Here is a 72,089-nt window from a genome sequence, read left to right on the forward strand (position 1 = left end):
GCTTAAAAATGAATTTTCAAAGAGTTGAGTGTTTACAAATTGCAGATGTGTGTGCAAATAGCAAATGTTTACATAAAGGCTATTTTATAAACCTCATTCATGTGCAAGTGGGGGACTGCAGAGAAAATGACATCAAGCCTGGTCTGTTGCATGGAATTCCTCCTGATTTGCCATGGTCATTATTCTTTTTATTGTGGTGTTTCTGGGGGTTTACCCAAGGAAAGGGCATCTGATGGCATCAACCTGGGATAGCAGGAGGTGGCTATAAATTGGACCCAGCAGTGTTTCTTTGCAAAAAATTGCTTGTATGAAGAATTGCTGGTATGTAAGCACTATCTGTATTTTTTCTTTGGCTTACTTCCTTTTTGGCTGCATGGGGAAGAAGAGGAATGTGACTGTGCATCCTTTCCCATCTAAACCCATGAATATTTCTCTTCTGACCTCGTCATCTATAGAAAATTATATACTACTTATTTGCAGTTTCACTATCAGCATTTTGCAAGCTTGACATGGATTACCATGCTGCTACTTTGGGAGATTCCATATCTCTTAGTCCTGATACTTGTAAGTAGGGTTTGTTCCATTGCCAAAGTTTTCTGTTCTCTCCCCCTGAAGATGGGGATTAGGAACTGATAAGCTATAGCAGTAGTGGTGGTAGTTTAATGGAACTTTTACTATAATAGAAGTTGTGTGTTTTGAAAATGGATCTATATTTGCCCCTTTGTATTCCTCCCTTGGTAAATCTATCAGTCCTACTTGCAAAAGGTTAATACATATATCTGAGAGCAATATGAAAAAATCCTGAAGCATTATTGAGCTTCCAACTTGAAAATGAATGAGGGCAATTATCAAAGAGACCTATGCAGGTAAATGGATGGAAAGATTGCTGTGCTGTCCAAATGCAAGGAATATTCCCATAGGGGAAAAGAGATATATCTGGGGGTGAAACAAATATGCCCCAGTAAAGTGCACATGGGGATTTCCAATGACGTAGCGATATATATTTAGACAATGCAATACTTTAACTATAATAACTATGAGATTAATAACCCAGTTCATGAAGACCAGTAATGAAAGTGAGGAGGGAAAATACCCTCGGATGAGGATACCTATTGGAAGGTCTGTATGTTTTTCCAACTTGTGTTGAACTGAAGAGAATGGATTTTCAGGTGTGATGCTGAACTGTTCTAGACTGAATACATATTTATTTATTTATTTATTTATTTATTTATTTAGAGTTTTTCTATACCGGCATTCATGATACAATCACATCATGCTGGTTTACAAAATAACAGGGGGAGTGATAACTTTGAACCTTGAACAAGTGAAGAGAGACAATGCAGTTACAATAAAAACAAGGCTGTTCAACTGGTGAAGAAGAAAAAATGCTATAGTAACTTAACAGACAGAGGTATAATTATTTACAATATACTGCAGCTCAGGTCTTAAAAGACAACATCACTCTGATTATTGTGATCATGTTTGTTTAAGTGGAAACACCTTTTGCTTTAACATCTTTTTTGGTATATAAATTTTGATCATGAAATGTTTAGAAATATTCCCATCTCTTACTCTAGTATTGTGCTTATTTGGGGAACATGTCATACCATGTTGTGCAAATATTACTCCACCTTGCCAGAACAATTGTTTCAGATAATATTCAGTGACACCAAAATGTGCTGGATGGAGTCTAATGCTAGTAGGAGATCTGAACCCATGTTCTGGATGTTTCTGGTCACAAAAAATAATTTGACAATGTGCTCACAAATAATTGTTAGATGAAAATTTGAAATTATTTGAGGGGGGGTGTCAAACATTTAAAGCTTACTCTTTGAGATGCAGTTTTGTTCTGTATACTTTTTTTGATCATAGAGATATTATTCATATTTATAATAAAAAGCTCTGGTCTGGACCCTTAGGCCCACCTAGAAAGCACTCTGATAAACAACTTGTTACGATCCGAAGGCTTGAGGGCCTTCGGATTGTGTTACGAGTGCGAGGAGCGTGGTCACTTCTAAAGCAGGTGGTGAGCCCTTGGGCCACGGCAAGACTTAGGGAGGAGCCCCAAGCCACACCGTGGGAGGTGAGCCAATGCAGGCATGGAGAGCCGGGCAGGTACTGAAGCAGGAATAAGGAACAGAGTCTGACCCTCAGCCGGACCTGCACGCCCATAGCAACCAACAACGCAATGTTGATTGATGAACGGTCCTCCGACTGTTCCAAGCCCTTTCGGACCTGCCGCTGGGTAACAGCATAGGGCAACAGGCCGGACAGAGGACAAGGGCAGACAGAGTCCTTAGTACACAGAAGACATCAGAGACGAGGGCTGAAGCAGGACATCAGAGACGAGGACTGAAGCGAGACACCATGGACGAGACAGGAACTTGGGCAAAAGGACATTGTCACTGTCTCTCAGGGCACCCTACACAGCCAGCATGGCTTGACTGGTCATGGGCCACCCTGTCCTACAAGCGCAGGAGCGGGACGAGCACAGGGAAGAGGAAGCAGTGGGTTGCTGCACTCCTGGCAGCCTAAAGCAGGTAGGAACATCAGGAACTGGATCAGGAACTGGAACAGGAACAAACATCAGGAACATCCGGAACAGACATCGAGGCAACAGGCATAGACAGGACAGGGAGCCGTCAAGACAAGCGAGACCACGGAGGACCTGGACTGGTTTGAAGACACAGACAAATGTGAACCCCAATCCGAAGGCAAGCAGGAACTGAAGTGAAAGTCCTTTTATACAGCTGTATGCGGGCAACTCCCTGGGAGGAGTTCACCTGGACTGCCCCTGGCTGGCCCTATAACTGAGGTGGAGAGCTGCGGGCCGGCCCCTAGAGAGAAGGGCATGGCTGAACCAGGAAGTCCAAACACAGCCAAGCAAGCCACAGGCAGGCCTCAGGAACAGCAAGGCCTCCAGGCCCTGGAGCAAATCCTTGATGGTACACAGGAGAGGCCCTGGCTTTGAAGCGGCCTCCAGTGGAAAGGTGAGATACCTCCTGTAGCACAGCAACAGGGGGGATCGTAACACAACTCATACAATCAAAACAAAAAATGATACTGAAAGCTCAATAATATCAGAAAGTCTGTGACAATATCTAATTTCTTTACTTATTACTGTGTCTGTATTAACATGTATTATCTGTTTCTAATGTGTCCTTATTTGAACTGTGTTTTTGTGTTATTTTCTCCGTTAATTTTGGAAGTATTAATGTCTCAGCACCCTTTTGCATATTACACTGGTCTTTTGTATTATGATTAATGTGCTTTGGGCATAACTGGAAGTGGGAATGAACCAATGTTTGTAGCCTGAAATCCAATAAATATATTAAAAATGTTGATCACAAACTTGCTCAGGCAACCTAAGCACAATCCCTTTATTTCAAGCAATAAATCATTGGATAGCATAATTAAAATGCAAAATTACTGTGTATTCAAATATTGATGTTAACCCACACTGTACTATATACTGCATGTTGAAATATAAATTCAGAAACTTTATAATTAAAGTTCACAGGCTTTTAGAATTTCTGCATGACACTACCTTTTTATTAATTACAAAATAATTTCATCACAAAAAATTGTTACTAATCTGTAAGGTGAAGTTAAACTTCCTAAATTGAATACAATTCACTCATAACCTAGATACCAGGGTAGAAAAGGTTTCAGAATACAGATTATATGACCCATATAAAATTTAATATTTTTTTCTAGGAAGAACACCAGTTCTGAATATGTTGGAGTAATCTCTACTAGAATTTCATCATTTGAAATATTATTTGAAAATGTACAAACTGAAACTATACACTTGTTTTACATTAAGATATGGCAACATATAATTCTTCCTTTTGTGTATCTTAACTGGGATGGGGCAATTTTGACTCCTATTTATTAATGTTGAATATTACTTTTGTTTGTTTCAAATGAAAAAAATATATATTTATTCCATTTGTTCATTCATTTTCCCTTAAATCAAGGGGGTGAGCAATGCAGCCTATTTTTGGCTCAAAAACTGGGGCTTTCTAATGAATTCTAATGAAACTTGTGGGTAGACATCATTTGAAAAGGGAAGAGCACTCCAGGACACCAAAACTGTGTCAAGGTTTGCACCAAAAGGGTCAGAGGTCAAGGCAGAGCAGCCATTTGCTGCTGTGCTTGGGATCACGTGCCAGCAGTTGGCGGTACACGCAACTTGCGCCTGCCCAGGCAGGCACAAAAGGTAAATTAAAAAGATTTTTGGGGGGTACAGTAGGGCTAGAGGGAGGAAAGGTTAGGGGAAGGGGTGGGAAGGTCAGGTTAGAGGGAAGGGTATTTCCCTTCCAGGCCACTCCATTTCGGAGCAGGCCTGGGAGGGAACGGGGGAAGGCAGCGTGGCTCAGCGCGCGCGAGGTGCATAATTGTGCCGGATAGCGCGTGCACATGTAGGCTGCGCGCGCTTCTTTTAAAATCTACCCCTTAGAGTTTGTGTTACACTTGCCAGCCGCGGAGCCCCGTGGCCAGATTCACTCACCCAAAGCCACGTCGCCGCAGCCAGATCAATCCCAGGCTCCTTCATAGCAGAGGATCATCTTGCTTGTGGCTGAAGAGAACCGGTAAGTTTTGCTTTGGGAAATTTTAGAACTTAAAAAGTTTTGGGGAGAGGTAAACTATCAGGGTATATTATTTAGTGTGTGTGTGTGTGTGTGTGTGTGTGTCTTATTAAAAGAAAACAAATAAAAGATTGAAAAAAACTTACAGTTTGTGTGTTTCTTATACTAATAAAGCCAAAAGGCCGAAAAAAGCTTTGTGTGTGTTTGTCTTTCCCCTCCCTTCCACCCCTCTCCCACACACCCCTAGCTCCTTCTTAGATTTATAGACTGGAAAAACTTTCCAATTTTGTTATCTTTCTTTTTCTTTGAGTTTGACAATATTTCAAATTCAGTTTTGAAAACAGGAGAAAGAGGTAAAAGAAGTAGTGCAAATAATACTACATGAGAATATAAAAACAGGCAAGAATAAATCGCCATACCCCCTCTAAAGACCACAATACTGGGGGGGAAATTTGTCTTAGGGCAAGGACCAGATACAAAAGAAAAGCAAGTGTAATCATGCCCTAAACAAAACTGCCTTCTTCAATTAAGGAAATATGCACTACGAGGGAGGGAGATCTGCACCAGAGGGGTCAAAGAAAACATATGTTACAGAATTTAGTACAACAAGATAATTACAAGAAGCCCCCAAGGAAATAACCTCAAATGTCATAGCAATACATTTCCTCCTATACTATTGCATTGCTCTAGATAAATCGGGAAATATCCACATTTTTTCACCCCTGAATATAGCCTCATGAAGTGAAAAAAACAGACGGAGAATATGATTCCTATCTTGTAAGAACAAACCCAAAATCAACAAGATAGCACTGGAAAACGTTTGTAAAAGAGTTTTACAGAAATTGAGACACGTCCACAAGAGCATTCTGCTGTTCTCTGTCTGTGTTCTTCATATTAGATGGCAAATAAAGGGGTAGATTTTAAGACCTGCGTGCGGGCATACATGTGTGCATGCTACCTGGAGTGCACACTTGTACGCCCAATTTTGTAACATGCGCGTCCAAAGCCAAGGCATCCAGCACTATTCCACTGCTAGTCTCTGACTCCAAGAAACACTGAAACTACTCCATAGCTTTCCCGCTGTACTCCACATCCAGCAGGGATCATTTGGATGCCAGTTGATGATACAGCAACAGAACCAAAACTTCAGTCTTATGCTAGTGACTCAGCCCCCACTTAAGCAGCGATACCAGGGGCCTAGATAGGTCCTGGGGGCTGACCAAAACCTCTGCTATCAACAGTTCAGTGGACGATGTATTGTGGGAAAATAAAAATAAAGATAATCAAAACTTTTAAAAATATATCCAAAGCATAAGCCTGTGAGGGAGTCGGTTGAACCATTAAATGATCAAGGACTTAAAGGGGCAATTAGAAAAAAAAGACATTACAGAAAGACTAAATGAATTCTTTGCTTCAGTGTTTATGGATGAGGATGTTGGGGAGATATCCATTCTGGAGACAATTTCCGAGAGTGATGATTCTGATGAACTGAACCAAATCACGGTAAACCTGGAAGATGTAGTAGGCCAGGCTGACAAACTGAAGAGTAGTAAATCAACTGTAGTAAATAGTATATACCCCAGGGTTGTGAAAGAACTCAAAAAGGAAATTACAGAACTATTACAAGTAATTAGTAACCTATTATTAAAATTGTCCATTTTACCTGAAGACTAGGATGTGGCCAATGTAACACTGATATATAAAAAAGGCTCCTGAGGTGATCCGGAAATTACAGACAGGTGAGCTTGACTTCAGTGCCAGAAAAATTATGGAAACTATTATAAAGTATTAAATAACACAACACTTAGACAGCCAAGATTTAATGAGACTGTTACGATCCCCCCTGTTGCTGCGCTACAGGTGGTCTCTCACCTTCCTCCGGAGGCCGCTCCGAAGCCAGGGCCTCGCCTGTGTTCCACCGGGACTTGCTCCAGGGCCTGAGAGGCCTAGCTGTGCCTGTGGCTTGCATGCCAGCGTTTGGACTTCCTGTTTGGCGACGCCCTTCCCTAGGGGCCGGCCCGCAGCTCTCCTCCTTATTTATAGGGCCAGCGGTGGGCGGTCCTGGCAAGCTCCTCCCAGGGAGTTGCCTTCTACCTCCAGTATATAAGGACTTCCTTGTCATTTGCAACTGGCATCCGGATCGGGCTCTACAGTCGTCTGTAACCTTGCCGATCCAGGTCTTCCGTGATCGCCTATGCCTTGATGGGTCCCTGTCCAGTGTCTCTGCCTTGATGTCTGTTCCTGACCTTGCTTTGATGTCTGTTCCTGAAGCTGCCTGATTCCGTTCCTGTTCCAGTTCCGGTTGTTCTGCCCTATGTCCTCGTCTGGTTCCTGAGCCTTCTGTCCTGTTGGGCCCTGGAGTGGCCAACAGGAGGGATTTGTCCCCCGGGCTCTTGAGCTTCTGTTCCTGCCAGCCGACGGGCTTTGGATGTCATTGGTCCCGGCATCGGAGTTCCTTCTCGACTGGAGCTTCCCTGCACCCTCCTTTCCTCAGCGTGGTCCGCGACCAGCCTTCCTGGCCTGTGTAGGGCGCGTCTGGGACGGGGTGGTCCGCAACTCAGTCCCACGGGTGGGCTGAGTAGGGCGCCCTGATGGACAGTGCCATGTTTCCTTCCAGCCTTGTCTACGATGTCTGCACCTGCCTTGTCTACGATGTCTGCTTCAGCCTTTGCCCTGATGTCTCCAAAGTCTTGCTTCAGCCTGTCTTGGATGTCTGCTTCAGCCCCCGTCTGACGTCTTCAGTGTAAAGGACTCTGTCTGCCCTCGCCTCTGTCCGGCCTGCTGCCCATTGCCGTTCCCAGCGGCAGGTCCGAAAGGGCCGGGAACAGTCGGAGGACCGTTCATCAGTCAACTTCCCAGTGTTGGCTACCATGGGCGTGCAGGTCTGGCTGAGGGTCAGACTCTGTGCCTGCTTCTGTACCCGCCTGGCTCACCGTGCCTGCCCAGCTCACCTCCCACGGTGTGGCTGGGGCTCCTCCCTAGCTTTCGCCGTGGCCCAAGGGCTCACCACCAGCTCGAGACGACCGCGCCCGCGCGCGCTTGTAACAGAGACACAGCCAGCATGGATTTACCCAAGGGAAGTCTTGCCTCACAAATCTGCTCTATTTTTTTTTCAATGAGTGAATACACATGTGGATAAAAATAAACCAGTGGATGTAGTGTATTTCGATTTTCAGAAGGTGTTTGACAAAGTACTTCAGGAGAGGCTTCTTAGAAAACTAAAAAGTCATGGAATACAAACTGGAATTGGTAGTGCAGTAATAGCGTGAGATTTCAATTGCCCCAATATTGACTTGGTAAATGTAGCATCATAATATGCTAGAGAGAATAAAGTCCCTGGATGGAATAAATGACAGTTTTTCTGGATTACAAACTGGTTAAAAGACAGGAAACAGAGAATAGGATTAAATGGTCTGTTTTCATAGTGGACAAAGGTAAACAGTAGAGTGCCTCATGGATCTGTATTTGGACCAGTGCTTTTTTAATATATTTATAAATGATCTGGAAAGGGGTGCAATGAGTGAGGTGATCAAATTTGCAGATGATACAAATTATTCACTGTAGTTAAATCATAAGCAGATTGGAATAAATTGTAGGAGAACGTTGTGAGACTGGAAGATTTGGCATTCAAATGGTGGATGAAATTTAATGTGGAAAATTGCAAAGTAATGCATATATAAGGAAAAATAACCCTATGTTAGATCCATATTAGAAGATACCACCCAGGGAAGAGATCTAGGTATCATAGTGGATAATACATTGAAATCATCGGCTCAGTGTGCTGCAGCAGTCAAAAAAGCAAACAGAATGTTAGGAATTATTAGGAAGGGGATGGTTAATAAAACGGTGGCTGTCATAATGCCTCTTTATCGCTCCATGGTGAGATTGCACCTTGAATACTGGAGTAGATTTTCAAAGGGTGTAAGATACGCACGTAACCCCGAAAACCTACCCCTATTTTGCATAGGCTCAGCGGCATGAGCAAGCACCGGGACGAGTGTATGTCCCGGGGCTTTCCAAAATGGGAGGTCTGGGGGTTTTCCTATCGGGTTTGGGGGCCCTCCGAATTCTGACGAAAAACGATTCACATCTCTAAATATCACTTCACTTTTTCTGCTGGCCATTCCTCTCCCTATGCAGCCAAGCATCTTTCTGGCTTTTACTGTTCCTTTATCTATCTGTTTGGCAATCTTAAGATCATCAGGTGAAATTACCCCCAGATACCACACTTCCTTTGTGCTGAGAAGAATTGAACTTGCAATACTGTACCTTTCCCTTGGGGTTTTGTACCCTAAGGGCCAGATTTTCAAAAGGGTACGCACGTAAGATATGCGCGTACCCCCCGAAAACCTGGCCGAAGTACCCCCTGCGTGCGCTGAGCCTATTTTGCATAGGCTCGGCGGCGCGCGCAAGCCCCGGGATGCGCATAAGTCCCGGGGCGTTCTGGGGGCGTGTCGGGGGGCATGTCAGGGGCATGTCAGGGGCATGTCAGGGCCGACGCAACATTCGGGGTGTTCTGGGAGGTATGTCGGGGGCATGGTGCCGGCCCAGGGGCATTTCGGGGGCGTGGCCGAGGCCTCCAAAATGGCTCCCGGGCCGGGGAATCGCGCGCCAGCAGGCGTAACTTTTAAACACAGGTGGGGGAGTTTAGATAGGGCTGGGGGGTGGGTTAGATAGGGGAAGGGAGGGGAAGTTGCGGGGGGGGTGGAAGGAAAGTTCCCTCCGAGGCCGCTCCGATTTCAGAGCGGCCTCGGAGGGAACAGGCAGCGCGCACAGTGCTTAGTGCATGCAAGGTGCACAAATATGCACCCCCTTGTGCGCGCCGACCCCGGATTTTATAAGATACGCACGTATCTTATAAAATCCCATGTACTTTTGTTTGCACCTGGTGCGCGAACAAAAGTACGCGCGGGCGTAGATTTATAAAATCTACCCCTAAATGTATTTCTCTTCATTTTTTAGCACTAAACCTTAGCTGCCAGACCTTAGACCATTCCTCAAGCTTCACTGGATCTTTCCTCATGTTCTTGCACTCCTTCTTGGCTGTCCACCCTGTTACAGATTTTGATATCATTGGCCAAAAGACAAACCTGTCCCAAGAACTCTTCCATTACATCGCTCACAAAAATGTCGAGAAGAACCAGTCCAAGGACCAATCCTTGAAACACATCACTAGTAACAACTCCCTCCTCCGTTTACCACTACCCTTTGTCATCTCCCACTCAGCCAGTTTCTAACTCAGTGAGTCTCTCTAGGATCCTTAGCAAGGGTGCACAATTTATCTCTTCTATGCAGAACTATATCAAAGGCCTTGGTGAAATCCAAGTAAACTATGTATATTGTTCTTCCTTGATTCAATTCTCTGGTCACCCAAAGGAATTGATCAGATTTGTCTGAAAAAGATTTACTTCTGATAAAACCATGCTGCCTTGGATCTTGCAACCCATTGCATTACAAAACATTGCACATCTCTCTGTTTCAGCAGAGATTCCATTAGTTTGCTCACCACACAGTTCAGACTAACTGGATTGTAGTTTTTACCCTCCTCTTTACTTCCACTTTTATGAACAGGAATAACCTCCACCCTTTTTCTAGGCCTCTGAATCTACTGCAGACTCTAAAGAATCATTGAATGGTCAACCAGCAGAGCCGACAGGACATCTCTAAGTTAACAATACCCTCAGATGTATCCCATCTGGCTCCTTTGCCTTATCTATTTTTTTAGTTAGCTAATCTGAAAATCAATTGAGGTTTACCTCACTTCCAATCTTATTGGCTGAAGTCATCCTTACCTCACCTGTTATTCAGTTTGATGGACAGTGCATCAATAGTATTATTAACCCATGTTTGCTGTAGTAACCTGCACAAAGCAGCAATTACCCTAAGAATAAGAATATTTTTTTAAAAAGCTTGCTAGGCAGACTGGCTGGAACACTTTGGTCTTTTTCTGCTGTCATTTACTATGTTAATATTGAATGAATGTCTGTCACATACTCAATCAAATTCACAAACTGAGTTCATTTCAGGGCATAGCAAGCACAGTGCCAATTTGCCAAGCAGAGTTAGCAGCGTGCTGTTGGCACAAACTAAATCTCTATCTTTCTTGCGTTATGTCTCACAGTGTGCAAAAAACTCTCTGCCGTATACACAAACACATAAAGATATGTGCATGGACTGCTGACTGGCTTCTTTTGCACAAATCAAAACACCAAGAAGATTGGCAAAGCGGTGATACTTTTCTCATCGTTCTATCTACATATAAACAGTGTGGTTCACTATGCATAGTCAGACAGATAAACAGACAGATAAAAAAAATCAGTGATCACTGGCACTGCTTCTATATCTCCAGTCCACTATCCTGCCCTGTGAATAGACAGGAAGCAGTGCCTCTATCTCCTTGTCATAGTTAGTGAGAACACTAGGAATGTGCATTCGTTTTGAACGAATGCGCAATCCACAATGTATAGGTCTCTATTCGTTGTATTCGTGGGGTTCCGAAACATGGCAAACCCCACGAATGCAACGTATCACTAATAAATAAAACCCCCACCCTCCTGACCTCCCCAAGACTTGCCAAAAGTCCCTGGTGGTCCAGCAGGGGTCCTGGAGCGATCTCCTGCACTCGGGTCGTCAGCTGCCGGTATTCAAAATGGCTCCAATAGCCTTTGCCCTTACTATGTCACAGGGGCTACCGGTGCCATGGTCGGCCCTTGTTACATGGTAGGAGCAATGGATGGCTGGCACCATCTTGTGCTCCTACCATGTGACAGGGGCCAACCAATGGCACCGGTAGCCCCTGTGACATAGTAAGGGCAAAGTTATCGGCACCATTTGAATACCGGCAGCTGACGACCCGAGTTCAGGAGATCGCTCCAGGACCCCCCGCTGGACCACCAGGGACTTGGCAAGTCTTGGGGGGGGGGGGGGGGGGTCAGGAGGGTGAGTGTTGTAGAAAAGAAATGGGATTTCTTTTCACATGCTCAGACATTTCAGTGAGAGGACATCCATGCTGCTTGATCCAGATGGCAGCTATAGACTAGTTAAAAAAATATTTAACATTGATTGCTCCTCTATCAAGTCTTCCTGCCTACTTCTCCCATCTCAGCCTATCTGCTCTTCACACAGGCAATGGTTAATTGTTAGTTACCATTCTTTCTGCAAATATCTCACTGAAATATTTTTCAATGTGTCATAATCTTGAATGGAAAAGATAAACAAATGAAGCAATAATTTTTTTTTTAATTCTTTGGAACACTCCATTCATTTGGGAGTCCACCAGATTCTAATACGATAACAGAATCAATCTCAAAGCGCTCACCCATTGGAACAACTGCCTTCTATCCATCACTAATCTACTCAAACAGTTTAAAACCTGGTTCTTAATGCCTCCAAGACAGAGCTGCTCCCACATATCCTCAAACGAAATCAATATCACCCCACCATCTCCACACATCTCTCACATTACTTGCAAGCAGGTTAGAGACCTTGGGGTAATACTAGACAATCGTCTAAACCTTAAGAAAATGGTCAAACACAACCTCCAAGACTGTTTCTTCAGATTACAGATTCTAAACGACTTAAACCACTCTATTCTTCCACGACTTCAGGACAATCCTCCAAGCGCTACTGTTCGCCAAAATAGACTACTGCAGTGCCCTTTTCCTAGGCCTTCCCAAATCCACTACCAAACCACTGCAGATGTTACAAAATGCGGCTGCGAGATTGCTGACCAGTACCAGCCGCAGCGAACACATCTCTCCCATTCTCAGGAACCTACACTGGTTACCAGTTAATTTCAGAATTCTATACAAAATCAAATCACCGTAATTCATAAAACTATCCATCATCATCTTCAACTCGACCTGGAAATCCCATTCAAACTCCACTCCTCTAACAGACCAACTAGAGATATTCTCAAAGGCACCCTGAAATTTCCCCCTACTAAAGCTTCACGCCTCTCGATGACCAAAGACAGAGCTTTTTCGATAGCTGGCCCATCTATCTGGAATAGCATCCCTTCAAGTCTCAGAGTGGAACCTTGCCTGTTAACTTTTAGAAAAAGACTTAAAACCTGGCTCTTTCACCAAGCCTTTGCCGACCCACCAGACAATCACTAGTTGTCCTTCACGCTTACACGTTATGGTGATTATACTCACGAATGGACTCTGACTCTCCCAGGTTAAAGCACCATTAAGCTTTAACCCGTACGCCCTATGGCATCACTTCATATTTATTTCCTGCCTTATCTTCTTTCCAGCTTGTTGCAAGCTTCCAAGTTCTCTTCCCTGTTGATTGTAATTTTGACTCATTCCTACCTACTGTTTATCTTTCGTTTACCTGAATAGTTACCCCAGTTTTTATTCTTGTTAATTGTAAACCGATCCAATATGGTTATTTACTATGAAGGTCGGTATATAAAACTGTTAAATAAATAAATAAATAAATGAAATAGTCTGGTTCTCTGCATTATTTCAAATGAATGCATATCCCTGGTTGCTAAACCTGTACTCCTCAAGCTTTCTCAAATCACTTCTTATTCTTTCTACTTCTCTGTCTTTCCTTCTAGCAATTCTGCAATACCTCTAACAAAGATATTGAACAGAACCAGCTCTCTGCCTGATCCTTGAGGCTCTCCTTTTATCAATCATCTCTACAGAGTAGATTCCATTTACCACTACTCACTGTTGTCTATCAGTCAATCAATTTGTAATATTTTCCACCACCTTGGGACCTACTGCTAAGCTTTATATTTGTTCATGAGCCTCCTATCAATGTTTGCTGAAATTCAGATAAATTTACAGTATAACCTATTCATTGTTTTCTGAAAATGAAAATTATGGCTAGAAAACCACCAATACCCCTGTAGGAATAACAATGCATTTTACTTCATTAAGCTACAAAACTAAACATCTTTTTCCATAGCATTCCCTGAAACAGCTCTGATATTTACTTTGAAATGTTTCCATTGGTAATCATAAATATTTAGTAGCAACAGCTTACAACTGATCATTATGTACTGAGACGTCCCTGATGAGTTTATATGTACAAACACTCAGGTTATTGCGCAGAGTGCACATCTTATGTCAGAAATGGGACCTCCACTGAAACAACAAAGTGCAGGACGAGACTGTTGGTTGCAGCAATGCGCCGCGAGCCGGGGAAGCAAGGATTCAAGTTATGCTGCAGCAAACTGTGATTTTGGGCAGGTCACTCTTCAGTATTGTCTGATGTACAAGCTTAGGGACATATTTACTAAGCTTTATTCCCATACATACAAAAGGGGAGGAAAATGTAGTAAATAGTCCCCTTAGATTATGAGCACCTTAGGGATAGGGAGATACCTACAGTACCTGAATATAATCCACTTTGAAGTATTATAAAAGTGGAATCTAAATAATTATTCTTATTATTAACACAAAAGTATAATTTGAAAAAATGTGATTTGTTTATTTAAAAATGTATAGACTGCTGGATCATCAATTCTCAGCAATTTATAGAAAAAAAAATCCATAATCAGAGTTACAATCAAACAGCATAGCAATATAAAACTTTATGTAAAGACAATACCAGAAAAATAACTATTTAAGGTAAGCTTGGTGCTTTAAAAAAAAAGTACAAAAAAAAAAAAAGATACTGTAAATGAATAGTGGCCCAATGTATAACACTGGCTTTTCCTTCATACGCTGCAAGGATCCACTTGCCACTAGTGCTTCTGTCCCATTTGACACTTATAAGAAAACCACTGTGTGGCTAAACACTATAGGTCAAGAAAACATGATGACAATGATTCCAGTTATTGTGAAAGATGGCTATTTCTGCTGGAAATATTCATCTTAGGCTTGGTTACAGAACAGCGATGAATAAATGCCAGTCCCCCATAGGGATGTGCAGCAGGGACGGATTTGTCCCATTCTGGATTCGGATTCGTAGGGGGCCCAAATCCGTTGCATCCATTCTCAGGGCCCCCCGATCCGTTCATATGTCAAAAATACATTTGTTCCCCCCAAAAACCCCATCCCAATCCTTAAAGTTATTTATCTACAAACCCCCCGCCCTCCTGACCCCCCCCCCCCTCCCCAAGACTTGCCAAAAGTACCTGGTGGTCCAGCAGGGTTCCTGGAGCAATCTCTCCTGCCCTCGGGCTGTCGGCTGCCAGTATTCAAAATGGCGCCGATAGCCCCTGTGACATAGTAAGGACAAAGACTATCGGCACCATTTTGAATACTAGCAGCTGATGACTGGGGGCTCCTGAGTCCCACACAAGACTTGCCAAAAGTTCCTTGGTGGTCCAGCGGGGGTCCTTGAGTGATCTCCTGCACGCGGGTCGTCGGCTGCCAGTATTCAAAATGGCGCCGATAGCCTTTGCCCTTAATTTGTCACAGGGGCTATCGGCGCCATTTTGAATACCTGCAGCCGACAGCCCGAGTGCAGGAGAGATTGCTCCAGGAACCCCGCTGGACCACCAGGTACTTTTGGCAAGACTTGGGGGGGGGGGTCAGGAGGGTGGGGGGGGCTACTCATTGGTGATCCGTTGTATTCGTGGGGGTTCACCATACGTTTCGAAACCCCCACGAATACAACAAATATGGCATATACGTTGTGGATTCATAATACATCGAAAACAAATGCACATCCCTAGTCCCCCAGTCCCCACCCCATTATGTAAAATGGGGAACTTGCTAGCATCCCGAATTATACAAGTGTAGGCACAAACTGGAGGTTCCCAAGAGAAAACAAGTCTAAAATTATTGTTAGACCCAGGCATCCATTCATCTCACTGTTTAATGATTCAAACCTTCTTTGTTCTTAAGCAGTCCTTTGTGCTTTTATTCGAATTCCTGAAGGGAGGGATCCCCGTAGCAGGACTTTATGAGCACCAGTCAGGCAGGAAGGACAGTCAAAAACTTCCCCCTGGATGGGAAGCTTAACCTTTAAAAAATACTAAAGATAATACCGGGGCTCTCCTTATAGCAGGTCACAGCCACCCCAACCTCTCTGAGGATAAAGAGGGCACGTCTTCCCCTAACCTGCAGAGCAACAGACCCTGGGCTCCCCAACCCTGAACCTGGGCGATATACAGACTCCAGTAAGGCCCCTACTGTTTAAAAAGGTTAAAGTCCAAAAAAATGCACAGAGAGAATCTCCCACCAGACAGGGTCTAAGATGCTTGACTATGTATAATAATTAGTTCCCTGATTTTGCCAACTTAAAAAGCCTGAGTAAAAGGACATGTATTTTATTATGTTTCTTATGCTTAAAAACACATGTTCTAAACAAATTACAGTAAACAATTAGGGATATGTATTCATTTGAAATGAATGGGTAAAATGTAATGAATGAGACCTTTTTTTTTTTCATTTGTGGACCCTGAAATGAATGTAGGGTGCCATGAGTTTAACAAAATTTTTGTCTCATTTGTTTATGTTTCTCATTCAAGTATATGTATATGGCCCATTCAAAATTGCTGTACTGACAAAGCTGCAGGCACTAACTGGTAACTATAGCAACCAACCATTGGCTGTGTGAGATAGCAGTCAGGCCAGTGCTGAGATGGGAGATCTAGGAAAACAGATAGGATGGAGGATCAATCAAAGTGAAACCTTTTTTTTAACTAGCCTATAGCTGCAATCTGGACCAAGTGATGCTGATATCCTCCCACTGAAAGGTATGAACATGTGCAAAGAAATTTCCATTTGTTCTGTTTGATTTAGCAGAGCAAGTCTGAGCATTCAAAATCTCTTTTAGAGTGACAGAATAGTTAGGCAATAGGCTTTTCCTCATGTTCATTGCTGTAGTCACAGTAATCTCACTCACTGTTATACAGAGAGGCACTGCTTTCTGACTGTTCAATGCGGCAGCGTTGGACTTGAGATTATAGCGTGTCCAGAGAAGTATGACTTTTTTGTGTCTGTTTGTCTGTCTAATACAGCACAGTGCAGTGCACTCAGATCTGCAGACAGATTTAAGCAAAGAAAAGCACAGCCTTCCCAGCTTTCTTGGCTCTCTTTTTAACTGTTTTATTTGTATGTGTATGTGTACCCTGCTGGCCCCCTTTTGCATACACACAAAATATATGTGTATTTCTGTGTGTGTGTTTGCATCTATTGTAATCCACTTCGGGTTTAATTCATTTAAGGAAGGTGGTACAGAAATGTAGCATAACATCCATTGACATTGTTAGTGTAGCCAAAGAATGCATAGACATTCAGAAAAAAGGCTGAAAAGCAATCTGAGTTTTAAAGGCTTTTTTTTTTTGGCTAACCATTCATTTTGGTTTCAAGGCAAAGCTGTGACCTCCGTGACAGTATCAGACTTTGTGGTACATTATTGTGGTGCCTGAACTACAGGCTAGGTGCACAAGAGGGAATGCCCAGATTTTGATGCTTTTCTGAGTCAGAGCAGCTACATTCTTCCTCGCGTCTCCTCTTTGCATGTTCCCTTCTGCCTTCATTCATATCATCTCACGCTACACTTTGAAGATCCTTGCTGACACAGAAGACAGATGGTTATAAACATACAGTCATGTTAGTTTTCTGCTCTCCTGGAAATATATGCATGCATTTGACCCTCCTTACCATTTATTCCCTCTGTTTGGAAGTCAGCAGGAAAAAAAGAGAAAAACACAAGTGGGCTTGCTCATGCTATTTTAGATTATGCATTTTAGAAGCCATTTGCATGCTTAAAACTTGTGTTCATGGAAATAAATGGCTTGTTATAAAATTGTGTGGTAGTGGTATGCATACAATTTTGTAAATAAACACATTTTATACATACTTTAACGTGTACAAGTAAAATAAACATTCCAGAGGATGGAGTTGGGGCAGAGTTTTGATTTACACACATAGGGGTAGATTTTAAAAGGTGCGCACGGGAGTAGATTTGTTTCACGCAACCCGGCGCGAACAAATCTACTCCCAATTTATAACATGGGTACGCTGCTGCACGCATGTTATAAAATACAGGGTTGGCACATGCAAGGCTGCGCAAAATCAGCAGCCTGCACATGCTGAGCGGCACAGCCATCCTCCGTTCCCTCCGGACCCCCCCACCTTCCCCTCCCCCAGCCCTAATTTCCCCCCACTTTATTTTACAAGTCACACCTGCCCGAGGCAGGTGTAACTTGCGTGCACCGGCCGGCTGCCGGCGCGCCATGTTCCGGTCTGGGGGTGGTCCAGAGGCCATGGCCACACTCCCGGAATACCTCTGGGCCAAAATCACGCCCATGGCCCCGCCCCCCGAATGCCCCCGATGACGCGCCAAACCGCGACACGCCCCCCAACATGCTGCCCCAGGAAAGCCCCGGGACTTATGTGCGTCCCGGGGCGTGCGCAGGGGATGGAAGAGGCAACTTTTCGGGGGTTACTCGCGTATCTTACACGCATAACCCTTTGAAAATCTGCCCCATACTCTTGATTTTAAAACCTTTGCATGTAAATAAGCCTGCACATGTTATGACCTGCAAAGTTCAACATACCCTTGTTCAGGATAGTTTGTATGCATTTTAAGGATAATTTTCAAAGCAAGCTTAAGTAATTAAGTTGGAATTAAAAGTCGCCATAATTTATGCATTTTGGCAACACAGCAGCAGAGTCCCTAGTCACCTGCTATTCTGTGGCCATGGTTAAAGCTGCAAAATTCAGCCCTTGTTTTGGATTTGGCTGAGCCTGGCCAAATTGTCATAGGAGACCAGGGACCTCTTGAAAACAGTGCAATGATGGCAGTGGGATGGTGCGCCGCCCACCGGCTCCAGAAGAGAAACATTGAGAGAGGCACAACTTTTCCTTCTGCACACCCCCCCCCCCCCCCACTGATTATGTTAAATAGGAAGAGGAGATGGCAGCTTTGTTGCATTTCTGCCATCTCCTTCTTCTCCTCCCCTGCCGGGCCTGAGTGTCAAGCTTTGAATCATGTGGCTCAAAGTGTAATCCTTTGAGCCACCCAGCAGGGGTGGAAAAGGAGGTGTCAAAGGCGCTGCAAAGTTGCCCTGTTCTCCTCCTGTTTACCTTTCTCAGTGGGTGAGTGAGGGGATCCAGGGGGCATAGAGGAAGGGACTCAACAACATGGTGGGGTGGGGAAAGGGAAGGGAGTGAAACTACCGGGGATTGGGAAGAGGGGAGAAAAGAATGAATTGGAGTCAGGGGCAGGGAAGGGAGGGAGTGAACTGAGGATTGCAGGGGAAGGTAGACAATGACAGCATGAGCTGAAAAAGGGGGAAGGGAGGGAGGGAGGAATGGAGTGAACTGGGGCTCAGGGTAGGAAAGAGAGAGAGTGAACTGAGGATTTCAGGGGAAGGGGGCAGAGGGAATTTAGGATGGGGAAAGGAAGGGATGGAGAATAAGATGGAGGAAGGAAGAGACACAAAATTAATGAGATGGGCAGGGAAGGGAAAGACAGAGTGACAGGAGATTGGAAAAGGGAGGAAGAGAACTGGGGATTGCAGGAGGAGGAAGAGAGGGAAAGAGTGAACTGAAGATTGGGAAAGGAAGGGAAGAATGGAATGAACTAGGGCTTGGGAAGAGAAGGGAGAGACAGAGTGAACTGGGGATTACAGGGGGACAGTGAGTGACACAGAGTGAACTGAGGATGGGGAAGGGGGATGCCAACCAATTGGGGGAAGGGAGGGTCAAACTGAATTGGGAATAGGGGCAAGGGAGGGCGTGAACTTGGGATTGAGAAGGGAAGGAGAGATGACATGAACTGGGGTAGGGAAGAGAGGGTAGCATAATTTCCAAGAACTTAATTTTCAAGAACAAACAGAAAAAAAAAAATCAGGAAAGAAGAGGAAATAAGATCTTGATGATGCCTCTTTTATACTAGTGGAAATCATTTTGAAATCTGAGATGTTTTAAGAAAATAAGATTGAGAATGAGAGGTTAATCAACAGCCCATGCTGCATTGACTGCCTGTTTAGGATGCAGGCACTGTAAGGCTTCGGGAACCATCTTCTGCCTTTTGGGTTGCTTTTTATTGATTGTTTGTTTTTTCCAATTTTGTTAACATACAATAGTGCATGCACTTGTTAAGAATGAAAATGTGTGGCATTCATTTATTAAGATTTCTTGCATTTATCAATTCTCTCACCCTGACTTCTCAGAGCAATGTGTAATTTATAAAACAAATTAAAAACAAATATTCTCTCTCTCACTCTCTATTTATATATACCACACACACAAACACAATAAAAAGCCAAAAACCAAAATGTACATTTAAACATAAAACTAGATGAATATAAAATCAAATAAATTTAAATAAAAGCCTATGTAAACAACCAGGCCTTACTTATCTTTAATGTATTTATTGAACTCTCACAATTTCATAATAGATTAAGCTATGATATTAAGTAGTGATAATTCAGCTCTGTTGCTCCATGAATATTCATATGTTCAGAAAACCATGATGTCTTCAGCATGCAATAATCTGTTCCTTTCTTGAAAGCGATTGTGAAAAATAGACCAGTACATGTTTAGGAGCCAATTTTCAAAACTGAGTGGGCAGGTGCAAAGTCCTTGAGCACTCTTTCCCAAGATTTTACGCCACTTCTCACAGGGAAAGCGTGCATATTGCACAAAGAAAAGGTACCGGCAGAGATTTACTCCTGCTTTTTATGTGGGTGCTTTTCCCAGCAAAATCAACATTCATAGTTGTGAAAATGCAAAGCTACGAGTGTGGTTATCTGCCTCTCCCTCCTCACCCCCCTTCCCCCAGGGCATGCCCTCACCAGAATGCAAGCAGCCAGTGACGGGGGGTAAATTATCTCTGAAATATCCTCCCCCTCGAGCAGGGACGCTGCTTTTCGCTTCATGATCTGCCTTTCTTTCATGGATGTCCACTGTCCTCTGCTCGTTTCCTACATGTGTCACGCGAGCGGGGAAGAGGGATGACAGAAATGGGCACACATTTCGGAAAGGGACAATGGTTGCAGGAGGCAATCGGAGAGTAGACCACAGCTTTGAGAGCAGCAGCACCTCTCCAAGATTTATTTTTTACCTGGGAATGTCAACTGTTATTTCCAATAGCCATGTGCACAGAATTTAGCTTTATTAAATGTCAATATTTCCAGACTTTCAGATTCAGTATAAATGTAATGGGCTACAAAACTCTAAATTATTACACTTAAGTATCATTATTGCTATTAAATGTACATTTTTTTTTTGAATAATGAATTATCAGTACCTCTACCAACAGAGGTGAAGTCTTTACCATTCAAATTCGTTATCTATTGTTCGTGATATTGCGTGATTTGTTTTTAGGGTGCTCCAGCTCAGTCCTGTGAGCTCGTCAATCATACATGCAGCCCCAAGTCTTCTCTTCTACCTTGATGAACCCCACTAATTAGAAACATGGAACACAGAACATCCAACAGCTGAACCAATTGATGTGGTTGATGGGGATCCAACTGTGGAGGTGAGGTGCATCATACAAAAACAAACAAAGGAATGTGAATATTAGAGAATGGGTATTTAAAAAAAAAACCAAAAAAGTCTCTCAGATCTGGGGGAAGTCATCACAAATATGAATCGCACATCTCAGATCTCAGCAAAAATGAAATAGATGTGTATTTCTTACAGATTTCTGCATTGCAAAATTCAATTTTAATCTCATAATCCTCTTGAATATTTATAGTGAAGAAGATACAGAAATTCAGGATGTGATATTCAGTGACATGAAGGTTGACACTGCTCCTCTAAGTTCTGTAGACCTAAAACTCTGAAATGCGTTACTTTAATATTAATAGTTATCCCCTTAAGTGAGCTGCTGCACAATAAGCTGAGATATTTCTCATTATATTCTCTAATGGGGAGGAATGGTTCTACCTTCATTAATAACTCTAGTCACATGATCCCACAGCAATTTCCTGTAACCAAGCTATAAATATTATGAGAGGTTCAATCCATTCAATATGCATTATTCTTGCAGCTAAAAAAGTACAGTGGGAATTCAACGAGCAGCCTGAGCTGCATGCAGGAGAACCTACGTGCTGGTGCGTACAGTGCAAGCAGATACTTTATTTTTTACTGAAGCTAGCCATAGGTAGTGGCTATTCATCTTGTACCCCGTACACCTCTCTCCAGCACTGCAGATTCATCAAAGAGATGAGATTCATACAGCAACTTTCAGGGGAGAAAAAAACATACGCTGTCCATGGAATTCAGATCTAGGAAGACTAAGTTTAAACATTTGCTAATTCTATGTCTTGCTTCAGACCAAAAGTTAAAAAGGATATAAGAAAACAAACCCAGCTTTATTAATGAAGTTTATCCAGGAAGAGTGTGGTAAGCTGTGTGAATGCCTGGGATCTCGCTGCGGTACTACTGATGTGCTTTACATTTCAGAAGTAGGAATTATTAGGTGGTGCTGAAAAATGACAGGGATCATTTCCTGTTTTCTTCAAGGCCTGGCAGGCCTTACTTTTGGCTGAAAGGCAAATCTGACAGGTGCCCGTTGAGGGATGCTGGGTAGCTCTTGTTTCCTCAGCCGCAGAGTAAGCGAGTCAGGATGAAACAGAGTCAGGGCAGAGCCGCACAGCACGCTGGCATGTTCAGCAGCGTGACCCTAACGTTCAAAAAGCTGAAAGACATTGCGAGGGCCGCCATATCCAACAAGTCATTCCTACACCTGCAAACAGTGCTCGGCATGAAACAATGAATGAATAACTGTAAAAATAATAATAATAATAATAATAACAACACCAGTTCCATTGACTAGTTTTCGTTTCCTTTTTAGCTTTCACTTTTCATTCTCTGAATGAAAGCGGCCTCGGAGGGAACGGGGAAAGCCATCGAGGCTCCCCTAGGGCTCGGCGCGCGCAAGGTGCACCCCCTTGAGCGCGCCGTCCCCGGATTTTATGACATGTGCGTGGCTGCGCGCGCATGTCATAAAATCGGGCGTAGATTTGTGCGCGCCGGGTTGCGCGCACAAATCTTCGCTGGCGGCATAAGTTTTAAAATCTGGCCCTAATTGTACAATAGATGGGAAAGCAATTTTACCTATTTTACATAAACATAGAAACATAGAAATGACAGCAGAAGAAGACCAAACGGCCCATCCAGGCTGCCCAGCAAGCTTCACACATTTTTTCTCTCATACTTATCTGTTTCTCTTAGCTCTTGGTTCTATTTCCCTTCCACCCCCACCTTTAATGTAGAGAGCAGTGATGGAGCTGCATCCAAGTGAAATATCTAGCTTGATTAGTTAGGGGTAGTAGGGGTAGTAACCGCCGCAATAAGCAAGCTACACCCATGCTTATTTGTTTTACTCAGACTATTTTATACAGCCCTTATTGGTTGTTTTTCTTCTCCCCTGCCGTTGAAGCAGGGAGCTATGCTGGATATGCTTGAAGTATCAGTTTATTCTTCTCCCATGCTGTTGAAGCAGAGAGCCATGCTGGATATGCATCGAAAGTGAAGTATCAGGCACATTTGGTTTGGGGTAGTAACCGCCGTAACAAGCCAGCTACTCCCCGCTTTGTGAGTGCGAACCCTTTTTTCTTCTCCCCTGCCGTTGAAGCAGAGCAGCTCTGCTGGATGTGTGTAGTATCAGTTTTTTTCTTCTCCCCTGCCGTTGAAGCAGAGAACTATGCTGTATATGCATAGAATTGAAGTAAACAGGCTTATTTGGTTTGGGGTAGTAACCGCCGTAACAAGCCAGCTACTCCCCCCTTTGTGAGTGCAGATCCTTTATTCCACATTTTCCTCTTGCTGTTGAAGCTAGAACGATGTTGGAGTCACAGTAAGCATGTGTACGTTTATTGAATAAGGGTATTGTCTCCAGGCAGTAGCCATCATTCTGGCGAGTCACCCACTCTTCATTGGCGGTCTCTTGACTTTATGGATCCACAGTGTTTATCCCACGCACCTTTGAAGTCCTTCACAGTTCTGGTCTTCACCACATCCTCCGGAAGGGCATTCCAGGCATCCACCACCCTCTCCGTGAAGAAATACTTCCTAACATTGGTTCTGAATCTTCCTCCCTGGAGCTTCAAATCGTGACCCCTGGTTCTGCTGATTTTTTTCCTGCGGAAAAGGTTTGTCGTTGTCTTTGGATCATTAAAACCTTTCAAGTATCTGAAAGTCTGTATCATATCGCCTCTGCTCCTCCTTTCCTCCAGGGTGTACATATTTAGATTCTTCAATCTCTCCTCGTACGTCATCCGATGAAGATCCTCCACCTTCCTGGTCGCCCTTCTCTGTACCGCTTCCATCTTGTCTTTGTCTTTTTGTAGATACGGTCTCCAGAACTGAACACAGTACTCCAGGTGAGGCCTCACCAAGGACCTGTACAAGGGAATAATCACTTCCCTTTTCTTACTCGATATTCCTCTCTCTATGCAGCCCAGCATTCTTCTGGCTTTTGCTATAGCCTTGTCGCATTGTTTTGCAGACTTCATATCATTAGACACTATCATCCCAAGGTCCCTCTCCTGCTCCGTGCACATCAGCCTTTCCCCCCCCCCATCGAATACAGTTCATTCGGGTTTCCACTCCCCATATGCATGACTTTGCACTTCTTGGCATTGAATCTCAGCTGCCATATCTTCGACCACTCTTCCAGTTTCCTTAGATCCCGCCTCATTCTCTCCACTCCTTCCAGCGTGTCCACTCTGTTTGCAGATCTTAGTGTCATCCACGAAAAGACAAACCTTGCCTTCTATCCCGTCCGCAATGTCGCTCACTAAGATATTGAACAGGACCGGTCCCAACACCGATCCTTGCGGTACACCACTTAAAACCGCTCTCTCTTCAGAGAAGGTTCCATTTTCCATCACACATTGTCTTCTGTCCATCAACCAATTTGCAATCCAGGTCACCACCTCGGCACTCACTCCCAAGCTTCTCGTTTTATTCACCAGTCTCCTGTGCGGAACCGTGTCAAAAGCTTTGCTGAAATCCAAGTATATGATATTGAGCGCTCTTCCTCGATCCAATTCCTTGGTTACCCAGTCAAAAAAGTCAATCAGATTTGTCTGACAGGATCTTCCCCTGGTGAATCCATGTTGCCTCTGGTCCATCAATTCTCTGGACTGTAGATAGTTCACTATTCTCTCTTTCAGCAGTGATTCCATTACTTTTCCCACCACCGAAGTGAGGCTGAGCCGGTCTGTAGTTGCCAGCCTCCTCCGTGTTCCCACTCTTGTGAAGCGGGACCACCACCGCTCTTCTCCAATCACTCGGCACCATCTCCCGTTTCTAGGGATCTATTGAACAGGTCACACAGCGGAGCTGCCAGAACATCTCTGAGCTCCCTCAATATCCTTGGATGAATCCCATCAGGCCCCATGGCTTTGTCCACTTTCAGGTTCTTTAGCTCTTCCCACACATTTTCTACTGTAAAAGGATTTTCATCTATTCCACTTCCCACCAGTTTTTTGTTGTGTAGAGATGGTCCTTCTCCAGGGTCTTCTTTAGTGAACACAGAGCTGAAGTATTCGTTTAATATTTCTGCCATTTCTTCGTCTCCCTCCACACATTGATCATTACCACCTTTCAATTTCACTATACCACTTTGGATCTTTCTCTTTTCGCTGATGTATCTGAAAAATGTTTTGTCACCATTTTTTATCTCCTTGGCAATCCTCTCTTCCGCTTGACTTTTTGCCAACTTGATTAATTTCTTTGTCTCCCTCAGTTGATACAAATATTCTTCTTTGTGTTCCTCCCTTTGGGATCTTTTATATGTCTTGAATGCTGTTCTTTTAGCTTTAATTTTGTCAGCCACCTCCTTTGAGAACCAGATAGGTTTCAATTTTCTTTTGCTTTTCTTTACATTTCTAACGTATAGAGCAGTTGCCTTGGTGATTGCTCCTTTTAGATTGGTCCACTGCTGATCCACATCTCTCTCGTTCTCCCATCCTTTTAGTTCTTCCTCCAGGTACTTCCCCATTTCCTCAAAGTCTGTGTTTTTGAACTGTAAAACTCGGGTCTTTGTGGTTCTTTTCCCTATTCTTTTAGTGATATTAAACCATACCGTTTGATGATCACTGCTGCTGAGGTGGGCACCCACCTGGACATCTGAGACATTATCTGCATTAGTGAGTACTAAGTCGAGTATAGCTCCTTCTCTGGTGGGTTCCAACACCATTTGTTTGAACAAAGATACTTGCATGGCATCCACTATCGCTCTGCTGTTTTTAGTTTCTGCAGATGGGATTTTCCAGTCTCCATCTGGCATATTAAAGTCACCCACGATCACCACTTCTCCCTTCTTACCTATTTTATGGATGTCTTCAACCAGGTCTCTGTCCAGCTCTTCCTTTTGGTTTGGAGGCCTGTAAACCACTCCAATATAAATGGACGCTCCGTCATCTTTTTTTAGGTCGAGCCATAGTGCTTCTTCCTTACCCCAACTTCCTTGTAGCTCAGATGCTTGGATGTTGTTTCTGACATAAAGAGCCACACCTCCCCCTTTTCTATCCTCTCTGTCCTTCCTTAACAAGTTATAGCCAGGTATTGTTGTATCCCAATCATGAGATTCTGTGAACCATGTCTCTGTGATAGCAACAATGTCCAATTCTGCCTCAGCCATTAGGATGAGTCCATCAAGCCCAACATACCGTCTCCAACAGTGGCCAGTGCCAGTCACTAGGAATGACCCAACAGATTCACTCCTTGTCGCTCATTCCCGGGGCTGAGCGATGGCTTTCCCAGGCCCACCTGGCTAATAATCGGGTATGGACTTTTCCTGTAGGAATAGCTGAGTGAAAAAATATTGTCTGAGACAAATATTTAATGGTGCAGTGGTTGGGAAGTCAACCAGGTTAGAGTGAACTAGCTCGCTCTGGTCAGGATATTCAGTGCCTCTTAGCCAGCTTAATCCCCCACTGAATATTCTTGGCTACTCACATAAAGTTACCCAGGCTACTTTGCTGCTTCCAGGGCTTTTTGATATTGGGGAAAAAAAAACCCCCTAGCATACTGAGTGTGTGGTTCCCCCCCATTTACACCTGGCAAACCCCACAAAAGTGATCTGCTGGGCTGCATACTATGTACTAGGGGCGGTGCAGGACAAAACTTGTGGTTTCAGGTTGTTTTTCATGCAGAGTTCTTTGTTAATTGTTTCACTATATGTGGGTATTTATTTATTTATTTGTTTGTTTGTTTGTTTGTTTCTCAAAATAAATATATCCCCCAAAAGAGAACAGATTAAACTAAAAACCGTAAGGAGCTTCCCTGAGACCCTCCAATCCTTCCCACCCCCCCCCCTCAAAACAGCTACAGGGTCTGGAACTAGAGGGCTGGGGCCTCCTCAAGTCCCTCCAATCCCCCTCCAACCCTGTAAGGAAATGTGGGGCTCAGGCCTACCCAAATGGGCTGAGCCAGGCCCAGGCAGGATCTCCTTGGGCCACTTCCAACCCCCCTCCCACTAGAAATATTCAGCAGGACCGGGGATCTTTTGTTGCAGGGCCTACTCATCCCATTCTGTGGGGTCTGCATCCACACGATGAAAAAGGCCGGGGTGATGTCCACTCACGTCTGCCTTGCCTGCTGCAAATGTAAAACTGCTGCCAGCAGCCCTGATGTCAGCGCCAAAGTGATGTCACTCAGGCAAGGTCAGCAGCATTATGTTGTATGGCTGCACATCTGTATGCACAACATAGTGGCGCCAGCCACACCTGAGGCAGGTTTCAGTGCTGGCAGCAAGGCAGCTGGCACATTTATTTTAATTTTTGGCAGGCAGTGCAGGAGTGAGTGGGCATCATGCCTTCACTTTTCAACGTGTGAATGCTTCCCCCATGGAAGGGGGTAACTGAGGGGCTAGGCAGAGGTGTCCCTGGCCCTAGAACATTTTACTGGGGGTGGGAGGGGCCCGTGGAGACCTTGCCTGGGCCTGGCTCCACTTAGCTTGGTAAGCCTGAGCCTCAGTGTTTTTACTGGAGGGGCAGGAGGGCGCTCAGAAGGGCTCCACAATATTCTTGTTGGGGTGGGGATGGGGGGGGATGGGGGGGGGTGTCATAGAGTCAGCTAAGTCCATCCAGGTAGTCATTGACCCCATGGCTGTCTTATGGAGGGACTCAGTGAGGTCCATTTTTTAAAAATGTGAGAAACAAAAATACTCAGAAAGGCTTTGGGTATATCTGTGCAAGGCCATTTTTGCTTCATTTCATTTAGAATAAACTGAAAATGTTGATTATCGAACTGGATCTGAAATTCATTAAAAATGAATGCACATTCCTTCTAAGTGCCATAGAGCACATTAATTTAGCCACTTTGCTCTGGTAGAAAGGCCAAAATTGGCCTTGCTGGGTCTCTGGGCCAATTCCTGACATCTTTGGGTGCTCTCCTGCTGCTAGTGACGCAGCCTGTACAGTTCTCACAAAATGAAAAGTGTCCAATTGGCCTGCATGGGCCAATCAGATGCCTCCTCCCTTTTTCCTGCCCCTGTCACCAATCATGACTCCTCCCTTTCTCCTTTACCCAAGGGCCAATCATATGCCTTCTCTCTTTTTCCAGCCCTTCCGACTGACCCACAGTGGGGTGGCAGGAGGAAAGGGGAGTCCCATTTGCCCACCACAGGATTAGGAGATGGCATGACTGGAAGAAGAAGGAATCCCCTCAGCCCATGGCAGGAACAGGATATGGCTTGGCTGGAAGAATGACCTTCCCATTAGCTATGCGGGCCCTAAGGAGAAGGTTGCTGCCGCTGATAGGTTCAGGATGAGAAGAGATAGTGAGTTAATGAGGGGGAAGGGATTGTATGTATGTGCATGGAAAATGAGAAGAATGTGTGTGAGAGAGAGCATTAGCGTCAGACATGTGAGTGTGTTAGTGTGTGTGTGCATGAAAGAGGAGAAAGCTTGTGCACATAGGGGTAGATTTTAAAAGAAGCGCGCACATGTTATAAAATCCGGAGTCGGCGCGCACAAGGGGGTGCACAATTGTGCACCTTGCACGTGCCGAGCCGCGCTGCCTTCCTCCTTTCCATTCCCCCTAACCTAGCCTAACCTAGCCTAACCTTCTGTTAGTGCGCACTAACGGGAGTTAGTGCGCACTAACAGAAAATGATACAAATTGACACTTTCCAGGTCAGTAAAGGTCAGTTAGGAATGAATATGTGTTCCTATTGGCTGGCTGCCCTCTTATCTATTGATGTTACCAAGGTTCGCACTGAGGTGATGGTTGGGGGGATGGGAAATGGAACTGGAAACTCACGAACACCAACAGAAAATGAAACAAAGTGTTGACACTTCCCAGGTCAGTAAAGGTCACTTAGGAATGAATATGTATTCCTATTGGCTGGCTGTGCTCTTATCTATTGATGTTATCAAGGTTCCCACTGAGGTAATGGTTGGGGGGATGTGAAATGGAAACAGTTGGAAGCTTGACAAAAAAAGTAATGTGATGATCATCACTCATGTGACTAGAACTTGTTTGTTTATTATTTTTGTTAGCAGGCATGTGAAATGCTAGTGCATGTTGAATTTGCCAATCACTGTGCATTTTAGAAAGGTGGTCCTGGCTGGAACTATTATACACAGTTCAAATATATGTGGTAATTGATTGTTGGTAAGTGTATTTTTTAAGTAGCCACACTGGCCACCAGTATGTTTACTTTTCCTCCTACTTAACTCACTAGTTCAACTTTATAAGAAGGGCTTCTCTGCTTGTGTGTTGCTTTTGTTTGGTGTGAGGAGAGCAGAAACATCAGATCTTTATTCAATCTACTACAGTCAGGCAGCTCCCCCCTGTCTGTGAAGCCAGCCTCTCACTAGTAATGCAGGGAAGGAGCTGTTTCAGCCTCACCATCCTCCTCCCCCCCTCCCCTCACCCACACACCATTCACTGGCTGGGACATGGGGGAGGGTCAGGCAGCTCCCCCCTGTCTGTGAAGCCAGCCTCTCACTAGTAATGCAGGCGGGATAGGGCACTGCATGCAGGAAGATCACAACACCCCTGGTGTCAGGGTTAGGGCACTGTGTGCAGGAAGATCACAACACTCCTGGTATTAATAGGGATAGGGCACTGTGTGTACATGAAGATCACAACACCCCTGGTATCAGGGTTAGGGCACAAGTTCTAGTCACATTAACTGATCACATTACTTTTTTTGTCAAGCTACCAACTGTTTCCATTTCCCATCCCCCATATACTGTCAGTGGGAACCTTGGTAACATGAATAAATAAAAGGGCAGCCAATAGGAATACATATTCATTCCTAAACTGACCTTAACTGACCTGAAAAGTGTCAAATTGTATCAATTTCTGTTAGTGCGCACTAACTCCCGTTAGTGCGCACTAATCGGAAAAAAACGATTTTTAACGATTTTTTCAACGAAATAATCGTGCCAAACACGATTTTCTTCTCCTGCCACACGATTTCAATTGTTAAGACGATATGGCACACGATTCACATCTCTACCAATTTATATCTCTGGGGCGCTTTTCTATTCAACTCTTTTTCTTGGGAAAAGTGACCATTTACCTCAACTGTTTTTTCTCTCCTAATCAGTTACCGATATAGAGTAGAACATCACCTGCTAGCCCAAGACTTTTTAATTTCCTGAGGAGTCTCTTATGAAGGATTTTGTCAAAAGCCTTCCGAAAATGCAGCTACACTATTCCAACTGGCTCACCCTTATCTACGTCTTCATTTACACCTTCAAAAACTTCTAATATTTTCATAAGGCAAGACTTCCCTTTGCAAAATTAATGTTGCCTCTTTCCCATTAAGCCGTTATTCTATTCCTAAGAATAGCCTCTACTATTTTGCCTGATACCGATGTTAGACTCATTGGTCTATAGTTTCCCAAGTTATTTCTGAGCCCATTTTTTTTTAAATTGGTGTTACATTTGCCATGCTGTAGTCTTTAGGTATAGTGGCTAGTTTATATTACTTCAACAAGATTTAGAATATGTAGTAAAAAATTAATCTATACTTTTTCAAACATATTTTTCTTCAAGGGGTATTATTTACTAAATAAAATAAAATGGAGAAGCTGCTACAAGAAAGCAAAATGGAGAAGCTGCTACAAGAAAGCAAAAGAAAAATCCTTGTTTCATATTTTAGAACTCAATAGTTTGTTCATTTTCTGATGCTACCTTTGACAAATAAATGTGCAGTTCATGGAGTTAGAAAATAGGCTAATGAGAGAAGCCATCCAACAGCTGCTGTTCTCAGGATGCAATGCAGATGTGGGGATGGTGCTCTCTATATCTCCAAAAGTTGGTCTCTATTACAATTTTCAGCAGGCATTTGCAAAGCCCATGATTGCCTCTTAATCATGCAAATATTTAATTCTGCATTTGCCTGGAAAAAGCCTTTCCCCATTCCCACTTGAGATGGATTGACTGCAGGAGAACGAAGGATGGCAAATCATTTTATGATTCTGGGGTACTGACCTAGTTTCTTCAGACTACAGCACAAATATATTTCTTTAATATTTGCTTTAGCTAAGATACAGAAAAAAAATCTATTTTGCTATAAAGTATTCAGGAAGAAAGGAGTGACGAGTTTCACTTGATATACATATTTAGATGCCCGTAATTCACTTCACATACAGAATGCTTTACGGTAAACATTGACAAGGAGCAAATAGGCGAAAGTCCAACCATCAAAGATAAGGGATCAATGCAAGGGGGAAGGACATGAAAGTTCAGCAATGATTGTCCATAGAGCCGAGTCCCAACCAGTATAACAGGTTTTGTGACCCTTTGGCTCTGTCAGCATCCTCTGCCTACTCCGCAGCCTGAACTGACGTTATCTGCCTCCCTTTAGCACTGGATTTTTCTTCTATAAACACTTCGATTTAAGCATTGTTGTGAAATTTTCTTACATCTCTGCCTTGGGGGCTCAGCTCACTCAACCTGCTACTCCCTTAGTTTGGATGATTTTTCAACTACTTGGGGGGGGGGTGTTCCCTCCCCATGCAGTCTCTTCAAAACATGTCCCGTGTCGGAGGACCGTGATCTATTGACAGAACCTTTTTGACTTGATGCTGACAATTGAACTCTCTGCTTGCTTGTACACAATTCAATAAAAATCTTGTATTTGAATTCTATGGGCATTGCTGAACTTTTGTGTCCTTCCTCCTTGCATTGATTCCTTAAGGTAAAAACTGATCATCATTTTAGTGGTTGCACTCTGAACTGACTTGATCCTGTCTGTATCCTTTGGCAGGTGCGGTATCCAGAACTGCATGCAATACTATAAATGAGGGCTCATCAGAGATTTATTTCTACTGATTATTCCTCTTTTTTATGCATCCTGGCATCTTTCTGGTTTTTACTGCCACCTTGTCACACTATTGGCCACCTTTAGATTATCTGATGTGATTACCATCAGAGCCCTCTCTTGTTTGGTGTGCGTCAGTTTCTTCCCCTGTTTTATACTGTATGTTTAGATTTATTCAACTCAAATGCATGATTGATCGTGCACATTTTAGCATTAGATTTTAATTACCAAACTCTGAATCATTTCCCAATTTTCCTTAAATCACTCCTCATCTTTTTCTATGCCTTCCAGTTGCAGATTTTAATATATGCAAAAAGACATATCTTTTTCAATAGCCCCTTAGCAATATCATTTTCATAAATGTTGAACAGAATTAGACCCAGGAAAGATCTGTGTGCACTTCCCTGGTGCTGGACCTTTAAACCCAGGCCAAGGACACCAAAGAAAGCATCATTTAATCATTTGCTGCTGATTGTGCTGCTCACTTATAAACCCAGGCCTCGATAAGGACTTGCTTGCTTGCCTCTCCCAATTCCATACAGAGCTTCCCTCTCCACTGTTAAAGTCCCAGCCCATTTGTGACATCATCAGGGAGTGCTGGCCCTTTAAACCCAGGCCAAGGATGCTGGAGGTGCCTATCTGAATGGGTGCATGACTCAATCACATATATGAATGAATGCGACAAAGGAGAATGGCCCTTTGTGTGCCTGCAGCCTGAGTGCCCACCTCCTTATCAGTTACGTTACTGATTCATCCATTGCCTGCTTAGATTTCATTGTGAACATCACCATTACTGAAAACAGATGCTATGGCCTCATTCCATTGAGACATTGATAAACAGCACCACTACCAGGGTCAGCTCTCTTTAATATCCAATTTAAACCATGCAAACTTTTGACTGACTAAAGACTTTGCAATGTTATTACTTAATGCTCATTCTATATTGAATAATTCAGGAATACTTCATGAGTTAGTAATAATTTCTAAACCAGACTGTCTTTGCATAACTGAATCTTGGGCTACAGAGACTGACTTGCCATTGTTCAACCAATATTGCCCTAATGACTTATTATATTCAAGAAATCCTTAAACTTTACACCATTTCCTGCTTTAATTTCTCCTCCATGAAGTTAGTAGCTTGAATCCAAAAATCTTAATGTACACTATGTCTTATTTATTGTTCTCCCAGGCTGCTAAGCCACACTAGCTCTCCCCTAATTGATCTCATCACCTACTGTTGGGAGTCTTTAATCTACATGTAGATCAGGTACCTGAAACCTTTTTAGAACTACTAGCTTAATGTGGTTAGGAACAAGTAATTGGCTATTCCATGCACAAAGCAGGGAACACTGAATATAAAAACATAAGAAAATGCCATACTGGGTCAGATGAAAGTTCCATCAAGCTCAGCATCCTGTCTCCAACTGTGGCCAACCCAGGTCACAAGTACCTGGCAGGATCCCAAAGAGTAGATTGATTCCATGTTACTTATCCTAGGGATAAGCAGTGGATTTCTCAAAGTCCACTTTAATAATTATGTTTTTTTCCTACAGGAACTTGTTCAAACTTATTTTAAACACAGCTACACTAATAGCTTTTACCACATCCTCTGGCAACAAATTCCAGAGCTCCATTATGTGTTGAGTAAAACATTTTCTCTTATTAGTTTTAAATGTATCACCTAATAACTTTATTATGTGTTCTCTAGTCTTTGTACTTTTGAAAGAGTAAACAACCGATTTAATGTTTACTCATTTCATTCCACTCATTATTTTATAGACTTCTCTACTGTCTCCACTCAGCCGTCTCATCTCCAAGTTGAAGACTCCTAACCTCTTTAGCCTTTCCTCATCGGGGAATCATTCCATCCCTGTTATTATTTTGGTTGCCTTTCTCTATACCTTTTCTTAGTCTGCTATATTTTCTTTTTAGATCTGGTGTCCAGAACTGCTTACAACACTCAGGATGAGTTCACACCATGGAGCGATACAGAGGCATTACCCTTTCAGGTAGCACCAACTCTACCTTGGACAAAGGATACACCTCTCAGAAGCCTATCATCAAAGAACAGATGCTTCCTTAATGTCAGACTTTTTAGATGAGCGCAAACAAATTCTATGTTGGTCATAGATTTTGTATTCAAAAATCAATTCTTTATTATGGCTCCACTGATGAATGTAAAGATTTCAATGAAAATGCAAGGGTCCCCCGACATAGAACCTGTGTTTCACCGAGCTGGCTGCATCGGGAGGGACAGCTCAAATTAAGAGAACATTCTATAAAAAAAAGTAAACAATAAATACTTAGCAAAGTATGCACATACCATTCAATTTGTGGTTGATGAACTAGCCTCTTTAAAACTGAGAACCATAAAGTGTAGGTCCAGTCCCCTGATATACCCATGTACTTTCTTATAAAAAAAGAAGTACTTCACAGATCTGAATCTTTATGGTGTAGAACCTCATACCTCAAAATCTTGAAACTTACTGGCATACACTTTCTCAGTAAAACTGGCATGATGTACCCACAAATGTGGGTATATAAAAGCTAATAAATAAATAAATAAATAAAAATAAATAAGTATAGAATAGCCATTGATTGAGCCAAAACATTATACTTTCATAGTCAGATTAAAGCTTCTTCTAACAATTCCTGAGAATTATTCTATACTATTAAGCAACTTGTCACTCCTCTGCAGATTCAGTGTTGCATTTTTGTGAATCATTTGTAGATGTTTTCATAGTGAAATTTACAAACTTTTGTGCTACCCTACCAACACTGACAGGGTCATTCTTATTTGTATGTTCTTAATGTTCCTTATGTAATTATGCAATAATTGTAAAGCCTGTTGCTAAGTTCTGTTCTATGTAAACTGATGAGTTGTTCCCAACATTCGTCAGTATATAAAAGTTATTAAATAAATAAATAAATAAAAATGCATTAGGGACTTATAGTGGGCGTTAGGTCCCTAATACCCATGATAATGCCATAATACATATGTTATTAATCACATCACGAGATGCATACACACATTTTTAAATTTTAGTCAAAAGGGAGGAGTTTATGAAAATGATGGTTTTTAATAGCATAATACATGTTATAATGCCACAACTACACAATTTTACTGGCATTATGCCCAATACAGTATTTGTGATATTTATTGAAAATCCCATGTAATAGACAGAGAGAAAGATAGAGAGAGTGAGAGAGAGCACACTTCTGGGGTGCGATCTCTAAATGGGGCGGAGTCGGCCCCGGAAGAGGAGGAGTTGGGGCGGCACCGGGGCCGACGCTGCGCAGACATTGCTGGCGGCGAAAGGTAAGAACCTTTATCGCCGCCAATTTTGCGCGAAATAACTACACCTTTTATGGTGTAGTTATTTGGTGCGAAAGCCGGCAGCCAGCTCACTGCAGTGGTGCAATGGCTGCCGGCTTTCACAGGCCCGCCCCCCACTTCGCACCCCCCCCCCCCCCCGTTACAGCTGGATTTTCTAAGGTCTGTGACCTTAGAAAATCCAGCTCTTAGTCACTGGAGAATACCTAAAAAATATATATATGTATAATGATACAAAGCTTACATAGTTACTGTTGAAAAAGGGGACCCACGATATCCATCTATCCTGCCATGGTCTGAGGTCTGTATTGATTGATGCCCCTATAGCTTTCTTCACTTTTATATAGTTTGTGAGAAATATAACAGGATATATCTAACACTTGCAAATGCTTAAGGTGGAATTGAACAAGCTGCTTGAAGCAGAAGGAGGCTTCCTCCCTTTGTTTTATCTAAGATGATGCCCAAATTACATGCTGAGGAGGAAATTGGAATGGTGTCCCCTAAAATTTGGGTAAACTTGGGGATGGTAAATGGAGGGTGATGACCTAAGACCAGAATGTTGGTTTTCTTGATATTCAAAAATAGCTGGTTAGTGGCAAGCTAACATTGAAATCAAAAGGTGGCAAAATGGATAGTAGCAGCCCAAGAAGATAGAAGGGGAAAGCAAAACTATATCATCTGCATTCAGCTTGTAGGAAACACCTAGTTGCCCAAGAAGACGAGGGGAGTCAGGTAAAGATTAGGGCCCGTGCTCAGGGATGTGGCCATTTTATAACATACGTGAGTATATGCATGCATGTTATAAAATAGCCTGTCCACACACACACACACACGTGCATGCAATTTGAAGTGGTCATGCACCTATGCATGCAAAAGCTGCTTCTACTGCATAAGTGGGTGGATTTTAAAAGACACACGCGCCAACGCCATTACCAGTTTTTCAAGTTTTGCTCCCAGTTTGCTCAAGTAAGGAATAGGACTTCCAAACCCCTCTAGTTTAATAGCCTCCTTTCTCCTCTATTAGGCCGGACCCTTAAAACCCCGCCAATCAGTCTATTTGTCTTTATTTTATTGCTTACATGTCATCCATGTAAAATTACACGGCAGGGGACTCCGGCACGCGTCTGTGTGCAAAAGTATTTACGCACAGAATTGAATGTGAAATCCACGCATGCCCATGCCATGCCCAGACTACACCCATGCCCCAACCCATTTTTAGAACTCATTTGTGTGCATAGTGGCAAGTACGCACATACACGGGTGGCTTTTAAAATCCACCCGGTGTGCGCTGGCCTGACTCATGCATATATCTCCCAGTTTTGGCATGCTCCAGGCTTTTACAATTCACCTTTTATGTGGGTGCAAAAACCAAAATGCAGGAATTTTAAAATACATGCTAAATCATGTGTGTAATGCAGAAAATGCACATATGCATGCAAACATGCGCTTAGACCATCTATGCATTAGGAGCGCACATAACACATTTCAAATGCATGAGCGGGTTATACGCCCAGTTCAGTGACGCACAACTTCAAGATCTGTAGGGGTGTTGGTCATTGACCATGCCTCCTTCTGCCGGGCAACCCATTTTCACCACCAGGGACATCCAACAGTTGGTTTCCCTAGTGGTGGAAAATGAGCACAGTTTGTAATTTTTGAGTGGGGAGTGGCAAATCCTGACTGCAACAAAAATGCTTTCCATGAGCTGTGCACCCATTCCCATGTGGTGTAAATAGAATAGGGGTAATGGGAGTGGAGAGGGTCAGACTATGCATGGAGGGGACCACTAGGTGTGCTAGTAAGTGGAATAGGAGAGCAGTGGAGAGGATAAAGCCATGTATGGTGGGCTACTAGGGGATGTTGAGTGTTCTCCAGCTACTCATGTGTTAAAGGTTAATAATCCATAGTAACATATCAGTATGGCACTCATATTGACAACAACAATGAACTATAATGGGGGTTAATCCTTTTTCCCCCTATAGATCGAAGACCTGAAGAAGAAGGTCTGGGAGCTCCACCTGAAGTGGAGGTGCATGATGGACTGGCTGTGCGCTCGGTGGGATGGGGGCCAACTGGGAATAGTCAACTAGCTCCATCTAGGTTCTCTCTGCATCATTCCACCCTAATCACCCACAATTCTGTGACACTCAGTCTTCAAAATAGAGTAACCGTCCTTCATACGTCTCTCAGTCACAGGCTCCATTATCCTGTTTATGAAAGACACCCTATAGCCTACTCTCACCCCCTAGCACATAGCAGCCTTTATCAATTTACATCCTGCTCACATCAATCATCTGGATGTCCATTCATTTATCAATATAAAAGCCAGTACCTGGATATCAGGGTTGTTCCATACCTAACAATGCTTCTCTTTGCCTTCATCTCTCCCTCTAAAGGCAATTCCTCTGTCATCTTGTGCATCAAACTCTTTAGCACCTGAGTACACAAATGACACACATTTGCTTTTGTTTTCATAGATAACAGCTCATCATCATCGTTGTTCTCCTCAGACAAAGAAGATGGAGCAGGTGGTGATGGTGAAGCCCCAGCCCCCTTGGAAGCAGCAGCAGCCACAACTGGGGGAGGAACAGGATGCTCCTCCCCCCACACCTTCCACAGCCAAAGGAAGAAGTGGTGGTGGTCCCACCTGCAACAGGTGGACCTCGGGTCTCATTCTGCACACCCAGTTCTTGTCCCTATAGGACCTCCTACCTCTGCTTCCCCCAGGTATCCTCCGTACCACAGCGGCTGGAAAGAGGCTCATTGCTAGGAGTACTTGCTCCCAGCAAAGAGCCTCTTTTTAGGTCACAGTTTGAGGCAAATGAGAAGCTGATGGTGGAGGAGCAGAGGAGGTTGCAGGCAGAGGATGGCGCGCTGTCACTGTCATGTAGATTCTTGCCAGGAGGCAACACCCATCCCGAGCAGAATCCTATGGCTGAGTTTGCCAGAGTTCCTAATTCCCTGGGGGGGTTACTTGTTGGATTCCTAGTTTGTCCCTCCCCATCCCATTTTTTTTTGTTTTTTTGTAAATAGTTTGAAAACAAGATTTTACTGTGAATAAAAAAAAAACTTTGCTCATTTTGTAATACTTTTTCTGAGTGTACTTCTGTATTGATAGCTTCCACGAGGTCAATAATGAAAGGTAAACATTTAAATGGATAATTTAAAGTTGCATGGCTAACTTATAAGCCATTCCTCTAAATGGCTTTGCATATTGACCTCTATGGCTTTTTTGGTTCGGGAACAGCCATTATGCCAGTTCACATACTTTCATTTCATGCTTAAGAGTAGAGCAGAAGGGATGTTCTTCTTCAAAACCTTCCCTCATGTTCCCCCTTTCTACAATCTCTCATTCCTCATAGCTAGGCCCAGAAGAGGGATGTGGTTAGAGAAGGTTACAAACTAAAAGGTCTGAGCACAAACACTAAGGAATAATTTCATTTTACTCTACAACTTTGGAGGAAGTGACTACATGTGAACACCACAGCTTTAGCTAATCTTGGGCATGTGGCCTACATGTTTTTATGGCTTACATGTTGCTGGTGACCATGAGGTTGAGAGTGAAAAACGAAGGATAATACATTTGAGGAAGGGAGGTGGGGAAAACAGACAAGGCTTTAGAGAGAAATATGGAGAAGAACACCAGGTAGTTTATTTTTCAATGCTTTAGGTCATGGGAGGGATTAGAGGTTGTAGGTTTTGTGTGGTGGTGAAGTGATCAAGCAGACAGAATATGGACAGAAAGAAGAGAAGGGGACAACATGCCAAGAATATTGGACATTTACTTAGGGTCCATTGGTCCACTAGTGAGATGGTAGAAATCAGGAGCACTGGCACTTATTAGTGGTGAAGGCTGGGGAGGCAGATACATGCTGAAGAGATATTAGAGGAGGAGCAGAGGTAGTAAACATACAGCACCTTCTTTCCCTGAACCCAGATATTCTACATTCCCATCCACTAGTAGTCTTATTGTTCTGCATATGTAAGGGTATTAGTAAAGGTGCATAAAGTACAGTCAATGTTCCCTGAGTTACACATGTGACAACAAATAAATGCTACAGTTTGGTTTCCATTCATTTGCTAAGCCCAGTTGCCATAAAGGACCTCTCTCCTGCATCAAAAGGGCTTGCCTTAATGCAAAGTCCTAATTATACAGCAGACGGATAACAATAATGAATCCCTTCAGAGAGCAACTAAAACAATAGTAGGGATGTGCATTCGTTTCATTCGTTTAATTCGTTTCATACATTTCCCATTACATGTCAATTAGATGTGCATTTGTTTCATATGTTTCATACGTTTCATATGCTTGTATAGGAAATGGACAAAACGGATGAAACGAATGCACATCCCTAAATAATAGTTATAAAAAACCTACTATTCCAAGTTCACCACTACCATACTGGAAGAGCAAGCTATGCAGAGCTTTTGTTGACCTGTTAGAGCAGTCTTTCCTTGCTGGTTTTGTGATCTGAAGCTGTTCCATATATGATTAAAAACAAAGAGGGGCCAAGTCCTCAGATTGAAGGTAATCTTGATAGCAAGCCTCACAGCTGGAGACTGATGTGAAATGTGATTGTCAGCATCTCTTACATGTCCTAATATTTTAAAGAGGCAAAAGGAATGGAAAGGGGCAGGAACATTCACTTGGAGAGAACACAAGGTAAACCTCATATTTTGAGGGACACCATTCTATGATAAAAGGCTAGGAACACATACTCCCAACATGAGGTTGGATTTGCTGATAGAGAGACAGAAAGCTTGCTGGTGTGGTCCACATAGCTTTCTCACCAAATGAACCCTGTGGTGACAAGCAAAATTGCAGAAATTAGCATCCAACCAATTAAACTACCACTCTTCAACCAATCATACTGGATACAGCTAGGCAGTTAGGTGTTCTTATTTATCACTTTGAATATGCATGAAGTCAACTAGCAGGCAATGAGTCTTTGAGTAGAAATTCACCTTCTGAAATAGCATTGTTTAAATTAGGCATCCCAGATAGATTTGGAGGAGGAGTACTGGGTCAGAGAGGAATCAGTGTTTATCATCAATGCACAGCCATAAGGAATACACAGGTAAGATTGCGCAATAATGCGAGCAACCATATTCTTGCATTATAATGCTTTGTATTTTAATTGGTTATGTGCATAACATTTACCCACATAAGTCCCACCATCTTACCTGTGTAAGTACACACATATTATGTGCCTTTGCAGGGATAAAAGCTGGGAGACAGCCCATTTCCTTTCTATCACCACTATGTCTCAAGGACATGCAGGCCAAATGAAGAAGCTCTCCCAAGAGAGGTTGACCTTCTCATCAAAGAAGTAATGAGGATGCAGAAAATCCTCCACGGAGCTGACTTGAAGAAAGTGGACTCCTATCAAAAAGAGCAAATATGGGTGAAAATTCATCAGAAAATCAATACCATATTTAAGAACAGCTATGCCAGGTTGTTAAGAAAAAACAGGCCCAGATGCATGCAGAGAAGGCAGAGACATAGGTGATTTTATGGTGGTGGAGCAGCTGGCTCTGACCATCATATCAGAGTCAGTTGTGGCAGGGGTAGGGACTTGGATACCTCCCAACCAGACCAGCAGCAAGGTGAGCATTGTCTGTAAGATATACAGGGTAGCCCATGGAAAATTAGCCCGCCTCCAATACCAGTGCCATGTAGGCAGGCTACTTTTCCATGGGCCACACTGTAAGTCAATCATCCAGTTTAGGTACTTATACTGTAAATAGTTTGTTAACAAATAAACTCCTTTATTTTCAATTATTTCACATTACAAAGGTCAGAATGTCCCCCAAAACAAATGCCATAGTTCGTCAAACAGGCTACATCGAGAAGGACTATGTAGGCAGTAGCTCAACCAATAAAATTAGAGACAAATAAACAATAATTAAAATATATATAAGGGACACAAAAAAGTTGAGTAAGCAATAATTTTCAAAACATACCTTCTCATAGACATTTAGAACATAACAGGAGTCCTTACTAGAGATGTGAATCGTTTTCCATATCGTCTTAATGATAGAAATCATGTGGCAGGGCAAGAAAATCGTGTTAGGCACGATTTTTTAGTTAAAAAATCGTTAAAAATCGTTTTTTCCGATTAGTGCGCACTAACTCGAGTTAGTGCGCACTAACGGGAAGTTAGTGCGCACTAACTGGAAGTTAGTGCGTACTAACTGAAAATGATACAATTTGACACTTTTCAGGTCAGTTAAGGTCAGTTTAGGAATGAATATGTATTCCTATTGGCTGCCCTCTTATTTATTCATGTTACCAAGCTTCCCACTGACAGTATATGGGGGATGGGAAATGGAAACAGTTGCTAGCTTGACAAAACAAGTAATGTGATCAGTCAATGTGACTAGAACTTGTGCCCTAACCCTAATACCAGGGGTATTGTGATCTTCCTGCACACAGTGCCCTATCCCTATTAATACCAGGAGTGTTGTGATCTTCCTGCACACAGTGCCCTAACCCTGGCACCAGGGGTGTTGTGATCTTCCTGCACACAGTGCCCTATCCCTATTAATACCAGGAGTGTTGTGATCTTCCTGCACACAGTGCCCTAACCCTGGCACCAAGGGTGTTGTGATCTTCCTGCACACAGTGCCCTATCCCTATTAATACCAGGAGTGTTGTGATCTTCCTGCACACAGTGCCCTATCCCTGTTAATACCAGGAGTGTTGTGATCTTCCTGCACACAGTGCCCTAACCCTGGCACCAGGGGTGTTGTGATCTTCCTGCACACAGTGCCCTAACCCTGGCACCAAGGGTGTTGTGATCTTCCTGCACACAGTGCCCTATCCCTATTAATACCAGGAGTGTTGTGATCTTCCTGAACACAGTGCCCTAACCCTGGCACCAGGGGTGTTGTGATCTTCCTGCACACAGTGCCCTAACCCTGGCACCAGGGGTGTTGTGATCTTCCTGCACACAGTGCCCTAACCCTGGCACCAAGGGTGTTGTGATCTTCCTGCACACAGTGCCCTATCCCTATTAATACCAGGAGTGTTGTGATCTTCCTGAACACAGTGCCCTAACCCTGGCACCAGGGGTGTTGTGATCTTCCTGCACACAGTGCCCTATCCCTATTAATACCAGGGGTGTTGTGATCTTCCTGCACACAGTGCCCTATCCCTGACACCAGGGGTGTTGTGATCTTCCTGCACACAGTGCCCTATCCCTGGCACCAGGGGTGTTGGGATCTTCTTGCACACATCCCGGTATCAGGGATAGGGCACTGCATGCAGGAAGATCACAACACTTCTGGTATCAGGAATAGGGCACTGTGTGCAGGAAGATCACAACACTCCTGGTATTAGGGATAAGGCACTGTGTGCAGGAAGATCACAACACTCCTGGTATTAATAGGGATAGGGCACTGCATGCAGGAAGATCACAACACCCCTGGTATCAGGGATAGGGCACTGTGTGCAGGAAGATCACAATACCCCTGGTATCAGGGATAGGGCACTGTGTGCAGGAAGATCACAATACCCCGGAGGAGTGAGGGTCAGGCAGCTCCCCCCTGTCTGTGAAGCCAGCCTCTCACTAGTAATGCAGGGAGGGAGCTGTCTCAGACTTCACCATCCTCCCCCCCCCTCCCCCACACACCATTCACTAGCTGGGACATGGGGGAAGTCAGGAGTGAGGGTCAGGCAGCTCCCCCCTGTCTGTGAAGCTAGCCTCTCACTAGTAATGCAGGGAGGGAGCTGTCTCACACTTCACCATCCTCCCCCCCCCTCTCCCCCACACCATTCACTAGCTGGGACATGGGGGAAGTCAGGAGTGAGGGTCAGGCAGCTCCCCCCTGTCTGTGAAGCCAGCCTCTCACTAGTAATGCAGGGAGGGAGCTGTCTCAGACTTCACCATCCTTCCCCCCCCCCCTCACCCACACACCATTCACTAGCTGGGACATGGGGGAAGTCAGGAGTGAGGGTCAGGCAGCTCCCCCCTGTCTGTGAAGCCAGCCTCTCACTAGTAATGCAGGGAGGGAGCTGTCTCAGACTTCACCATCCTCCCCCCCCCCCTCACCCACACACCATTCACTAGCTGGGACATGGGGGAAGTCAGGAGTGAGGGTCAGGCAGCTCCCCCCTGTCTGTGAAGCCAGCCTCTCACTAGTAATGCAGGGAGGGAGCTGTCTCAGACTTCACCATCCTCCCTCCCCCCTCACCCACACACCATTCACTAGCTGGGACATGGGGGAAGTCAGGAGTGAGGGTCAGGCAGCTCCCCCCTGTCTGTGAAGCCAGCCTCTCACTAGTAATGCAGGGAGGGAGCTGTCTCAGACTTCACCATCCTCCCCCCCCCCCCCTCACCCACACACCATTCACTAGCTGGGACATGGGGGAAGTCAGGAGTGAGGGTCAGGCAGCTCCCCCCTGTCTGTGAAGCCCGCCTCTCACTAGTAATGCAGGGAGGGAGCTGTCTCAGACTTCACCATCCTCCCCCCCCCCTCACCCACACACCATTCACTAGCTGGGACATGGGGGAAGTCAGGAGTGAGGGTCAGGCAGCTCCCCCCTGTCTGTGAAGCCAGCCTCTCACTAGTAATACAGGGAGGGAGCTGTCTCAGACTTCACCATCCCCCCCCCCCTCACCCACACACCATTCACTAGCTGGGACATGGGGGAAGTCAGGAGTGAGGGTCAGGCAGCTCCCCCCTGTCTGTGAAGCCAGCCTCTCACTAGTAATGCAGGGAGGGAGCTGTCTCAGACTGGTATCAGGGATAGGGCACTGTGTGCAGGAAGATCACAACACCCCTGGTATCAGGAATAGGGCACAGGTTCTAGTCATATTGACTGATCACATTACTTTTTTTGTCAACTACCAACAGTTTTCATTTCCCATCCCCCCAACCATCACCTCAGTGGTAACCTTGGTAACATCAATAGATAAGAGGGCAGCCAGCCAATAGGAACACATATTCATTCCTAACTGACCTTCAGTGACCTGGAAAGTGTCAATTTGTATCATTTTCAGTTAGTGCGCACTAACTCGAGAGTGCGCACTAACACGATTTAACAATTTTTAACAATAAATCGTTAGAATTTCTATTGTATCGTGTTCTATAACGATTTAAGACGATATTAAAATTATCAGACGATAATTTTAATCGTTAAAAAACGATTCACATCCCTAGTCCTTACAGGTGTCAGCTAGGCCAAGGAATTTAAAGATGCTAACCTTAGCACCAGAACTGTAACAAATCGGCCAGAGATCACATGATCAAGCTTCTTGCCACATAGAAAACAAAAGTCAAAAGGAGGCTCATATCAAACAGGGAGAAACATACATCCAAATTATTTTAGACAAACATTAGAAATATCATTAGGGATGTATCCCAAACTAGTAGTGATTATTGCTCAAAATATGTTGGAAGAATGTGTTACAAAAATGTGTTACAAAAAATGGACCCTTTCAATCTCACTGTGATAATGCCTGTAGTGCAAAAATTACTTTTGGTCCCTTCACACTAGTTGTTCAGAGAAATTACACCCCTTGGTGAGAGGTGTAAATCATCAATAACAAAAAAATCTCAAATTAGTAGTGTGATATTAGTGGGGCCTCCTCCTGTAATATTTGGATACAAGACCTATGTTCAATAATCTAAGTTTTTAAAGAGCATGTGGTCATTCCTACATAGAGTTTGTGAGAAGGGCTGGTAATAACATATACTACACCTGTGGAGAGAAGTCGTTGAGAATCGCAACACATTTTCTCTACCACCAGTAAGCGAAAGCTTAAATATAGAAATGGAAAGTGAAAGTGGACACACTGAGTACTGTCCACAAGGCTGATAGCCAAAGAAGAAGAGGACGGTGACATAGGTGTAGGTAATACTTTCAAATCTGAGTATACTAAAGAGTCATGGAGGTTCCTCCCACGTGGAAAGTGAACCGAATAGGGTTGTTGAACACATTGTGCAAGGCTAACATGGATCAATGATATCAAATAAGCTAATTTCACCAGCCCAGCCTGAGTACAATAGAATACAGGTGAAATGATCTGGGACACATCATGATTGTGACTGGAGTTGAAAAAGGAGAATGCAATTAATATAAAGGGCACGTTTAAAAGCTCATTTTATTGCTCGGTGTAGATACCTTCTTACTGCAAAATGTGCCATCATTTCTTTTGCCTGGATGATAGGCTATTCTCATAATGTGCCTAGATGTCGCAGGCAAAAAAAAAAATTGACTGACCGGGATATTCAATCTTAAAGAGGGCAGGTGGTGACTATCAAAGGCTAATAAAGTATTACGTCATTATCTTTATGAACAATGGAGGTGATAAAACCTTTATCATTGTATGGCACCATGATATCCAAGATATCCAAGAAATTAAACTGTAAGTTTTTATTACAATGGTTTAACCAATCTAGGAAAAGAAAAAAAACTGGATATCTGTACCTATCCAGACTAATAGAATGTCATCAAAATACCTCAATCAAAATCAATAATGAGGTGTAGTACAAACGGGCGGATTTTAAAAGCCCTGCTCGTGCGCCAGCGCGCCTATTTTGTATAGGTCGCCGGTGCGCGCAGAGCCCCGGGACGCGCGTAAGTCCTGAGGTTTTTTTAAGGGGGCGTGTCAGGGCGGGGCCGAATGACGCGGCGTTTTGGGGGCGGGATGCGGCGTTTTGGGGGTGGGACCGGGGGTGTGGTGCCGGCCCGGGGGCGTGGTCCAGGCCTCCGGACCAGCCCCAGCAGTCCGCTGGCGCGTGTAGATTTACGTCTGCTTCTAGCAGGCGTAAATCGAAGGACAAAGGTAAGGGGGGGCTTAGATAGGGCCGGGGGGGTGGGTTAGGTAGGGGAAGGGAGGGGAAGGTGAGGGGAGGGCGAAAGAAAGTTCCCTCCGAGGCCGCTCCGATTTCGGAGCGTCCTCGGAGGGAACGGAGGCAGACTGTGCGGCTCGGCGCGCGCAGGCTGCCCAAAATCGGCAGCCTTGCGCGCGCCGATCCAGGATTTTATAAGATACGCGTGGCTATGCGCGTATCTTATAAAATCCAGCATACTTTTGTTTGCGCCTGCTGCGCGAACAAAAGTACGCGATCGCGCTTTTTTTTTTAAATCTACCCCAAAGCGCGCAAGGATTCTTAAAGCTCAAAAGAAGACTACGCCTTAATCCACCACTTTCTTATACACATGGCATTGCTCATGCATGTGCATATACGCATGTACTTTGCAGCTTTCTAAATATGCATTGCTAGCACTCAGTCCAGATACGTGCATATGGGGGCATTTTTTGAGTGAGCAGCACTTTTAAAATCAACCTCTGAATGCTCATACTTTATAAAATACTTGCCTCCACGCCTAATTCTGGGTGTTTATTTGCACAGTATCATGGGTAGATAAAGTATACATTTTCTTGCATTGGAAATATTTGTGAGAAATGAAACATGCACATATATTCAGAGCAGAAAATTACAGTAATTTATAAACTGTACGGCTCTCATTTCAACATTTATAAAATTCTAACATTAATCTCCACGCATTTACTTATACGTGCAAATGCTTGACTATGGATTGGTTTGAAAGTTAGGCTCTGGGGACTGGAAAAGACCTGCAGTACCTGAATGTAATTTGCTTTGAAATGTCACGAAAGACTGAATATAAATTTAAAATAATATCACTATTTGCCACGAGCATCAGGTTCAGCCAAAGAAATATATCTACCTTTGGAAAGCTAGCAATCATTTTTAAAAAAAGCATTTGTTTTAAGAATTACCATATGAGAAATAGTGTTCTTGTAACTATCATTCCAAGGAATGGAAAGAAGAAAAAAGAAAGTTAAAATCTGCTATTCCAAGCAATATTTTTGCATGAATAACGTTTTGAAATGATTATTACTGGTGTTAATTAAATGGCTATGAATTGAAAATATTACTGACTGGATTCCTATGACATTGAGGCTTCAGTTTCAAAGATTTGCCAATAACAGTTGAATATGCATGAAAATATATCAAAGAATGTCTTTGCTACTAATGATTAGTTTGCTTAATGGGTTAAACTACTTGGATAAAACAGCAGAACGGTATTATTAGATTCTGAAAACATTTACATTTATTATCTCCACTGAAACTTTTTTTGTTTGATTTGTTTAATGTTTCTATAAATTAACTTTACCTTAACATTTACATCTCTCTTAAAGCATGGGATTATTTTAAAATATAGAATGCAATTACATTTATTAAATGTAATTAAAGAAGCTTTATGTAATAAGATTTAGAGAATACTTCCTATTATTAAGCTAACAAATTAGTGTATACTGAAAAATATAGAAAACATTTAATATAATATATTTTAAAATCCAGTCTATTGTGTATAAACAAATAAATTATGAATATGAATTTATAAGTGAAAGCAATCCACACATTGCATCATCCTGTGACACACTGGGGCCTATGCAATTAAATCCACGCAAAACCAATTTTAGCATGGGTTTACAGAAACTTTTACAGCTTCACTAAAAGTCCTCTTAATGAACAGGGCAAATGATTTTGCATGCTCACAATAAAAATTGTCATAAATAGTATAGTAACACCATTCTGATGCACAGAAATCCAAAATTGCATTGACTAAATGCTGTGAGTATGCTACTTATTGAGGGCACACTAAATACCATGATCACTCTAAACTGAGCATGCTCAGTTCTCTTTTCCTCTTAGTTCCTCTTGCTGACTTCCAAGGGGTACACAACTAAGACTAGTTAAAGGAAGTTGCTTCTCAGTAGAGAGAGAAGAAGTGAATGAACTAGTGGTCTATGGCTAACCAAGAATGTCAATGATTGCAAGGGCCTTTGTCCTCTGGCCACCTATTGCTTGGAAATACAGTTGCCTTGTGAAAAAAGAGATGATTTTTTTTTAAAGTTCATAAGTGAGTCTCCTCCATTATTTCTTGACAGAAATGCTAGTAGCTTAAGTTATCAGAGTTTCTGCTGGAGTAACATCGGCTGCATCCAGGAGTGAGGTAAAAATCTGTACTGCCTCCCTGCACATCCTTGGGGTTTTAGTGGTTTGGGAGCTTGGAAAATTTGGTGTCAGTTTGAAGGGAGAATAGGGTGTTGGGTAGAAGGGGACCTAATGCAGAATTTGATTTTTAATATCTTGGTGGGGTTGGGTATTGGACTGGCAAGACCCATAAAATGTTTTGGAGGGTAGAGATTGGGGTCATGTGCTAGACCTTTACATTTAGAAAATTATTTTAGGGTTGGAAGTGGATGGAAGATTGAAGGATGCTGGCCTCCAGAATATGATTTTTTAAAAATGTATATTACATAAGAACATACGTAGTGCCATGCTGGGTCAGACCAACGTCCATTCAGCCCAGCATTCTATTTCCAACAATGAGCAGTCTTTTTCTTGCATCTCACTTCCGGGGATAAACGCTGGCTTTCCAAAAGCTACCTTGCTAATAATGGTTTATGGACTTTCCTTCAGGAACTCCTGTCCTCTTTTGAGTTGTGCTGCATGCCCAGGATGGATGGATACCACCCGTAATTCGTGCAATATTCTAAAAGCCATAAGAAAGATTCTGGGGGGCTGACAGCTAGACTGGAAAAACAGGAGTGTTCATGTAGATTTTTCTGTGACAGTGGTGAAAATATAAGGACAGTGGCAGTAAGGGATGAACTGGGGCAAAGCCCAAAGACCATGGGATTACAATGAAAATAGAGGGTTATTTTCATTGTAACATGAAAGGAAGGCAGCTTCCTTATGAAAATGAGGAAGAATTTGCAATACCTCATAAATGGCACCTGGTGGAATTCAACCTATTTGATGCTGTAGAGGTTAGAGAAGCAGCAGACACTTCATCATGACCTGTCTCTGGAAAGTGAGATTTATATTTAAAATTTATATAAAACCCGTATACATCCAATAGTTCATAGCAGTTTACAACATACATTCATAGCTAAAATCAAAGACATCAACAACATAATAAACAGTAAGCAAATATATCTGTATTGATATATACTTCTGCAAAAAAAATAATAATAAATAAATAAATAAATATTAGCTTTCTTATTCATCCCCAAATGCTTGCCTAAATAAATGTGTTTTTAGAGCTTTTTTTGCAGCTTTTAGTGCAAAATATTTGATGTAATTGATTGGGTAAGGAATTCTATATTTCTGGAGCTGCCGCTGAGAATGTTCTTTCTCTAGTAATGCCTAGTCGTGCCACTTTGATGGATGGGTCTTCTAATAGGTTTTTATTGCCAGATCTTAATGCACACTTTGGCTTATAAATTCTTAAGATGGAGTTAAATCACAGAATCAAATCATTATGCATTAGTTTGTGAACAATTGTAAATAGTTTGTATTCTATTCTAGATTGTTTTGGAAGTCAATGAAGAGAGGACAGTAGATGTTGATGCATAGCTGTACCAGTCAATAAATGGGCTGCTGAGTTTTGAACAATCTGCATGACTCTTATTATGGATGCTGGTAGGCCAAGTAGTTACAATAATCCATTCCAGTCAGAATAAGCACTGTATGGAAATCTTGAGGTTCAACTATCTGTTTTAAATTTGTTTTAGCATATGCAGTTTGAAAAATGATTTTTTTACTATAGTAATATGAGGTTTCATGGATAACATCTGTTAGGGATGTGCATTCATTTTCAATGAATGTGCAATCCGGAACCAATAAGTCCCTATCGTTGTATTCATGGGTTTGCGAAACATATGGCGATCCCCTACGAATAAAACATATCATATTAGTTTCATTCTTTTGGCTGTAGAGGCAAAAACTCACAGTAAAAACTTTTTTAAATATATCCGAAGCAGAAAGCCTGTGAGGGAGTCAGTTGGACCGTTAGATGATCGAGGGGTTAAAGGGGCACTTAGAGAAGATAAGGCCATCGCGGAAAGATTAAATGATTTCTTTGCTTCGGTGTTTACTGAAGAGGATGTTGGGGAGGTACCCGTAATGGAGAAGGTTTTCATGGGTAATGATTCAGATGGACTGAATCAAATCACGGTGAACCTAGAAGATGTGGTAGGCCTGATTGACAAACTGAAGAGTAGTAAATCACCTGGACCGGATGGTATACACCCCAGAGTTCTGAAGGAACTAAAAAATTAAATTTCAGACCTATTAGTAAAAATTTGTAACTTATCATTAAATTGTGCAGAGTAGTTAAATCACAAGCAGATTGTGATAAATTGCAGGAAGACCTTGTGAGACTGGAAAATTGGGCATCCAAATGGCAGATGAAATTTAATGTGGATAAGTGCAAGGTGATGCATATAGGGAAAAATAACCCATGCTATAATTACACAATGTTGGGTTCCATATTAGGTGCTACAACCCAAGAAAGAGATCTAGGTGTCATAGTGGATAACACATTGAAATCGTCGGTTCAGTGTGCTGCGGCAGTCAAAAAAGCAAACAGAATGTTGGGAATTATTAGAAAAGGAATGATGAATAAAACGGAAAATGTCATAATGCCTCTGTATCGCTCCATGGTGAGACCGCACCTTGAATACTGTGTACAATTCTGGTCGCCGCATCTCAAAAAAGATATAATTGCGATGGAGAAGGTACAGAGAAGGGCTACCAAAATGATAAGGGGAATGGAACAACTCCCCTATGAGGAAAGACTAAAGAGGTTAGGACTTTTCAGCTTGGAGAAGAGACGACTGAGGGGGGATATGATAGAGGTGTTTAAAATCATGAGAGGTCTAGAACGGGTAGATGTGAATCGGTTATTTACTCTTTCGGATAGTAGAAGGACTAGGGGACACTCCATGAAGTTAGCATGGGGCACATTTAAAACTAATCGGAGAAAGTTCTTTTTTACTCAACGCACAATTAAACTCTGGAATTTGTTGCCAGAGAATGTGGTTCGTGCAGTTAGTATAGCTGTGTTTAAAAAAGGATTGGATAAGTTCTTGGAGGAGAAGTCCATTACCTGCTATTAAGTTCACTTAGAGAATAGCCACTGCCATTAGCAATGGTTACATGGAATAGACTTAGTTTTTGGGTACTTGCCAGGTTCTTATGGCCTGGATTGGCCACTGTTGGAAACAGGATGCTGGGCTTGATGGACCCTTGGTCTGACCCAGTATGGCATTTTCTTATGTTCTTATGTTCTTATGGTTCGCAGTGATTTCTTAGCGGTCGTTTGAAATAGGAGAAGGCCGTGTGGGAGTATCCATAGCAAAACCCAGCCCTTTCCTGTGAGTTATAAATGATCTCACAGCCCTGTCATAGAGTGGGTCAGACAGGTTGGCAAGGAGACGAGAATGCAACCTATCAGAGCTAAGCATTTTTCTAATGCAGCCAATCACTGCTCTCACTCAGTGCTCTGTGACGCTGTTCCTGATTCTGCTGCACTATTTATACCGTAAGCACATGGCATGCCACGCTCTTTCTTTGCGGGGGTGGTCCGGGGAGGTGGATTTACTCAGATCTAGTCTGAGTGTCTCAAATCTGTATTCAATTGCTAGCTACTTTGATAGAATTTTCCATTGAAAAAGATATTTGTTCATTTTTGTCACTGTGCTTTTTTTTAACCGCAGTTTTTTTTTTTTTTTTATTGAACTCAGACTGTCTCTCAGTGTTATTTTAAGCCAACAAGACACTGGGCGTCTGTGAGCAGATTTGCAGATTCACATATATTGGTACAGCAGTGCTCTTTTAAGCCAACAAGGCAGTGCACTGGGTGTCTGTGGGCAGTTTTCCAGACTTACATATATTGGAAGGACAGAGCTCTTTTAAGCCAACAAGGCAGTACACTGGGAGTCAGTGGGAAGTTTTCCAGACTCACATATATTGGTACAGCAGAGCTCTTTTAAGCCAACAAGGCAGTGCACTGGGCATCAGTGGGAAGTTTTCTAGACTCACATATATTGAGACAGCGGTGCTCCTTGAAGCCAAATCCCCAGTAGGCTTCTTTTCTAGTTACAAGTTTGGTGTGTGCACATACATCGGTCCCAGTTGTAGTGTACATCCAGGTACTGCATCATGGGCCTGCGGGCAGTTTTGCAGACTCAAGTATATTGGGACAGCAGTGCTCTTGAAAGCCAAATCCCCAGTAGGCCTCTTTTGGAAATAATTCTTTTAATTGAAACCCCTAGTAGGCAGTGACATTAAATCCATGAGGTCAGGGAAAGCTAGACATGGTCGAGTGATTGGGACTGGCAAAGGAGGCACTGGCAGAGGAGGCACTTCAAAAGGCAGTGCCAGTCCCCCATTAAAGTTAAAAAGGGACCTGTTCCAATCTAAAATCTCTGGAGGCGCAGGCAGTTCCATCCAGAAAAAAACTGAAATTTAAAGACGATGCATCGCCACCACCTGTTTCTGAACCTGTAGCTTTGGAGGTGGGGGAAGGGGAGGCTGAATCATGGAAAACAAAAGGGCGAGACCCAAAAGCAACAGTGTGACAGCAGACTCGACTTAGCACTGAAAAAAGTAGCGCAGGCACTGTTTGCTTCTGATTCCGATGAAGAATTATCTTATGTGGGATTCTCATCATCAGAAATGGTAGAAGTAATAGCTGAAGAAGGTTCAGGAGGATTAGTTAGTTCTGTCTTAGCCTCTACTTCAGTGCTGCAGGGGAGAGATGAAACTGATGATGAGGATGAGGAAGAGCAGTCAGCGCAGGCACAGAGTGTGACTGATGCCCCTGGCATTGCTTCTCAGGGTACACCCACTACTTCAGCTCCAGTGCCAACATCCACCCCGAAGGCTATAGAGAAGGGATCACAAAAGAAATATGTGATCTGTGCCAGGGCTATTAGCAGAAACAAGCAAATGGGACAACTAAATAATTTTCGCATGATGCATCGTATGCAGAAGCAACACCCAACAGTACTGCCATCTGGGGATGGTGGCATTACCAGTCAGGGGACCCCTTTTTCCAGGCATCGTAAAGTGGTTGAAAAGGAGCAGAGTCACCCCATGCCCTCAGCCCTTTCCACCAGTCAGGTCACAGGTCAGCAGACCCCTGCCATGTGTCAGAAGCGACAACCCACCATGGACAACCACCCACAATGGGGTGGTGTTCGGTAATGCTATCCCGAGGAAGGAGGCAGGCAGCCTAAAATGTTGTAACCAGGACATTGGGGAAATGATTGCACTTGATGACCAGCCCTTGCAGATAGTGGAGAATGTGGGTTTCAAGCATTTGCTGAAGGTCTTAGCTCCAAATTACAAACCCTCCAGAACCACATTTAGCAGAAAGGTCATCCCCAGCCTGTACAACCAGTGTCACAGTCACATCCAAGTGCTGCTAGCTAAGGCATAGGGGAGTGTGCATTTCACCTGTGATATCTGCACTAGAGATGAGCTTCATTTTTTACTATTGGGTTGTTTTTTGAGTCGGATGCTTCAGGGTAAAGTTCATTTTTCCTCGGTTAGTTTTTTGGAAAAACGAACAAAAAACTAAGTGGGAAAAACAAAACCGGCCCAAAAAACGACGCGGGAAAATGAAGCTCAAAAAAACCCACCCCAAGCATTGGTTGTCCTCCTTCCAACATGTCTCTGAGATGCTAATTAAGTCTATGTCATCATTCACTGCTATACATTCTAATTCTCCCATCTTACTTCTTAGACTTCTGGCATTAGCATACGAACATTTCAAAGTTCTGCTTTTTAATTGATAGGGATAAGTTAGAATTTTTTAGCTCAGGTGAGTTTTTAGTTACAGGCACTTGGACTACTTTCTTATTATTGGAACCTCACTGTCGGGATGCCCTAATTCTAATGCATCATTAGTATCCTTTGAAGATTTCTCTCTCCGAACCATGTGCTCCTGAGTGACTGTCTGCTTTCCCCTTTGTTCTAGTTTAAAAGCTGTTCTATCTCCTTTTTAAAGGTTAGTGCCAGTAGTCTGGTTCCACCCTGGTTAGGGTGGAGCCCATCCCTTTGGAAGAGACTCCCCATTCCCCAAAAGGTCCCCAATTCCCAAGAATACTGAATCCCTCTTCCTTGCACCATCGTCTCATCCATGCATTGAGACGCCGGAGCTCTGCCTGCCTCTGGTGACCTGTGCGTGGAAGAGGGAGCATTTCAGAGAATGCTACCCTGGAGGTTCTGGATTTAAGCTTTCTACCTAAGAGCCTAAATTTGGCTTCCAGAACCTCCCTCACACATTTTCCTATGTTGTTGGTGTCCACATGTACCATGACAGCCGGCTCCTCCCCAGCACTGTCTAAAATCCTATCTAGATGACGTGTGAGGTCCGCCACCTTCGCACCAGATAGGCATGTTACCAGGCGATCCTCATGCCCAACAGCCACCCAGCTGTCTACATTCCTATTAATCGAATCACCAACTATGATGGCCGATCTAACCCTTCCCTCCTTGGCAGTAGGCCTTGGGGAGATATCCTCAGTGCGAAAGAACAATACACTACCTGGAGAGCAGATCCTTCCTACAGGAGCCTTTCTTGCTGCACCAGGTTAATGCTCTCCAATCATGAGACCTTCTTCCTTAAAGGCAGCACCAGGGCTGCCAGTCTGAAGTTGGGACTTGGCTACTATGTCCCTGAAGGTCTCATATATATAACCCTCTGTCTGCCTCAGCTCCTCCAGAGATCGAACTCATTCGATCTCTGAAGGAGCTCTTTGCATCGCATGCACATGTAGAATTTCTCATCGGCGGGTAAAAAATCATACATGTGACACTCGATGCTAAAGACTGGGAAGCCCCCCTCTTGCTGCTAGACTGTTGCCTGCATCTCAAATTTGTTCAGTTCCTACTTAAGTTTTAGGTTGCTTTGGGAGTAAGATTGTGACTATTTAATGTCCTTTAAATGTATTAGTGAATTCACTATGGGGCAGATTTTCAAAGGGGAACACGCGTAAGATACGAGCGTACCCCCCAAAAACCTGCCCCAAGCTTCCCCTGTGCACGCCGAGCCTATGTTGAATAGGCTCAGTGGCACGCGCAAGCCCCGGGACGCGGATAAGTACTGAAGATTTCCTGGGGGGCCCGTCGGGGGCGTGTCAGGGCGTGTCGCGGCGGCGCGTTGTCCGATGGCGGGGCCACGGGCATGGTTCCAGCCCGGGGGCATTTCGGGGGCATGGCCGAGGCCTCTGAAACTGCTCCCGGGCCAGGGAATCATGTGCAGGCAGCCAGCCTGGCGCGCGCATGTTGCGCCTGCCTCAGGCAGGCGTAACTTTACCAACAAAGGTAGGGGGGGTAGATGGGGAAGGGAGAGGAAGGTGCGAGGGGGTGGAAGGAAAGTTCCCTTCGAGGCCGTTCCGATTTTGGAGTGACCTTGGAGGGAACGGAGGCAGGCTGCGCAGCTTGGCGTGCACAGGCTGCTGATTTTGCGCAACCTTGCGCGCGCTGACCCTGGATTTTAAAAGATACGTGCGACTACGCATGTATCTATTAAAATCCGGCATACTTTTGTTTGTGCCGGTCGCGCAAAAAAAAGTACGTGCGGGTGCAGTTTTTTAAAATTACCCCTATATGTCTAGTAGTGGCCTACAGGGGACTGATCAAACTCTCAATAAGGTTTTGGTTTTTTTTTGGTAAGTGGCACCTGCCTATAAATTAAAGGATGAACTAGGGATGGGGGGAGGGTTGAGAAATACAAACAGTCTAACTTCAGTTAGTCAGCCAGAGTGACTCACTGCTCTCTTGATTAACAAATGTTGGTACCTATTCAAACCAAGTCACACTACCTCAACACCTTTCCAAGGTGAGTAACTGAACTGAACTTTTCAACCTTTTTACTTAGGTATACACTGCTCCTAGCTTATTTCTAGCTTCTGGCTACTTTTTTTTTTGGTTTTTTTTTTAATATACAAACACTCAGTTCTGCTTACTAGCTGCCTTACAGACTTTTAAAAATAAACACATTAATTACTGATACTAGCTGCCTTACTGGCTGACTATTTAAAAACACAAACAGTCTAACTTGTTTATTCACTGCCTTTCTGACTATTAAAAGCACAAACACACTAAATAATATTCCCAAATAGTTAACTTTGCCCCAATACTTTTAAAAAAGTCAATGTCCCAAGCAAAAACTTACTGATTCCTTTCAGCCACCTGCAAGGTGATCCTCTCCTCTCAGTGCTCCCACTGGATAATAAGGAAGGTACATTTGATGGCAGGGGCTCTGGGGGCACAATTATTTTTTGTTTGTTTTAAATTTCTTGGCAAATAGCGCATACTATTCTGGCAGAATATACAACCCAAGTCCTTGGAGACTAGACCTCTTCATTCTTATTATGCCTCATTGGAGTTTTTATTACGGCAGTTAAAGCTCACAGCAGTTACAATTGCATTAGATAATGCTTTTCATTTGTCATTTAGGAGGGAATTTTCAAAGAGTCATGCAGCAGTTCTGTGCATAAAAATAGCATATATGTTTGTAAGTAGAGGTGGGCATTTGGGAGAAACAAAATAGGAAATGAGACATTTCCTACTTCATTTCAGGTTGTTTTCAAAATGGAACAAATTAAATTCAGAAGACATTTCTTCAGAATTTCATTTTGTTTTGAAAACTGATTAAAAAAAAAATAAAGAGTCACAGGTCAGGCCTAGACCTAAGCCCAAAGCCGGGACCTCACCTAAGGAATAGGCCAAAACCCAAAGCAGGAGCCCCAGCCTCTGCTCGAGCATGACTCTGGTGTCTCGGCCTAGAACTAGGCATAGGCCAAGGCTTATCGAAGGGGTTGTGGTCTATGGCAAGAGCAATGCCAGGGTCTTCTCCTAGACTCAGGCACGATGCCAGCACCCGAGCAAATATTTGAATTCCCCCGTCCCCCCCCACTTATCGAATCTGATGCTGAGACTTGGCCCTGCCTGGAGGACAGGTTCTGATGCCTGGGCCTCGGATATCACGTAGGCCCAATTCCAGGACCTGGCTCGGAGGCCAGGTCCCAACTCCTGGGCCTTGGCTAGGGCCTGCTCCAGAGACTAGGTTCTGATGCCTGAGCCTGAGCCCGGACCGGGCCCTGCCATGGGGGCCTGGCACAAGCCTTGGCCTAAGCCCAGGCCCAGGAATAGGGATCTGGTTTCTGGAGGGAGGGAGTAAGAGGGGAGTATTGTTTTTAGCTAAGCAAGGAAAGGAAGGACACTAAGCAGCAATACTTTTTAAAAAATATACTTGGAGGAGTTTAGGGTGTGGAGTGACTTGGCCAAGCCTTTCCCCCATAGAAAGAACCCACTCCTTGGAAATTGTTAAGATTGGGAAAGTGGCAAAAGGAGATAGCCCCCCCCCCCCCCCAAAAACATTTTTTGTTTGCCCTTGTGACTACCAAAAAATCCCAAAAAGGAGTACACATTTTTTGGGGTGAACAAACTGTTAGACACAAGTGTCAGAGTACAGATAAGAGTCAAAGCACCTCAAAAGATGAATCAGGATAGTGGAAACGGAGAAAATGAATGGCAGGAAAACGTGCCTGCTGTTCGAGGGTATACAACATGTGGAGCAAAAAGCGAAGGGGGTGGGGAGGATAGAATGGTCAGGGATCAAAGATCGTCAAAAATGATGAAAAAGATACAGAATCGCAACCCACTGCAATCCTGTGCATGGATTGTGCAAGCCTTTAAAGTCTTCACTGGCAAAAAAAAAAAAGTGCCAGACAGTTATTCTGTATGTATTTACTTTAGAGAAATCTGATAAATATCCATCTTGGTCTAATTTACACCTACCTATACCATCAAACAGCATCTTTGGATGGGGCAGACAGTCCCCCTCTTATTCTGGGCTGGTGAGAGCTGCTACCTTCCCTTGTCAGAAGAACGGAGGCAAGAGGCAGACGTGTTCTCCTTCACCCACGTCTGAGAGCATGGAAAACTGCTTTTGAAACCTTCTCTACTTTTTTAATCACAAACTCATCTCTAAGCAATGACATCCAAAGATCTGTTGCAGAACATGCGTAGCTGCTGCAGGTGAAATACTTCTTCTGCTATTATGTTGAAAACAAATTCTTTCCCTTAAGCCACAATTCAGATGGGAATATTTTACCAGAGAAGGCTATTTCCTTAGATTCCCATTCCATCCTCTTTAATTGACAACTCCTTATGAATGATGACATTTTAAACATATTTACTTTTACCTTTCGGTACAATTCTTCCTTAAAAAATATCATTTATCTTGCATAGCCTTCTCTAAATGAATATATTACCCGTATCATACAGACATGAGAGGGAAGACATTAAATTATTAAATTATAGTGAGGAACATTCTCTATAATAGAGGAAAACTCATCACAACCTGTACACATTGCCTTCTTTTCTGGAGGAGCTATGCACACATTTGTGTAAAATTCTTAGAGGATTAGATAATCTGATGCATGTTTGTTCCTTCTGGTTTAATTTATAATGGGAGATTTTCATTTTAGTGCTTTTGGAATTACCCACTCAGGCTGCATTAGTGTTAGCGAGAATAGCTATGATCATTCATCACTGCGGGCATGTTGGACATTTGGTTCACAGTGAACGCAGCGGTTTGACATTGCCAAGGTGCGCCTCCAGTCATGTACAACTATACAAGTGTGTGAACGAGCCAGAGAAGGCAATGAAGTAATCTGTGAAAATATCATTTGTTTGATTCACTGCTAACAGTCACTTTGAAAAAAATGAGATGCTTGGCTTTCAGGTCTGCCCATCTCTGCCAATCATAAGTCCAGACCTTTTGTACAGAATTTTTTACTCTCTTTAGTTGTACAATTAAACAAGATTGTTCCTCTCAATGCTTTCTTTCTTTCTCATTATCATGGCTTGCCAGTCCTAGGCAGGTATCTTATAGCTTCTTAGCCTAGGGCATTACCTGGGGAAGTTTTCTTCTATCTGGTACTATCTGTACTAGCTGTCATTCATAAAACACACCATGTCTCCTTGGAATTTGAGTGCTTCTCTGCCAGACTATGTCTGTTCCCCTGAATGGACTTCAAATCTTTAAACTCATCTTAGTCCTGACTTTATGTTTTTTTATTTCTGGGCTCAAACATCTGTTTCTTCAGATGTCCTGTTGGTAATCTTGGCCTCAATCACAACCTAAAACTCATGGTGTTGTGAGCACTGACCATGAAGTTAGTAAGTAGCACATTAAGAACAAATCAGAGAAAATTCTTTTTTACTCAACACACAAATAATTTGTGGAATTTATTGCAGTAGGATATGGTCAAGGCAGTTAGCATAGCTAGGTTTAAAGAAAGTTTGGACAAGTTCCTGGGGGAGAAGTACTGAAACAGTTATTAACCAAGAAGAGATAAACCACTACTTATCACTACATGATAGCCTGGGATCTATTTACTGTTTGGGATCTGGATTGGCCACTGTTGGAAACAGGATCCTGGGCTTAATGGACCCTTGGTCTGACCCAGTATGGCATTTTCTTATGTTCTTATTGAGATGAGGCAAACCCCCTCTCCACAGTCTGGCAAACAATTGCAGCAGAAAAAGCAGTAGGATCTGCTTAGATAATTAGAACTCTACAAAAAACGTATTTATGTAAAGCCTGTTGCTGTTATTTGTTTACTTCCTGTAAAGCCTGTTGTATGTAAAGTCTGTTGCTAATTTATTGTTTACTGTAAACCGAGGTGATGTATATGTATATAAAAAGCACTAAATAAATAAATAAAATTAAAAAAAACTGCTAGAGCCAAGTATGCTCGGGAGAGGAATACATTTCCCAGTTAATCTAGGACGAGGCTAGGACCGATATGACTTGGAGTTTAGAGCCCTTGAGAGGGGCTGGCTGGCTCCCAAGTCACTGTATGAACTCCCACAGATTAACACAGGATGTTGAGGGGACTACAATTACCAGAGAACTTAGGGAAGGCTGGAACCAAGGGTGACTTAAAGGTGTTGGCCCAGACAGCTGGGTGGGCAGGGAAGGCGACCTCACTGAGGATCTAAGTGAGGTGATCAGATGTGTATAGACAGAGAGAAAGGTGGCTTTCCCTGAAGGGTGAACTAGGCACCTCTACCCAGCTGAACCAGAGGACGTGAACAGGCAGGCAGTTTGAGATTTAGAGTGGTCTTTGAAATTAGGCTGCTTCAGTACTAATTGCATTTTAAAATGACTTTGATGTGGTTGGTTAAGGTAATGTAGTATCAATTGAACTTTGAAACGTGTTTGTTGTGCCAAGTGATCTCTATCTCTGTCTTTTGTTTATTGTTTTGATGTTGAGCCATTGCAGCGTTGGATCCATTTTAAAACTGATATTGTTTAAATTTGAGCTGCTGCAGGCATGCCAAGTGGATTTTAAAGCTGTTTTTTTTGTGTGTGTGTGGGTTTTTTTTGGACACTGAGTCACTGCACTCTAAAAGTCTTATTTAGGCTATTTTGCTCCCTTGCTGTGGGGACTCTCAAGACATTCAATCCATACAGAAATGTCTAGGGTAGGGATGTGAATCGTTTTTTGACGATTTAAAATATCGTCCGATATATTTTAAATCGCCATTTTGCGCAAAATGGCGCCGGCCGTAAGGCAACACGATTCGACTGCAGGAGATCGTTCCGGACCCCTGCTGGACTTTTGGCAAGTCTTGTGGGGGTCAGGAGGCCCCCCCAAGCTGGCCAAAAGTCCCTGGGGGTCCAGCGGGGGTCCGCGAGCGATCTCCTACGCTCCTGACGTCGGGGGACAAAAAACAAAATGGCGCCGGCGCTACCTTTGACCTGTCATATGACAAGGCAAAGGTAGCGCCGGTGCCATTTCTACAACGCACCCGGAGGTCCGAGAGTTAAAGATCACACCGGGCCCCTTCCTCTGGACCCCAGGTAATTTAAGGCATTTTGGGGGGTTCGAGAGGGTGGGGGATTTATTTTAAAGGGTCGGGGTGGGTTTTAGGGATGTTTTAGTGTGCCGGTTTTCGATTTACACGATTTACACGATTTTTAAAAAACCCAAACTGCGACGATCCGATTCCCTCCCCCTCCCAGCCGAAATTGATTGTTAAGACGATCGATCACACGATTCACATCTCTAGTCTAGGGTGCAGGGCATTGCTGCTGAATCTAACTGCATGCAACGTTAGTGCTTGTTCCTGCAGAAGAAACCTGCAGAATAAAAACCACACTGTGTTTCAAGACCTCCATAGGAATTTTTCCAGATGGGATCACCACAACACAGGAAGGGTAATTTTCAAACAGATTGCATAAGCTTTAGCTTGAATTTTCAAGTCAGACCTACCTGCATGCGTGTGCTTGGAAAACCTGCATGTGTCCCCCAGTGTTCATGCCAACATGCGCATATGAAGTTAACACTTGCTCCTAACTTTGGGGCCAATGCAAAAAAAAAGTGGCGAAAGCGGGCACTGAGTGTTCAGCGCTCGCTTTCCTAGTGCGCCCCCCCAGGCACCTCCCCTGGGGGTGCCATGCAATATGTAAATTAGGGGTCTCATTGTCAAGGGGGCGCTAGGGTCGATTGTGCACCCCAGCACCTCCTTGACAGGGGGAGCCCGTGAACGGTCGGCTGTCAGTGTCCGTCCACCAGTTAAGAAAACAGACATTGAAATTATCGATGTCTGTTTTCCTAATCGGCGCACAGCCAGGGTTCGGGAAACGGATACTTGTTAACTGAGCCCCCGTTTCTCCAATCTGTCGGCTGGCACTATTTTTTAAACTTTTTTTTAAAAATATTTTAATATTTTCCTTCCTCCTTCTTAATATCACAACAATATTAAGTAGGAGGGTGTTGTGGAGTCTCTGTTTAGTGGACCCTTGGGCCGACCTGTCAGAGACTGGGAGAAGGTATTCAGTGTTCTCTAGTAATCCACAGGTCGGGAGGCAGATGTCAGGCAGGACGTGGATGGTGCTCTTCACCCTGGAAGCTGGTGCTCCCCCGGGAGGCGCCCGTAGGGGCCCGGCCGCTGAGACTTAGGCGAGTAGACTGGAGAGCTGGACGGGAACTGGAACCAGACAAGAACAGCGAGCAATGCTGTAGTAAGGAACGGGAACTGGAACCAGGCAGGAACTGTAGCAAGACTCGGGTACTGGAACCAGGCAGGAACTGTAGCAGGACTCGGGTACTGGAACCAGGCAGGAACTGTAGCAAGATTCGTGTACTGGAACCAGGCAGGAACTGTAGCAAGATTCGGGTACTGGAACCAGGCAGGAACTGTAGCAAGACTCGGATACTGGAACCAGGCAGGAACTGTAGCAGGACTCGGGTACTGGAACCAGACAGGTACTGTAGCAAGATTCGGGTACTGGAACCAGGCAGGAACTGTAGCAAGACTCGGGTACTGGAACCAGGCAGGAACTGTAGCAAGACTCGGGTACTGGAACCAGGCAGGAACTGTAGCAGGACTCGGGTACTGGAACCAGGCAGGAACTGTAGCAAGACTCGGGTACTGGAACCAGGCAGGAACTGTAGCAGGACTCGGGTACTGGAACCAGGCAGGAACTGTAGCAAGATTCGGGTACTGGAACCAGACAGGTACTGTAGCAAGATTCGGGTACTGGAACCAGGCCGGAACTGTAGCAAGATTCGGGTACTGGAACCAGACAGGTACTGTAGCAAGATTCGGGTACTGGAACCAGGCAGGAACTGTAGCAGGACTCGGGTACTGGAACCAAGCAGGAACTGTAGCAAGACTCAGGTACTGGAACCAGACAGGTACTGTAGCAAGATTCGGGTACTGGAACCAGGCAGGAACTGTAGCAGGACTCGGGTACTGGAACCAGGCAGGAACTGTAGCAAGACTCGGGTACTGGAACCAGGCAGGAACTGTAGCAAGACTCGGGTACTGGAACCAGACAGGTACTGTAGCAAGATTCGGGTACTGGAACCAGGCAGGAACTGTAGCAAGACTCGGGTACTGGAACCAGGCAGGAACTGTAGCAGGACTCGGTACTGGAACCAGGCAGGAACTGTAGCAAGATTCGGGTACTGGAACCAGACAGGTACTGTAGCAAGATTCGGGTACTGGAACCAGGCAGGAACTGTAGCAAGATTCGGGTACTAGAACCAGACAGGTACTGTAGCAAGATTCGGGTACTGGAACCAGACAGGTACTGTAGCAAGATTCGGGTACTGGAACCAGGCAGGAACTGTAGCAGGACTCGGGTACTGGAACCAAGCAGGAACTGTAGCAAGATTCGGGTACTGGAACCAGACAGGTACAGTAGCAAGCAGGCAGGAATGGAGTGAGTTCCAAAGCAACTCACTCTGGGGCACGGAGCAACTGGGAACCGGAAGGTAACCCCGTTGCAAGGCAAGGACGGAAGGTCTGCGGCCGGCTTATCAAGGCCGCGGCGTCTGACGTCAGGAATTGGGCGGAGTCACCACTGGCGGGAAACGGCCTAGATAAGCGCCCAAGTAGCGTGCGCACGCGCCTAGAGGCAGGGCATCCACGGGAGGCTTCCCGGCGGCACGATCCCCGCGGGGACGTCACCGAAAGGGCCGCAAACCACGCCAGCAGAAGCGGGAACAGGTCCAGGAACACAGAGGTAAGGGTCTTGTCGCGCTGCTCGCGGCCAGAACCGTAACAGGAGGGTGTATAGAAAGGCACTATTTTCTGCTTTTCTGTACAACTGTTGGGAGTGCTTTATGCGCGTATGTTCAGGTTCCTAAAATAGCTAATACTCACATGTACGCTATTTTACATGCTAAAGTGATATTTTTTACTAGTGCAGTTTTTGAAGATTCACCTTTAAGATTTGAATATTTTTCATCCACTCCTCAGCTACATTTTGTCTGATCAATTCTTTGCCCACACAAAATCTCCCTGGATAAAAAAGAGGGAATGCTGGTGTCATTCCCAGCATGTGGTTTCGCTTTCTTCAGGCAGTGCTGCTATTCAGCGCTGCCCGTAAAAAATTAATTGGATAACTTTAGTTGGACAAATACATGTTTGAAAGTTATCAGGGTATATTTAGCAGAATATATATCTGGGTAAGTTTTGCTGAATATCCAGTTCATATAACTTTACCCAGATAACTTTCCCATTTGCTGGCCTAGTCAATATGGGCCTCCTTTTCATGAGAAATGACTGATAGTAATAATAATAATGGTCATAATATAAACAATAGCATTGCTCTTTTCCCTCTCTATGCCTTGGAAGTGTCTATGAAATTCTGTTATCAGAAAGTTGCTTCAAAATGTATATCCTGATATCATTATATGCTTTTTCTAAAATGCTAGCAGTCTGAAGCCCATGGGAATATAATATGTCTAAAAAATGCTATATATATTCCCTATGTAATTTATCAATTCCATTCTGCTTTTCCATTGCATGTTCATTTTCCAGCATTAGTAAAATGGGATATTATTTCTCCACCCCATTTTTTGTAAACAAACAAATGCACATGGTAGCTTACACTTGTGTGCATAGCCGTGCATAGTCTTTCCATGTTTTAGTGTTCGATATATGTGTGTTTTTGAAAGTATGCGTATCTTTACCCCTCAACATATGCAGGCGTACGCACAAATTCAATATAAACAATGCATTGAAACTGAGTATTTTAATGCATTGAATACACATTTTTCCTATTTAAAAAATATATTAGCATATATTTTACATGCAAAATTAAAATAGTTGTGTACATTGGGATTTACACGCGTAAGTTGGCCAGTTTTAAAACATGCACGTCAAGGAAATTACCAGCTTTACCAATTCCTCCACCAGTTCACCCAGTCCTTTTCCAGGTCATCAAGACCCAACTGGCTCTTCTGCCTGATTTCCCCCCAGTTTCTCAGATCTCCAGCCTACCCAACAGTACCCAATAAGCGCTTTTAATATCACTTATGCAGGTAAAACGTATGTATATAAATACATGAGTAAGTTTGCAAATGTTTATGTATTAAGTGGCTTTCAAAATAGCAACTTAAGTGGTAAGTGTTTGGCCCCGCCCTAGAATACCCCTAGACCACTCCTTATTTAGGTGCCCTCGTGTGATTGTGAAAGTGAATTTATGCGGAATATGCAAGCAATGTCTACTTACTCGTCTAAATCTTTTAACATTCACCTGAAAGTTTTTAAAGTACTGAGATATTACAATCCATGTAGGTTTCTTAATATGCTTAAAATAATGTTCCAGTAAGAGATGAAAAAAAAACCAAAACCCACAAAAGCCTCCGAGCTGCAGGTTCATTTCCTGTCCTGATACTCTGGCAGAACTAGGGAAGGTGATAATAATAATAAACACCTGGGTCTCTGGGAGCTTGCTATTAACACTCAGTCAATCAAGCCAGAAATTGTGTAGATTCATCCCTTTCAAATTAAGCTGGAAGACATTGAGCCTCCACAGTGTTCTTAATGGCTGACAGTTTCGCAGAGAACAACGTGGGTCTCACGATGCATTACATCAGGTTGTCATAGTACTGTCCTTCCAGAGATAAAGTGCACATTAATACTGAACTGGTTAGCAGCGTCTCAGATTCTTTGACTTAGACAATCTATTATATTTCTAAAGTATTTATATATGGCAAGAGGGAAAGGAATACCATCTGAAAAGGTTCTGCCTATAGGGTAATTTCAGAAATGCATCGCCAAAGATGCAGCTGATTATTCATAGCAAGGAAACTATAGCACAAGCACATTGGAGCTCCTTGTTACCAGTGAGATAAACATTCATATGAAGAACTGACTGAGTACGATTTTCCTTCCTTGTCACCATTTAATTATATTTTATTTATTTATTTATCTGGCTGGCCAAAGGAAGAAAACAGGAATACAAATGAAAATGGTTATTCGTTCAACCTTTTGATCTTTCTATCTTTCATTCCAAATTGCAGTTAAAATGAATCTTCCTACTGGACTACTTAAGCTTCTTTCTTTTTTCCTTCTGTTTCTTAATGTGGGATTAGCTCATGTCATTTCATTGGAATCTCAAGGTGAGTTATATTCAGGTACCATAGATATTTCCCTGCACAAAAGGACTTACAACCTCAGTTGTACCTGAAGCAATGGAGTGTGACGTGACTTACTCAAGGTCACAAGAAGCATCAGTGGGATTTAACCCAATGATTCCCTCCTTCATAGCCTGCTGCTTTAACCACTAGGATAAGTTTTTCAGTACTTAAGGAAGTTATGTGTTACCATTCTGGGTAAGGTAAGTAAATCTAATGTTCCTCTCAGCTATCACATGAGAAGCAATTCTAAGTAATATTTCCTTCTACTTGTACTAAAATTTAGGCTTATCTGATCTGGTTCTTTAATGTATACAGAAATAAAATTTAAGAAGTTGAGGTTTGTTTTTTTTTTTCATCAGGGTCATTCATCAAAATGCATTATGGTGTTAACACCTGGAATAAAACATTAACACATGCGTTAACGCCATAATGCATGTGCTAATCATGTTACCACATTACGCAACTGCAAATTTTTGAAGGAGCGGGATTTGGCAGGATTAATTAAAATAAAGGGCAGTATCACATGCTTTTAATGCCAGAAATAACTACACCTTTTTTTCTGGCATTGAGGTGTGCAATATGCCCAAAATGCAACTTGCACTAAAGATTGCATTTAGAGATGAAGAGAGAGAGCGCACCTCTGGGGTGATCTTTACAATATTCAACTATTATATCACTACAGGCGGGCCAGCTAATAGCTCGAGGTGAGGTATGGTGGTGGTTTAGGGTTCAGGGGCCAGTTTTACATGCAGAGTGAGATGTACGAACAGAACAGTGCACCTTGGTGAAGATTTGACATCATTTGGAGTGAGGAAAGTCTCACAAAGTTGAGGTTTCTACTATGTTCTATCACCCTAGCTTGATGGTACCTGAGGAAGAATCACTGGGAATACTGCCATCCAAAGACACCGGCAGGGGCACAGGGACAAAAGACCACAAGGCACCTCAGGGAGGAGTCAGACAAGGTCCCATTTCTCTCCTAGGGACCCACCTGTCAATTTGTGCATTTTCAGTGAATGGTATCACAGTGAGGAGGTAGTCACCTTACCGGAGGTGATTGCATCCCTCAGTCTTCCCCATTGGCCCTCAAGCCAGTGGGGTGGGGACCTCATGGGGACCACACAGCCAGACATCCAGGCGGTTTCAACCCCTCAGGAACAGGGTGATATCAGCTACGGGAGCCCAGTCATGTACTCTGCTTTTCTGTACAGCGCACCATTGGTGCACATATCAGCTTGGAAGGCCACAGAGGCTATACCTCTTTCCTGTCCTGTGTGGCCATATTAGAGCCCTCCTGGTTTTTATTAGGGAGCCCAATCGCATTATCAATGGAGGCATCCTTGGGCATGGGGCAATGGACTTCCAGGAATACTATGTGCCCGCAAGCCCAAAGCAGCAGCTTGCCTGCACTGCAAGAGTTTGTGGCAACAGTTCTCTTGGCCCCAGTTGCTGCCTGTGCTTCAGCTTCTAGCTAGAGTGCTGGTCCATTCAACTCACCAGATCTCCAGAATACCATCAATGCGGATCCTGCTCCAGCTCCTGTGGTACAGTCAGTGGTACGCCCCCACCACTCCGACTCCTTGGGAATTAAGAGTTCCTCATCAGTATCCAGTTCACATGGTCATCATTGGCAGCGGAGGGATTACGGAATACCACCACTGCTAGCACAGACTTAACTGCCCTCAACAATATGAAGCAGCTTTGGCAGGGTGTCACGTGCTCACTCAGGTGCCGCATATGCTGTCGCCAAACCGTCAACATATTTAGTTTGATGAAAGGTGCAGAAAGGAGTAAGGGTCGTGCAAGGGATGCAGGTAGCAGGAAGCTCCTATGGGTCCCAAGCATGTCCCAAGGACGATTAATAACTGGGTACAGTCCTTTGTTCAATAGTTGTCCAAGCTGACCTGTCACAGCAATTGGCAATGTGGTCATACCTGGACACCATTGTCAGTGCTCATGCCACATACAAGGGATTTGCTTGGTTAAACTATGATGAGCGATCAGAGAGAGGATGGCAGACACAACAAACATGTCCTGGAGCTCTCATGATGATGAGTTTGGCTGACCCACTCACCCTCATTGCATGGGGTGTTAAGGCAATTAGAATTGAACATAAATATGTAGTTTTTTTTTTTTTTTCTTTTTTTTTTTTTTATTTATAGTTTATTAGAGTTTTTACAAATTATAAAATATGCAAAAAATCAAAGAAATACAGTTGCATATCATGAAATTAAATCAAAAGAACAATATTACAGGTATCAATCATTCTATATGGCACTGTAATAGTCCTCTAATTGGGAGGGCATAATCATAATACATAAAACATATTTAGGAAAATAGTAATTCAAAATTACCATAAACTGGATATATCTATTTTTCCAACTACTTATATCTCAGCCGGTTTCTTTATCAATCAAGAAAGTCTCCAGATGTGTCGGGTCTTGGAAAATAAATTTATTCTTTTGGTATACTAAAAGGCATTTACAGGGGAACCTCAAAAAGTAAGTTGCCCCTAGGGACAATACTCTAGGTTTCAATAAAAGAAATTGCTTCCTCCTGTATTGTGTGGCACGCGAGACATCTGGAAACACTTGAACTTTGTAACCACAAAATAGGTGTTCTCTATTTTGGAAATATTTTTGCAATATATTAATTTTATCTTTCTCTCTGCAGAAAGACACTAATAACGTAGCTGGGTTAATGCCGGCCAAAAAGATCAGGTCATCATCTGATCTTAGCATCTCATCAAAACTGGGATATGAATTAGGATGCAGCTGAATTTACCGTTGCTAATTTGTACTTGTGTTCAAAAATGTTGACTCCTAGCCCTGTGTTCAGATCGTCCTTCTCCTTGCAATGTATGTTAAAACTAATTAAAGCAATTAAAACATATCAAAAGAACTGGTTAGTAGAGGACTTGGTCTACCATTTCCAAACAATACATCTCAATCTGATTATACCTGATTTTCCTAAATCTTAAATTCAATATAATGCCCTAGTCCTCTCCAAAAAGGACGACAATGTTGAATTTTGATGGCTTGGAAACTAATGTATTCAAACAAAAATTCAATTAACTGTCAGTGAAAACAAATTGGGTTTTTAATTTGGTCCTAGAGTGAAAAAGACAATTAGAATCTTGGATGCAAGCGAGAATGAAGTTTGTTGCAGAGGGCAGGTGACATTAAAGAGAAGGCTCAGAAGTGAGAAGTTGCATGTCTGGTGTGAGAGGCGGAGAGGAGAGTGTGTGAGTGTGAGCAAAGTGAACGCAATGGTGTGCAGCATAGAGGAAGCCAAGAATGTAAGCCTTGAATGCATTTCTATGCATTAAAATAAAAAAAGTGTGGACTTGTTCATCTAAGCCACTTATTTATATTGTGGGCAAAAGCAAGACATCAAATAGCAGAAACGCTACAAATCAGTTTGCATGTACTTTAGTTCTCTCCATTGCAGAAAAAAAGAACAAAATCCACAAAAGAAAATCATGGAAGCCACAAGTTATGAAGTAAGCACTGCGTAATTTGTTCCTAATTCTTTAATGTAGCACATTTTGCTAAAAGCGCCCCAGTGCTTTAATCACAAGTTTTCACTTGAACACAATTTTTCCCCTTTTATAGAACAGGCATTGATACAAAACTGCGAAAATAACTGAATTGTGGCCTATTTGCACTTTTTGTGCCCTGATGTTGCTCAAAACTTAAATCTGTCCATCTTAGACAAAAACTTTCACAACTATTCGAGATTACTGAGTTTGAATGTGTAAGGGGATGGACCGAGATTTAGTCTAGTATTTTTTCAACTGTGCAGTGGGGTTGCTGCACAGTTTATAAAACACGGGATAGTTCAGCTCTGAAAATACACGCGTATGTTTCAGTATGTGTGAATATTTGCAATGTATTGAAAACACGTACTAAAATCTTGTAACAATAATTGTCATATCAAGAAAAACAAGTAATACAAAGAAAAAAGAAAAAAGTCATCAGAATGACACTTATATTTAAGTCCACAATTGAGGGGAGCCATTGGTTCCAAGCCAAAACATAATGAAATAAAAATAGGAAATCTCATCAGAGGAAGAAAAACAGGTGCATAGCTATAATTAGAGCAGTGAAAGATCTCTAGACCCCTAACAATAGTTTCTTTTTGAATTTAGTAAGAAACACAACTCTTCTGGTTCAAAGAAAATATATTTAACATTCTCAAACTGAAGAAAACATTTCCAAGGAAAATGAATTACACACAGGGGCAGATTTTCAAAGGGGTATACGCGTAAGATACGCGCGTATCCCCCCCCCCCCCCCGAAAACCTGCCCCAACCTCCCCCTGCGCGCCGAGCCTATGTTGAATAGGCTCGGCGGCGCGTGCAAGCCCCGGGACGCGTGTAAGTCCTGGGGCTTTGCTAGGGGGGCGTATTGGGGGTGTATCGGGGGGGGGGGGGGCGGGACATGTCACGGCGGCGCGTCATCTGGGGGCAGGGCTGTGGGCGTGGTTCCGGCCCAGGGGCATTTCAGGGGCATGGTCAAGGCCTCCGAAATTTCTCCCGGGCCGGGGAATCATGCAGCAGGCACGCGCGAGTTACGCCTGCCTCGAGCAGGTGTAACTTCTGGAATAAAGGTAGGGGGGGTTTAGATAGGGCTGGGGGGTGGGTTAGGTAGGGGAAGGGAAGGGAAGGAGGGGGAGGCAGAGGGAACGGAGGCCAGCTGTGCGGCTTGGTGCACGCAGGCTGCCGATTTTGCTCAGCCTTGAGCGCCCTGCTTCCGGATTTTAACAGATACGTGCGGCTACGCGTGTATCTATTAAAATCCCGTGTACTCTTGTTTGCACCTGGTGCGCGAACAAAAGTACGCATGTGCGTAATTTTGTAAAATCTACCCCACAATGTCCCTAAGTCAATGGCCTCCTGGCACTTTGCCAGAAATTTCTTTCTTCGTGCCTGAGTTACTCTAAACACGTCAGGGCAAATCCACATTTTTTGTCCAAAGAAAAGAGCAGCCCTATGCCTAAAATTATCAAAACAGAATCTTGGTCTTGAGCAACGGCAAAAGATACCAATAATGTCCCTCTGGATAAAATCACCAATTCAGCTGATCTTCCCAAATACTCAGACAGATTTAAAGTATCTTTCTGTCTTACTGGTTGAAGCACCTGGTTGTATTTCCATCCATGAATAAAGGTATAAAGATGGCCTTTGTAATAGGAGAAAGGCTTCAGTAGGTATTAACAATACCTTCAATACATTTTCTTTGAAGATAGCAATAGGAGCACACAGACACAATTCTGGAAAATTGAGCGCACATAGATTTAAATATTTAGAAGCATTCTCCATATTTTCCAGCCTTATCTGTGTGGATAAAGTGACTTTAACCAAATCAGTTTGAACAGTCTCAGTAGATTCTGACCATTTCTCTTAGGTCACAGTCTTAATCTGACAAGCTTCTAAGGAACTCTGGCTGGATTGTAAAGTAGGATGCATACTAGTAGTCACGGTCACTAGAGAAGATATGGAGAATTCTAATGAAAAGCATCCCACAAGGAATCCAGCATTATAACACTTGGTTTCAGCTATAGGTAGTATTTAGCATGACTGGGAACAAAAGATAATATCTCACCCCCAGTTGGTGCCCTCACTGCATCAGCAATTCCTATCACTGGCTGTAGCACTGGCTGCTGACCAGGAGAAGGCATTGTCTCGCAGAGCGTCAAATCAGTACGACCCTCCAGGGAAACTGGAGAGAAGGGCCCTTCAGCCAATACTAACAATGGAGTAGCATCAAAGCCAGCGATGGTGCTTCTCCTTTGCTTTTCCTGGGAAACGAGGTAACAGGAACCACTAACACTCCCAGGTTGAAAGATGTATCGGCCTCAGAATGGGAGTCAGCTCGAGTGCCTCCATTCAAAGACAAAAATCCAGTAGCATCAAAACCTGCTTGGGCTAGGGAAGCGACAATGGTCTGTTGGCACAAGGAGTCCCTCCAGTTGCGGCTGGAGGTACAGCCCAGGGTCTACCCCCTCTTCTTTACCATGTTCTATGTTTGATACTTTAACTCTGTTTTTATCTTAAGATTGACACTTTTATGACCTTAACTTGGTTTTATGTTGCTGTTATAATTTATTATTTTATATTTCATTGTATTTTCTGACTATTTTTAACTACTATTTTCTTTCTTTGTAAACTGAATGAGCAAAATTCTGAATGACAGTACA

This window comes from Rhinatrema bivittatum, chromosome 10, assembly GCF_901001135.1.
Source record: "Rhinatrema bivittatum chromosome 10, aRhiBiv1.1, whole genome shotgun sequence".
In the NCBI taxonomy this organism is placed as follows: domain Eukaryota; kingdom Metazoa; phylum Chordata; class Amphibia; order Gymnophiona; family Rhinatrematidae; genus Rhinatrema; species Rhinatrema bivittatum.